The sequence below is a fragment of the Lactuca sativa genome, chromosome 1, assembly GCF_002870075.4.
Source record: "Lactuca sativa cultivar Salinas chromosome 1, Lsat_Salinas_v11, whole genome shotgun sequence".
Classification (NCBI taxonomy): domain Eukaryota; kingdom Viridiplantae; phylum Streptophyta; class Magnoliopsida; order Asterales; family Asteraceae; genus Lactuca; species Lactuca sativa.
Window position 1 is genome coordinate 25,995,670 of NC_056623.2, and position 66,152 is coordinate 26,061,821.

At 35.7% G+C, this 66,152-nt stretch overlaps 1 protein-coding gene and 1 long non-coding RNA gene across 4 annotated transcripts; both read left to right on the forward strand.

Moving 5' to 3' along the window:
• The first annotated feature begins 23,635 nt into the window (after positions 1-23,635).
• On the forward strand, positions 23,636-30,916 carry LOC111876196 (uncharacterized). 3 transcript variants are annotated; one of them, XM_023872731.3, is made up of 7 exons: positions 23,639-24,121; positions 24,541-24,598; positions 24,799-24,879; positions 26,382-26,417; positions 29,932-30,171; positions 30,236-30,373; positions 30,510-30,703. In XM_023872731.3, the coding sequence occupies exons 1-7, from the start codon at positions 23,937-23,939 to the stop codon at positions 30,549-30,551; spliced, it is 780 nt and encodes a 259-aa protein (XP_023728499.1). In that variant the 5' UTR covers positions 23,639-23,936; the 3' UTR covers positions 30,552-30,703. The 3 variants fall into 3 exon arrangements, with proteins under 3 accessions (XP_023728498.1, XP_023728499.1, XP_023728497.1); XM_023872729.3 differs by having other exon boundaries at positions 23,641-24,121; positions 30,236-30,377; positions 30,510-30,916; XM_023872730.3 differs by lacking the exon at positions 26,382-26,417 and having other exon boundaries at positions 23,636-24,121; positions 30,236-30,377; positions 30,510-30,916.
• A 2,857-nt stretch (positions 30,917-33,773) lies between these two features.
• Positions 33,774-39,964, forward strand: LOC128132582 (uncharacterized). The gene is made up of 2 exons (XR_008230669.1): positions 33,774-39,247; positions 39,319-39,964. It is a non-coding gene; the product is annotated as an uncharacterized LOC128132582 (long non-coding RNA).
• Positions 39,965-66,152: the final 26,188 nt, after the last annotated feature.

A 66,152-nucleotide genomic window follows, 5' to 3' on the forward strand; every position in this document is an offset into this window, starting at 1 on the left:
ATGTTGCGTCATCAAACCGAGCTCTTCCCTTTAGTACCAGAAGTAATGGAAACCACAATACAAACTGTAATCCAAAGCTTAGTGAGTTCCCCAAACATCACATAACATATAATCGCAAAATACCACATGACATACATATGATTGTCACGAGCTACCCATATGGTCTTTACCTTGGAATGTAATGGGCTACCCCCATGATCTAATATCCAAGTACCATGGGCTACCCCCATGGTCTTCCATACAAGTGCCACGGGTTACCACTAAGGTCTTTCAGACTAACAAACACATAGACAACTATTATTCCACATGTCAAGTAATAGGCCAACATTAGTGCCTTCAACCTATTGATATAGTAAGAAAACTCACCTCAGTCTGCTGATAAATACTAACTGCTCGACTACTGCTCCGACAATTTGACACTGAATATACACAAATTACCCTAATCAAAATTAGAGCATAAATCCTAATCATGGACCAAACCCCTAGGTCCAAACTCCGAACATAAGGGACCAAAAGCCTTTTTCTTTTAACGGGCCTAACTATTCTTGGTCCCAAAATCAATAATGGGCCTCAAGGCCCAACATGCCCAACAACGCCACTAAAGACCCATCAACAAGATCAAAAAGCTACACACTCTAAACAGATCAAGGCCCAAAACCAATCAGGGCCCAAATGACTCAAAAACCCAACACAAACCCAAAAGCTCACTAGGAGCGTATGCGGGGAGTAATCCTTGTACGCGCAACGTACTAGCCCACCATGCAGTACGCGCTGCGTACTCCTTGGTACACTCAACGTACTGCCCAATTCAACCCATACAACCGTTTGGCACTTAACTCATGTAGACATTATAATCCCAATACCCGATATTGTATAGAAAAAGGGTCTTTGGGCATAAAGTTGGCAACTTTACGCCTTGGCATGACTTATGGGAGTCCGACATCCATTTTAGTCCATCAAAGCTTACTTAAAGGTCCTAGACTCATGCATGGCTTCGTATCCATCAAAAAGATTATATTTTTATGCTTCTAAAATGCCAAATGGACTAAGATCTAGCATTTCCAACCTCTGAAGTTGCCCAAACTCACAAAGGAGATTCCATGGACCAAAAATTAGCTTATAGAAAACCCTAACTCTAATAATCAAAAGGATCAACAATGTATGAGCTTTTTACCTCCAAAAGCTTCCAAAAGGATCAAGAAGTTAGTGAGCAAGCCTTGAACGTGGTTGAGCCCTATCATCGACTTTTCTACCGCCTCGTCTACTTCTGCCTTCTCCTTGGTTGGCTACTTATTCAGATATCTTTACGGCTGCCTCTCTCCGATGAGACCTTCTCCACCGAGTAGTATTTGATCTACAGTCGTCTCTTTCTCTATGAACATTGCAGTCGCCAATCTCGTTGGAATTGGCTCCGTCCTCCATAGCTTAACCCCTCTTTCTTTCTCATTGCCTTTCTCCGATCTCCTCTTTTGTCGATCATATGATTGTCATCATTGTCGTCGCTCCTCTCTTTTTATATAAAGGAACCACTGCTAGTCGTCACTTTTTCTCTCTCCTGCTCTGATGAGTAGTTGTTGTCAGCTATCATCGTTAGAGCTTTGTCACCACTGATGCCTCTTTCTTCATTTATGTTATGTTATGTTTTTGTTTTTTTCAGTTTAATCGTTCTCTCCTGATCAAACTATGGGGGGGATGTTAGTGATTAGGGTTTATGATTAAGCCCTTTAAGATTTAGATTAGGTCTCTTATTTATCCCTATTTATATTAGATTTAACCTCACTATTTATCAATAAAAAACAATCTATTATCTTACAATATTAAATGATTATAATTTAGACAAAATGTAAAAACATAAAAATTTATCTATTAGCGTTAAGAAAAACATTTATATTTTGTTTATATGTAGGAAAAATCATTACATTTTCAGTTATCTTTCAGATTTACACAAATATTCGTTAATTTATTTACCGGTTGTTTTGTAACATGACATTTATTTTGTTCGTTTTTATTCAACATTTATTTTTGTTTCGATGTTAATAAAAAAATGAAAAAGATAAATGTTATGTCACAAAGCAATCGGTAATTTCTTTAACGGAAATCTACCAAAAATCCTTATGTTTAGACCTCAAAATCAATTTAATACTTATCTTTTTCTTTTAGTCCATTAAGTCCCAAAAACATAAATTATATTCTTTTTGATCATTTTACCGGTAAAATGTTGGTAAACTGGTCACCAACAGAATATAAGTAATATTGCTTATAAATTCAAAATATAAGGATTTATTTTTAAAAATATTATATTTTTAATTTTTTTAATATTTTCTTAGTATATTTTTTGTCTAATGGATTGTATTATCTTATATTAATATTATAATATTTTCTTTGTCTGATAGAAGATATATATATATATATATATATATATATATATATATATATATATATATATATATATATATATTATGAAAATATTTTTTTCCTCTAAAAATAACCGTTTTATAATAATTTTGTCAAACAGATTTTTTATTTTACGTTAATCTTTTGATATTTTCTTATTTTATCTTACATTAATATTATAATATTTTCTTCGTATGGGAAATAATATCTATTATGAAAAAAAAATCTTCTAAAAATAATCGTTTTTATTACATATATGTCTAACGAATTGAATTATCATACATTAATCTTATTATATATATATATATATATATATATATATATATATATATATATATATATATATATATATATATATATATATAAGGCTATGTTATTTTGTTTCTTACATTTGTTGTATGCTAGAATGCACCAATAGGAATTTAGTAATTTAAACAGTTATTTAATTAAATAAATATAGATATTAAATGATTTCCATAATTATATGTATATTAAATTATATCTATAACTATGATTCTCTTTTTATAGAAACTAATTAAATCCGTTATTAATGTCATTAATACTAACACTCTTTCAAAAAGAATTCACATCTAAGGTTTTATATATGAGTTTATATTGTGTTTCAGAGTTCACTCACTTAAAATACAATAAAGTTTCATAAAATATGAAGAACGAGAGTGTATTCTACTAAAATACACTCTCATTTTGTTGGAATACACTCTTATTCTTTTAGATATGAATTTATTCTGAAAGAATATTATTGTTGACATTAATGACGAATTTAATTCGTTTCCATAAAAATGAGTTATAAGTTTGGATAACATTTAATATACATATAATTAATACTGAATTCCTATCGGTGCATTCTAGCACACAATAGATATGAAAAACATTTGAACCTAACTCCCCCCCCCCCCCCTCTTTCTCTCTCTCTCTCTCTCTATATATATATATATATATATATATATATATATATATATATATATATATATATATATTGGTGCATTCTAGCACACAATAGATATGAAAAACATTTGATCCTACCTCCCTCTCTCTCTCTCTCTCCCTCTCTCTCTCTCTCTATATATATATATATATATATATATATATATATATATATATATATACTTAGGTTATTTTGTTTTTACTAACTATTGTGTGCCAGGATACACAAATCTGGACCACCGGATGTAATAGAATCAAAGATCATGATCTGAAGGTTTATGATATTACAATAGGGTTACATTTGTCACACCCCCGAACCAGATGCTTGAAACGTCCGAGGGTTTGTGTGACTTAAATTGAAATATCATCATAATGAATATACATGAAACATAACATAAACATCACCATGCATTAATACATTACAACTGACCTTGTTCACATCAAGTACATTGTTTACATGATATATTTCAAAACATAAATTGTCTAATGTTTAACATTACACAAAATAATATAAGTAATTTTGCTTTTAAATTCAAAATATAAGTAATTTTGCTTATAAATTCAAAATATAAGGATTTATTTTTAAAAATATATTATTATTATTTTTTTTAATATTATCTTAGTATATTTTTTTGTCTAACGGATTGTATTATCTTATATTAATCTTATAATATTTTCTTTATCTGATAGAAGATATATATTATGAAAATATATTTTTTTCCTCTAAAAATAACCGTTTTCTAATAATTTTGTCAAACAGATTTTTTTATTTTACGTTAATCTTTTGAAATTTTCTTGTATATCTTATATTAATATTATAATATTTTCTTTGTATGGGAAATAATAACTATTATGAAAAAATTTATTCTACAAATAATCGTTTTTATTACATATATGTATAACGAATTGATTTATCATACATTAATCTTATTATATATATATATATATATATATATATATATATATATATATATATATATATAGGCTTAGGTTATTTTGTTTTTACTAACTATTGTGTGCCAGAATGCACAAATCTGGACCACCGGATGTAATAGAATCAAAGATCATGATCTTTGATTCTATGATATTACAATATGGTTACATTTGTCACACCCCGAACCAGACGACGGAAACGTCCGAGGGTTTGTGTGACTTAAATTGAAATATCATCACAATGAATATACATGAAACATAACATAAACATCACCATGCATTAATACATTACAACTGACCTTGTTCACATCAAGTACATTGTTTACATGATATATTTCAAAACATAAATTGTCTAATGTTTAACATTACACAAAAGAATATAAGTAATTTTGCTTTTAAATTCAAAATATAAGTAATTTTGCTTATAAATTCAAAATATAAGGATTTATTTTTAAAAATATATTATTATTATTTTTTTTAATATTATCTTAGTATATTTTTTTGTCTAACGGATTGTATTATCTTATATTAATCTTATAATATTTTCTTTATCTGATAGAAGATATATATTATGAAAATATATTTTTTTCTTCTAAAAATAACCGTTTTCTAATAATTTTGTCAAACAGATTTTTTTATTTTACGTTAATCTTTTGATATTTTCTTGTATATCTTATATTAATATTATAATATTTTCTTTGTATGGGAAATAATAACTATTATGAAAAAATTTATTCTACAAATAATCGTTTTTATTACATATATGTATAACGAATTGATTTATCATACATTAGTCTTATTATATATATATATATATATATATATATATATATATATATATATATATATATATATATATATATATATAGACTTAGGTTATTTTGTTTTTACTAACTATTGTGTGCCAGAATGCACAAATCTGGACCACCGGATGTAATAGAATCAAAGATCATGATCTGAGGGTTTATGATATTACAATATGGTTACATTTGTCACACCCCGAACCAGACGACGGAAACGTCCGAGGGTTTGTGTGACTTAAATTGAAATATCATCACAATGAATATACATGAAACATAACATAAACATCACTATGCATTAATACATTACAATTGACCTTGTTCACATCAAGTACATTGTTTACATGATATATTTCAAAACATAAATTGTCTAATGTTTAACATTACACAAAAGAAATTTCCTGAAACACACTTGGAGGTTCTTCAGTCTAACGATTTCCTGAGAATACAAGTTATTTTGAAAACGTCAACATATATAATGTTGGTGAGTTCATAAGCATGTTTGATATAAAACTAGTTTGTATTGTTTGTAAAACCTAGAAAATCCGATATTTTCTGTACAAAAACTCTTTGTGAAAAAGATGTGATGATCTCATAAGTGCATATGTATGTGATTTCGTAACATGTAAAAGTGATTGTTGTTGAAAATTTATTCTTATATTATTGTTATTGTTTGTAGGAGTGAATAATGTTGTTCCCTCGGAAAACCCGATGTTTTCCGATATAAATAATATGATAGTTTTGTATTATTGTATCATCTCAACAAATGAATAAGATTTCCCATGATTACTTAGCTGGTAATGGATCTCTATGTGAGTCGTTATAACCATGCATAATAATGACTAATTCGCCTGTCTTGGCATTTTATCGGATGCCGGTTTTGATCAAGATTTTGTCACCCTAGACTGGCCGAGTCTAACTGTAGTGAACAGCTCAGGTGTGGGGGGAGTCACCCTCGTATACATCTATACACAAACTCTCGCTCTCCCTCCAGGAGACTCTGGTTATAACTACAGACTACGACCGACACTTATTGGTGTCACCCGTTATTTCTCACTAAATCCCACTGAATTTGAATAACCTTGTTTAACAACCTGATTTTTGTTTACCTGAATAAAAGGTAAGCCTAATAGATGAAGAGAAGAGGGCAACGAAGGCCCACTAACTTTGTATGTTATTACAGGCTGTCGAGTATGCTACAGGCACGTTATAGCCCATTAAGCATATTATGGATGTTTAGGGTCTTATTAGTAATGCGAATAGACCATTAAGGCCCAATAGCATGTTAAAACTGATAAATGCCCATTGGTTATGTAATTGGGTCACCGGAAGCCAAATAAACATGTGTGAACTTATTGGGCCCAATAATCATGATATTGGGCCACAAAGGCCCAATAACACGAATAGAAGATATTTGAGCCCAACCATTGAATCAATTATAAATTATTGATCTTAAGTTCGTAATGTAGGTACTTGTTGTCAGCTATATGTTTATTCGAAGTGTTAAAATGCTTTGTCGTTTGATTTAGAACGAAACTTTGGTTATATATATATATATATATATATATATATATATATATTAAAAAAAAACATACGTTATAACTTGATATTTTTGACCTAAAAACTTATATTTGTCTATTCGGCCCAAAAACATTTAGTTTGACCATTTCAGCCACTTTATCTATAAAAATGATACTTTTAGTCCCTTTTTATGAAAATTGACATTTTTGGTCCTTAAATCATTTTTCTTGACATTTTCGACCCAAACTTTATTTAAATAATAATTTCAGCCCAAAACTATTGTATTTATCATTTCCAGCCCTTGGTTGTAAAAAGTTGACACTTTTGGCTCAAATTCCGTAAATTTTACAATTTTGATCCCAAATTCAAAAACTTTGCATTTCTAGTCCAATTTTTGCATCAAAATCATTTTCAGCCCATAAAAATAATTTATTCACGTTTTAGACTCAAAGTTTGTTAAGTTTTTCATTTCAGTCCCTCAAAACTTCATTTTTTCACAACTTTGGGTCCAAAAACTCGTGAGGCCCATTTTAAAGCCCAATAAGCTAAAATTTATGTTTTTGACCCCTAGAAAAGTGTTCTTTTCATAAAAGTCAGATTTTTATGTGAATAATACCATTTTATCCTTATAGAACCGAAAATGTCATGTTTTACCCAAATCTTTGTTATTTTTGCAAAAATGACACTTATAAGGATTTTGACTTTGTTTTCACTTCTTGAGCCAAAAGACCCTTAGATCTTTGAAGTAAGTTGTTTATTAAGTTATTTGTTCGTGTATCATTCACACTTTAGCCATAGATTTCAAGATTTAGCAAATAATATCATGTTTTCACAACATAAACCAATGAAAATCACATATAACAAGCATACACACATTGATCAACACATAGTACTTGTATTCTCCTCCAAAAGTAAGCAAAAACCGAAAACAAGGGGTATGAACTCACATTGCTTAGTTACTCATGGTTTTTGAAGATGAAATGGAAGACGTTGATGTGATTTCGGCCCTAGTAAGCTTCTTGAGAGGACTTTGGTTTAGATGAATTCTAAGGAGTAGCTCACAAATTTTGCATGAGTTAGGAGGAGATTTTGATGCAATAAAGAAACTAAGCATGGATCTAAGTAAAAACTTACCAAGGATGATGATTTTTATGGAAAAACCTTCTTGAAATGCCCTAGATCTCGAAATTTTTGAGTGGAAATGAGGGGTTGTTGTGGTGAGTGTTTGAGAGAAAATTCAAGTGAGGTGTGTGTGTGTGTGTGTGTGTGATTCTTGGCCGAGACGAAGAAGAAGAAGAGGAGAGGAGAGAAGGAGTGAAATTACATGCATGGAAAACCACCATGTTATAAAAACACCATTGTATCACATAGTAAAATCACAACATCACATCCCAAGATAATAATATAAAAACTCCTCGTGTGTGTACTGATCAAGCCGGTGCCTTCCCGCGATCCTCACTGGTACCTGAAACACATAACACAACACTATAAGCATAAATGCTTAGTGAGTTCCCGAAAATACCATACACAACACATATTAGCCACTCGAGGCTATAACTTTGTTTGACCTTCTGGTCAATGTGTCTCAGTGGGACCCTCCAGTTCCATAACTCCGTGGGCCCTCTGGCCCTAACTCTGTGGACCTTCCGGTCCTAACTCTGTAACTCTTTAACATACATAGCATAAAGCACATAGAAATCACATCATGCAAAAACATACAAATACTCTGTCACATAACTCTAATTACCACTCTAGGTAAAGTATAGTGAGAAGACTCACCTCGGGTAACTCGGTAAAGCTTGAACTCTGTAAAATCGGGTCTAGCCTCTGTTTAATCATATGAAATAAACACTCTAAATTAATACATCTCTCAAGGCTAGACTATTCCTCCTATTAGTACTCTCAGAAGGGTAAAAGACCATTTTACCCCTCTCATGTCTCAAAGACCCTAAAGTTGACCAAACCCTAAAAGTCAACTCCCCGGGTTATGCTGCGCGTACCACACATGTACGTTGGGCATACCCGGTGCCTTCACAGAAACGGGGTGTGCGACCCCTTACAACGCGCGTACTGGTATTACGCCCAGCGTAAATCCCAGTTTCAGACTCTAAGCCTTTTGGGGTCTTAATCAGTTAAGACCCACGTCCAACTTCTAGATCTGACCATTTATAACCCTCTTAATCCATAAAGTCGGTGACTTTAAGCCTTTGCATGGCTGGACAAATCACTAACACCCATAATACTCCATTTCCTAACACTAGAAGGCTCAATACTCAAGCATGACCTCATATCCACGACCAAGATAGGAACTTTATGGATCTATAACACAAATACCATTGAAATGGGACAAATCTAGGTCCATGGAGCACATTACACTCATAAAGTCTCCACCTTTGGGACTTTTAACCCTAAAATGGTCCATGAAACAACAAACCAAAATGAAGAGGAAACTTTTGAACTTTATACCTCCAAATGCAGCTCCTTCCTCTGTAGATCTCAGATCCAAACTTGCACTTCAAGCTCTAGCCTCCACAAGCTCCTCTCCTTCTCCTTCACTAACACACCAAGGCACTTTTAGCTCCAAAACGCTCACTCTCAAGCTAAGGACGATGGGAGGCTCTCTTAGGGTTTTACTCACTGATATGGAGGCTGAGAAATGAGCCTTAGCATCCATTATATAGTGCATAAGTCAAATATTAGGGTTTACATCCGGACCCATTACGCCCAGCGTACCCAGGCAAGTCCGCGTCCAAATTAAGCGCATGAGTACGCGCATCGTACTCATTTGCTACAAGAACTCATTCAAGGGACCACTTTTGACAACTTGACTAAATGGAAGGGTATAATAGCTTTACCTGAATTTTGGGGTGTTACACTAACCCTCCTTAATTCTCCTAATTTCCCTTTAATTCTTTTATTCTTCCCATTTTTTTTACATGGGCCGAAATGGGCATAGTGGAAGAAGGTATGGATGAATTTTGGCCCACTTCTAGCCTTTGTTCGAAACTATGAGGTTCATGGAGAAGGTTTTTGGCCCATTGTGCTCCTTTAGATGGTTCACGACCCAACTAGCATAAGAGAATGGGTGTTATGGCCCATTAAAGCTAATTAGGTTAGTTTAATCCATTTTAGGCCCAATATGGCCCAAAATGTCAAATCTTATGAAGGTGGGTTGAATTAGAGCCCAATTAAGGGTTCTAAGCCCAAATTAGTCAAATTGGAGGCTTATTGGTCCATTAGGCCCAATAAAAAATCCTAGTCCATAATGGACTTAAACCAAGATGCTTAGGGTTTCCAATCCTTTGTTGACTATTTGAAATGTTTGTATAGAGTGTTTGATGGAATTTTGTTGTCATTGAATAAACATCATGCATGCTTTCAAGTTTTAGTTACAAATGTTATCCTTGTTAATGTTTACAAAAACATTAGAATTTCCTGGTTGTGACAACATGTACCATATAATCACAAAAATTCCAGCATAAGGGCATTTTAGTCAATTAACCTATTAAAAAAGGAAATTTTCGGATTTTTAGGGATAATTAATTCCTTTATTTTTTAAAATCTGAATATTTTAAATTAATTCAAATTTAAAAATCCGATTTTATAATGTCAAACATTAATTAGTAAAGATATTTTCGATTTTATTTTTGCGGAATATATTTCCAATGCATATATTTTTGATAATTAACCTGATTTAATAATTCAACATATATTCTTCATATACATTAGAATGTGAATACAAAATCATACATATTCTTACAAACTAATAGTCTTATACAATTTAATATAGTTATACATATTTTAACAGAATATCATCAAAATTGAATAAAAATATTAAGAAATAACATTCTTAAATATACAATTATTAAGCAAATACACATGATCTTCATCAATGGTCAAAATAGTGCAGTTGATTCAAACTATGATGAAAATGTGATATATTATCGTAAAAATGTAATTCTTCGCAAAATATACTTGTTGAACTCGATTCCAAATCTTTCTCTTGTATGATCAATATTGAATTTCTTCTTCAAGCCATTCTGAAAGAATAAGATGCATTATTCGTTAGTATTACCAGCGAAGCTAATGTACTTATTGTTAACAAACATTCTCAAATAAATTCTGACAAAATACAAGCATTACTTATTTAATAGAAACTATATAATAGAGAATGATAGCGTATTCTAACAGAATGTATTTCATTTTTCCTATCTTGCAATATTTTTTACTTTTCCTATCTTGACAAATAAGGAGATTGCAATCGAATTTTGTCAGAATAATAGACATTCTAAGAGTTTTGACAGAATACATACCACATGACCAGATCCTAACAGAATGTATTTCATTTTTCCTATCTTGCAATGTTTTTTACCTTTCCTATCTTGACAAATAAGGAGAGATTGAAATCGAATTCTGTCAGAATTATAGACATTCTAAGAGTTTTGACAGAATACATTCTCTTTTAGGCATTTCAACAAACACCTTTCGTGCAACATATATAGATAATAGAGAACGAAAGCTCAAAGTATAAAAAACAAACATCCAGCAAGTGAAGATTTCTATGTACTATGAGTGTGACTTGGCTTTCAATCACAAATAAGGAAAAAAACAAAATCTAAATTAAACAACACACCAATTGAAGAATTGTTTGACAATCCATCTAAAGTGACAACGAGTAACAGATAACAGTTGTGTGTAGGAAAAACGAAAGAGATAGACCTGAAGAGATTGAAGGGTAGAGAACTTGAAATCGAGTTTTTCGCCCGATTTAAAATCAACATACGATGCTGAAGAGGAATTGTGCTTGTGAAACCTATTCATCATCGTCTGCTTCATCATCTCCTTCATTCTGATTAGCAACCAATCTTCAGAATCGTTTGAACTTAGAATCTTCATAATTAGATGGTGATTTTAGGGTTTATTGTAGCTGTGGTGGTCGTGGTGTCCGATGACTTTTGTGATTTAGGGTTGGGTTGCGTAACGCCCGTAGATTAGGGCTAGTCAATTTAGAGACGATAAACGTCAAAAACGACTTTTTGATGGAAGATTATTTAGAATGAATAATCTTAACTAAGTTGTAGTATATATGTTACAAGGACTCCGTACATATAAAGAACGCCGAAATCCGAGTTATAACGAAGAAGTTATGACCTGTCAAAGTTTCGCGACAGAACCGACACGACACAACGCGACGTAAATAGTGAATTTATGATAGAGCGAGATTTGGCCTTAGCGATCTAAAGGAAAGTTGTAGAATACGTTAAACCGAGATCGTGCAAAAAAAGAACGTCCAAATCTGACTTCGTATGAGGAAGTTATGATTTTTCTAAGTTTCAGCTTAACAGTATGCAGCTCGAAACTCGAATTCGAGATCGGGTGATTGTTGGTTGAAACAATCTAAACGAGAATCGAAGATCTCGTTGATAGTATTGCAACGATAAAAAGACAGACGAAAACGGACGTCAGATGAAGAAGTTATGAATTTATAACAAAGTTTTCCTGTCCCGGCCTACTAAAAATAAATAATAAAAATAAAGTCAAAATTAACCGACGGAGTCTAAACGAAAGTTGTAGAGCGTAGTCTCACCTACGCGTGGATATAAAGAACGTCGAAAATGGAGTTCGTATGAGGAAGATATGAATTTTTGAAAATTATTAAATAATTAAAATATATATTTAATCTTTAATTCGGATGTATATCTGAATGAGTAAACCCTAAAGAAATAAAGGAGATATGGGGATGGGTATTTGGGTTGATTGTTTGATGATTGAATAATAAATGTATTATTGTGGGTTGAAAACCCTATATGCTCACCAGGCTCCCAAGCCTGACCCACTCAGTTTTCTTTGCATTACAGGTAATAGCACAAGAGTATAACTTGGTGGACTTGACGAGAGATTTTGGATTATTGATCAGTAGTTATAAATGACTGTTGTAAGGTCTATTTTATAATGTTTATGCTTTTGGTCTGTATTGGAACATGACATCCCGAGATTTTGTTATTTAATGAAAATACATTTCTCTTTGAGAAATGTTTTGATAAATGGTTATCATATTTTTGTTTTTGGGAACAAATTCCGTAACAATTTTCTTTAAACGATTACTCTGATTTTAGAAACAAAGTATAAACAAATCGGTCTTTTCTGGCCGTGAAATTGGGGATATCACAATTGGTATCAGAGCATTAGTTCAAGCGAACTAGGAAATGGTAGGAAATTTCTAGACTTAAACTTAGGATGCTAAGCGATGATTGTGAGTTGAGTGTGTCTTTTATATTTTAGGTAGTACACCTAAATTGACACGAGCACTAGTATGTTTTAGGAAAGATGCCTAAAATGTTTTTATGTGCTAAACGCTATATGTTTTCCATATATGATATTGTTTGTTCGGATCTATGGTCTGTTGTCGACCGGATCGGGAAACCTTATGTGTTTAGGATTCTATGCGTACGACTATGATATTAGAACTAGCATGTAAACGTTTCAGAGTGATAAGGATGATATATGTATCTATTGTGAATGAGGATATAAATTCACCTTATTTGGTGTATAGATCAAGAATGGAAAGAACTAGAAGCGGAGTTGGAAACGCAAATGAGAACAGGAATCAACCACCAGTGATTGAGAAAATACCTGTTGTAGCTGCAGCACCTGAGCCAATAACGATGGCTGGTGTACAAGCAATGATGCAGGCGATGTTGGATCGTCAAATGGAGGAGACCAGGAGGTTGCTTCGACAGAATCGTGAAGAACTGTCAATTCAAGTGGAAGAGCCCAAAGTGAATGGAGGGCATTCGGAAGGAGGGAACTAAAGTGGGACCGTTGGTCAAGCCAACCCACCAATATTTCTCCGAAACAACCAGGATGGAGGAAATGACGGACGTGGATGCAAGTACAAGGATTTCATGGCATCCAAACCACCGTGTCTTTTTGGGAGCCCGACACCGGTGCAAGTCATGGACTGGATCTCCGAGATGGAGACAATGTTTGAAAGTTGCGAGTGTAGCAACAGACAGAAGACCGCTCTTGCAATTCCTCTGTTAAAATATGGAGTACTGAGCTGGTGGAAGTTACTGGCCGGTTCGATGCCCAAAGGGGAAGCTAGCAAGATGTCTTGGGAAGAGTTCATGGTGCAACTGAAAATGCAATACTGCTCTGAGCAGGATCTTATGGAAATCAACAGTGAGTTCCAGAATATGAAGTAGGGAAAATTGAGCTTCACTGAACACGCTACAAGCTTTACGGAGAAGGCGAAGCTTATTCCATACCTAATTCCAAATGAACTTTCCAAGGTCAATAAGTTTGCCAATGGATTACCAGCGGACTTTGGTCTGATAGTCAAGCAAGCAACTACTCTGAAAGCCGCCATTTGGGTAGCCAAAAATGTTGAGACCCAAATAAAAGAAAAGGGTCTGGAGAGAGCTGAAGTTGGAGAGAAAAGGAAACATGAAGGATCTTCAATGATCAACAAAGAAACCAAATTCTCGAAATCTAGAGGAAGAGATGAAGCTAAGTGGTGTGAGAAGTGTAAAAAGAAACACATCGAGAAGTGTAGCGAGGAGACGACATGCTACAAATGTGGGAAGACAGGGCATTTCGCCAACAAATGTGCAACTAACAAGAAGGTGTGCTACGGATGTAACAAAGAAGGGCATATTTCTAGAGACTGCCCAAAGAAAAACGCACCGCCACAGCCAAGGGCTTTCCACATGCTCCTCGACGAAGCAGAAAACAATGGGAGGATTAAAAGATGAAGACTTCATATCAATATATAAAGTCTGTATCAGGAAGCATAGCCTGTTAGAGGCATAGTATAGGGTGAACTTGAACTTTTGTGTAATAGTTTCAAGAAATAATATAAACCCTGGTTTTGTTATCCGATGTGTTGAATGATTATATGATTTATGTATGGTGACTTGGTTGACTGCGAGACAATACTTGGGACGAGTATGAGTAGGTGTGAATAGTAGTCGAGAACTATACTACTGGAAGCACATGACTCACGCTTGGATCATGGAAAGTCACAAGGTTACCAAGAAGCCAGTGATTGGAGTCGTTTTTATTCTAGTATGTCATTACCATTGTTTCGGTAATGACTAAAGAGATTATTTGTTATTCCGACCCTAGTGGTCATGTCAAATTGAGTCCAACTATGATGAGTTTGTTACATGGTCCAGAGGACCAAGTTCGATGTAACATCCGACTTAAGTCAGAAGATTGGAACCATTTTACAAGCCCTATTGTCGTTGATGATTCCGGGACGTAATCATCCTAAGGGGGAGATAAGTGTAACACCCGTAGATTAGGGCTAGTCAATTTTGAGACGATAACCGTCAAAAATGACTTTTTGATAGAATATTATTTAGAATGAATAATCCTAACTAAGTTGTAGTGTATGTTACAAGGATTCCATACATATAAAGAACGCCGAAATCCGAGTTATAACGAAGAAGTTATGACTTGTCGAAGTTTCGCGACAGAACCGATACGACACAGCGCGACGTAAATAGTGAATTTAAGATAGAGCAAGATTTGGCCTTAGCAATCTAAATGAAAGTCGTAGAATACGTTAAACCGAGAGCGTGCATAAAAAGAACGTCCAAATCTGACTTCGTATGAGGAAGTTATGATTTTTCTAAGTTTCAGCTTAACAGTATGCAACCCGAAACTCGAATTCGAGATCGAGTGATTGTTGGTCGAAACAATCTAAACGAGAATCGAAGATCTCGCTGATAGTATTGCAACGATAAAAAGACAGACAAAAACGGACGTCAAATGAAGAAGTTATGAATTTATAACAGAGTTTTCATGTCCCGGCCTACTAAAAATAAATAATAAAAATAAATTCAAAATTAGCCGACGGAGTCTAAACAAAAGTTGTAGAACGTAGTCTCACCTACGTGTGGATATAAAGAACGTCGAAGACGGAGTTCTTATGAGGAAGATATGAATTTTTGAAGTTTATTAAATAATTCAAATATATTTTTAATCTTTAATTCGGATGTATATCCGAATGAGTCATTGATCTTATCCGAAGTACGCCCAGCGTACTGGCGTATGCCCAGCGTACCCCGGTGCATGAACCCCTCGGACTCGAGTGCCTCGCATACGTAAGCGATGTCGTTTTTGGTCGCTACGCCCCATGAGCATTACGCCCAGCGTAATGCGAGGGTTCCAGCCCTATAAAAGGCATGCGAGGGCAGCCGATTCCTTTGCTCATTTTCTCTTCTCTCTCTCTTTCCCGTTTTACCTCGTTTTTCGTGCAAGAAATATCCTGAAGCCCCGGTAGTAATCCCGAGTCCCGAAGCAAATCCCGAAGCCCCGAAGATCCCGAGAAGTGCAATTCCCGAGCCGAAGCTCTGCCCGCGAGAAGCCAATTTTTGTGAAGATCTTCGAGATCTACCGAAGAATACTACTTCTACAAGCCGTAGTGTTGTCCGATCATCTTCTGATCAAGTGAGTGTGTAGTCACTTTCTTCTAACACATAAATATAAAGTATTAGCTATGAAATACGTGCTATGTGTTATATATTATTTGTCTATTTGAGATGGGCTTGGAATTGATGTTTTTATACGGGTGTTAAATGATTTAAACTGTATATGTATTTTATATCTACAGATATGTTGGGTAGATGAAATAATGGCGACTATAAGACGTAGTGCCTATTGAGTAAGCCTTGGTGATAATGCGAATTCGTGCTTATTTGATAAACCTTGGTGACGATGCGACTTCATGCCTATTTGAGTAAGCCTTAGTGACGATGCGACTTCGTGCCTATTTGATAAACCTTGGTGACGATGTGATTTCGTGCATGTTGAGTAAACCTTGGTGACTATGGAGTTAGCACCTGATAGCTATGGATTTAGTACCTGATAGATAAACTTTGGCAGCAATGGACTTCGTGCCAATTCCTTAGGTAAATCCTTAGGAATGAATGAATGAAGGATAATTGGTTCTTAGGGTAAACCCTTAAGAAATAAAGGAGATATGGGGATGGGTATTTGGGTTGATTGTTTGATGATTGAATAATAAATGTATTATTGTGGGTTGAAAACCCTATATGCTCACTAGGCTCCCAAGCCTGACCCACTCAGTTTTCTTTGCATTATAGGTAATGACACAAGAGTATAAGTTGGTGGACTTGACGAGTGATTTTGGATTATAGATCAGTAGTTTTAAATGACTGTTGTAAGGTCTGTTTTATACTGTTTAAGCTTTTGGTCTGTATCGGAACATGACATCCCGAGATTTTGTTATTTAATGAAAATACATTTCTCTTTGAGAAATTTTTTGATAAATGGTTATCATATTTTTGTTTTTGGGAACAAATTCCGCAACAGTTTTCTTTAAACAATTACTCTGATTTTAGAAACAAAGTATAAACAAATCGGTCTTTTCTAGCCGTGAAATTGGGGATGTCACAGGTTGTGAAGAAGCGGAGCAGAAGATAAAGGTCTTATTAATTTATTTAATGATTAAATTATTCCTAAATTCCTATTGGTACATTCATGCACACAATAGTTGCTAGAAACATTTGAACCTAACTAACTAACTAACTATATATATATATATATATATATATATATATATATATATATATATATATATATATATATATATATATATATACTTTGTTGATAATTTATATTATGAAATAGTTTTTTTGCTTCAAAATATAATCTTTTTTATAATATTTCTATATAACAGATTGTTATCTTACATTAATCCAAAAAAAACAGTTTTTTTAGAAAAAAAAACTCTTTTCTTAATAGATATTTAATGTCAGACAAAAAGCATACCATAAAATTAAGGTTAGATAGCAATTTGATAGACTTTTATTATAAAAATTATTAATTTTTAGAAGAAAACTAAATATTTCATAATAGACATTATCTATCAGAGAAAAAAAAAACATCATAAGATTAGTTAGACATAAATATTATAAACAACTATTTTTAGAAGCAAAAAAATATTTTCATATTAGATAAAAAAAATACCAAAAAATATTTTCATAATAGATATTTTCTATTAGATAAAGAAAATACCACAAGACGAATGTTACATATCAATATGTTAGACACAGATATTATAAAACACAATTATTTTTAGAAGAAAAAAAAATTCATAATAGATATTATCAATCAGACAAAGAAAACGTTATAAGATTCATGTAAAATAATACAATCCGTTAAACAGAAACAATATAAAAACGATTATTTTTAGAAGAAAAAAATATATTTTCATAACATATAATATCTATTAAAGAAAAAAAATCATAAGATTAATGTATGGATACAATCAGTTAGACAAAAAAATGTTAAGATAATAAACTAATATTAAAAAAACTAAAATAATATATTAAAAAAAATCCTTATATTTTGGATATATTTATGAAAAAAGTCATTATATTATGTTGGTGACCAATTGTTTACCAGTAAAAAATGTCAAAATGAATATAATTGATGTTTTTGAGACTTAATTAAGTAAAAAAGATAAGAAATAAATCGTTTATGAGCTTTAAACATAAAGACTATTCGATAGATTTTTATAAAAAAAACCTAGATAGTTTGGGTTAATGTGAAAGGTAACTGAAAATATAAGAGTTTTTCTAGATACAAACAAAATATAAGAGTTTTTTCTGAATGCTGATAGATAATTTTTTTTATTCTGCGTTTTGCCCTTACAGTTTTAAATAGAAAAAAAATACTAGATTTATATTTTGTTTACGGACCCATGTGCTATGAAACTAGTTTTGAATGATGTATTTTTCGGTTTCATCATGAAAGAATTCGTTATATAAACCTGTTTATAGGTTTGACAATCGTGTTGTGTTCGGGTTGGTGGGTCAAAATATGTCAACCTAAACACGACCCATTTAAATATACAAGTCACGGGTTGGCGGGTTCGGAACATAAACCCATATACGACCCGTCAACCCATTTATTTATACGGGGTAACAGGTTGGCGGGTTCGTAGGTTAGATTCCATAAATAAAATTGACAATTAAACATAATAAATTCTTGATGGTTGATGCAAACATATCCGAATTTTAGACACTTAAGTCTTAAACATCCAAATGAAAATTAAAAACATTCATAGAAACATGTTCAAACTAAACATTAATACTAACATAGATAATTCAGATGCTAAAATAATAGCCACAATTCCCATTTTTTTCTCCCAAAAAACAAAGTCAATTCTCCAAGACGATTTCGAAAATAGAGTAACAGAGGGGAGAGTGAAATTGTGGGAGACCGGGAGACTAGAAGTCTGGAAGAGGGAGATACGCTCATACGCGAGTTGATTTTGAATTATTATTTAGGGCAAATGGGCAAATTGGTTACAAATTTAGCCGGTTACGACTTACGACCTTAGGCCATATACCACGAGTCAAAATGTCAAAACAATCAAATGGTCTATTAATCAATAGTATATATTAAATAATACTTATTCAATATTAATATTTGATACATAAATATATTTAAAAATAAAATAATTTTTTTTATTAAAATTATAAACAGATTGACGGGTCAACCTGTTTATTTTTTGAGAAACTCATATATGACCCGTTTAATAAACGGGTTGGCGGGTGGCAGGTTGAAAAATTCAACTCAAACCCATTTATTTCGTGTCATGTCGGGGTCGTGCCGTGAGTTGTATCGAGAATTGATAGCTCTGCCCGTTTATAGCCCCATTTAAGGTAATTTTGTATATTTATTGACTAATATAAACAAATATAAGTATAGAATTCAAAAAAATGTATTGTGATAGATATCAACAATATAATAACACAATTTACATTAAAACGTTGGGAGAGATAAAATAATGACAACGACACATGCATATAAATATGAAGCATTATATATATCAAAAGCTAAAAGAGAATTCAAATGAGTATATTAATAGGAAAATGACTTAAAAATGTAAGGAAGTTTCAAAAATATACAATAAAAAAACTAATGTCTTTTTAGTATATAAAATACCATTTTACCGGCTATTGTAGGTTATCCGGTTTTCAAATGTTCAAAAAATACCATTGATGTGTTTTTAGTATAAAAAATACCATTAATGTAATTTGTACACAGAATACCAACGAAATACACATGTGTTCAACTAAAACATTGTGGTAACCAGATATTTTAGGTAAACGAAAAAATCACTTAAAAGTGTAACGAAGTTTCCAAAATGTTTAAAAAACATCACACTTTTTGTTAACTGTGTTGTTGTCGGATTATGTAGAACACAATCACCGGAAATCATGAACCGTCATATTAGTTCACAACAATTGTGCAAATCTCTTTCATTCCTTCGCTCGATCGTTCTTGTGATAACAAGAGAAGTAAGTGAGTAATAACATTAGTTAAACATTCTTGTTTCCCGATCACATTATATGCCTCAAACCTAAAACATATATACGTTATATAGATGCACATATTATACATCAATGTTAGCCGTTCATTCGTGTTGCGACACAAGAGAGACACAAAAGAGAAACGAGTGTGACGTTATGTCATGAGAATTCCTAAATATGGATTTAGATACAAACTGATCGAGTGATGGAATGAAAGAGAGTATACAACTGGTGTTGAACTGATGCGATGGTGACTAATCTCCGATGACTGTGTTCTATATAATTCGGAAACAACGAAGTTAACAAAAGGTACTCTGAAAATACAACAATGTTTTTTTTTTTAACGTTTTGGAAATTTCAATGGTATTTTTTATACTAAAATATAATGGTATTTTTTAAACATTTTTGAAACTTTGTTACCTTTTTAAGACATTTTTCCGTTACCTGCAGTAACCGGTTACTCACAAGGTTTTATTTGAACACATGTGTACTTCGTTGATATTTTGTGTATACAAAATATACTTTAATGATATTTTGTGTACTAAAAAAACAATAGTTTTTTTTGTACATTTTTTAAACTTCATTACCTTTTTAAGTCATTTTCCCTATATTAATATAACAAAGGTTTAAATTAAACTTTTGATGAATGAAAGTAATAACCGAAAGTTATATATAATTCCAAGGAGTGTAGAATAATAGTTGCGTACTCCTATTGACACTGCAAATTCGTGTGATTGACTTGGTCTTTGTAAAGCATGAAGACTTTTTTTTTCTTTTTCCGTCCGCAATATTCATCGGTGGAGTCTTTGTTGCTGGTCTTTGGTCCATGTGTTGACCAATTTGCCCTTAGTGGATGCTTTGAATTAGTTTCATAGTTTCATTCTCAATCTCTATTTCTTGCATTATTCTGTTTTATATACTTTGTTTTGGTCCATTTTTCCGTTGATATTTTTTTAATATAATTTGTTTTGTTATAAAAAAATTAACAAAATAAAAGAATACTTAGCTTTTTAATCTAATTTATATTTCTTACTAGTTGTTGTGAAACTCATGTATTAGATGAGTTAATTAAAAAATGATTTATTATAATGAAAATGTTTTTAATCTTTTAAATTTAAACAAATAATTTAAATAAAAAAAAAAGAAACTAATGAGCTTTAATTTTGGAAATTTTGAAATTAAAAGATAAGTTTATTAGTGAAATTAATACTCCATCCGTCCCAAAATTATAGTCCATCTTTCCTTTTTGGTTTGTTCCAAAATAATAGTCAACTTCTAAAAATAAATAGTATTTTTACCAAAATACTTCCTCATTATAACTTAACCAACTAAGCATTTAATGGAACATTAAATGCAAAGCAAAGACAAAACTGTTATTTTATTAAATAAAGTTAATGGTAATTAATGTTTTTCTTAATTTGTGTGTTTTTTGTCTGTGACAATAATATTGGGACGGAGGGAGTATCTATTTATTACTATATTTATTGCAATTATTAAATTAAAATAAAATGACAATTAGAAAAAAAATGAATTTAAATAACCATAAAATGTAACAAGTGGCAAAAAAACATTTATTTATTAGATAAGATTTAACTATTTATCAATTTACTATTATTATTATTATTATTATTATTTTTATTATTATTATTATTATATAACTACTACATTTTACTTTTATTCCACATACATATAAATTTTATCTTAACTAAACAAATTTTAGATTGCAAAAAAAGTTGTGAACACAATGAAAATTTTCAATAATAAATTTAGTTTTTACTTTGTTTTTTAGGTTTATAAAAAAACAGTAAAATGGTTATCTTACTTTAAAAAGTATCACAATAGGACAAACAAATATTTCCATTTAAAAAAAAAAGTAAATTTGTTAAATAGATGTTGTTGATAAGGGTTAATCTCATAGAAAAAATATTCTCATATTTTTCTGTTAATGTTATTTTAGATACCGAATGTTCCACATCTATTAAATTCGTATCACAAATTGTTTTATGTTTGTTAATTTGAAGATTAAAAGTTCTGCATCTGATACAATTTCAGCCAAGTTACTATATACACGACATTCTGTATCTATATTAGCACACACGTAACCATCTGTATACATTTTCATCCAAGTTAGTAGACGTAAAACCTTTAGATAACGCTTGGTACATGAACAAAACCGGATAATACTAGACTTGGCTGATTATATGTATTAACAATCACATAACCGTTTGTTTTCAAATTAGCATTCACGAACACATCAAGGTTACTTTATCCTTGTTCTAAAAAATTAATTTACATATTTTATAGAAATGACTTATAAAAAATCTAATTTATTATGATAAAAATAAATACAGTTTATGAGATCAAAAAATTTAATACGTTGGAAGCGACGTCTAGGAATATCAAATTTCTAATTGTATAAATAAATCTAGGTTCTGAGGCCGGATATTTTAATCAATAAATATCAATCATTTTACATTAAAATTTAGAAATTATACTGAGTTATAAATAAAAATATATCAATGTTAATTATATATCAAAATTTGTATAAAATATTAAATATTAGAGATAATAATAAATTATAAAAACATATAAAGATAAGTAAACAACAAATTCAAATTCAATCAAAATCAAATAAAAATTCTACATTAATATCAACTAAGAAAAAGAAAAACGATAAAAAGAAAGAACAAAGTGACTCTAAACTTTTTACTCAATTATATTTTCTTTTATATAAAATTCAATTTTATTATATATTTTTTCTTATTAAAAAAGTACTTAATGTTTCGATAATTTGCACTCATCTATTTTTAAAATGATATTTTAAATATTCTACTTTTTAAAATGTCATTTTAACCATTTTGACTTTGAACTTGTAAAATATAACGTTGTTCCTTTTCATTTTTTAAACTTTCGTGTTTATCTTCCATAGTATATATAATATGATTTTTTTAAATAATTTTCGTTTGTTAACTTAAAAAATAATAATTTTAAATGCTTATTTTTATGTATGTATCAATATAAATTCGAGGTATTAAATATTTTGTGTAAATTTAAAGTTTTCGTTCATTAATTAAAAAAAAACTTATCTGTCAATATAAATTCGAGATTACATATTTTCATAGAAACAGAAACTATATTTTCGTTTATTTTCAACATATAACTACTTGCTTTCTACTACTTTTTAAATTCATAGCTGACGCCGCAATGCGCGGCGGGAAAACCCTAATTTCATATTATTTGATAATTTTGTTATTTACTGTCAAATACATTAAACACAACAATAAAAATAATTCAAATTGTTGAGAATTAGCATTGTCACGTTGTTTTGACAATGGAGTTAATTTGTACATAACAATTTTTATCCATTCATGATAATTTGTGTTTTTAAATATTGTATTGTACAATTTTATAAAACATAAATTGTTGTATATTGAGAAAAATTGTTGTTTACATAGTTGTTAAAACAAAAAGTAAATGTATATAGGTGTAAAATAAAAATAATTTAAATGTATATTTATATCTAATAATAACTAAATGGAGCATTGATTATGATGTACAAAGAGTCAATAATAACTTAGTGGAGCGTTGATTATGATGTACAAAGAGTCAAAAGATGTTGTGAACTTGTGATGAAGTGCCAAAGAAATTACCCTTTTTCTATATCTAGAACTCGTGACGTTATTTATATATCTTATATCTAGAACTCATCGTCATGAAACATCGTCATCCTATAGAAATCGTCGCATCAACCTCAACATTTTCCTTCTTTATATATGCAACTCATCATCATCGAATAGAAACCTACACTATCTCCGGGGTGGAGATATACAGGAGGAGTAACCTAAATATTAACAATCATCTCTCTCTCTCTCTCTCTCTCTCTCTCTCTCTCTCTCTCTGTTGGAGGAATGTGCTGCAATTGTTGCTTGTTAGTATGATTGTGCAATTTTATCTGTAAACTTATTTTCTGAGTTAAAAACAGCGAGAGAGAATGCGGGGATTTGGGGGAAGATTCTACTGGGGGAAGCGAAGAGGAGGAGAGGAAGAAAGAAGAAGAGGAATAGTGGTTGTATTCGCATGGATGTCAAGTGAAGAGAAGAATTTGAAGAAACATGTTCATCTTTACTCCTCTCTTGGTTGGGATTCCCTTGTATGCCATTCCCAATTTCTTAATATGTATGTCTTCTCCATTCTCCAACCCTCATTCACTAGTTTCTTTTATAAACTCTATTCTTCATATCATTTCATCTGGTGTTATTCCCGTTTTCGAGTTTTAGTTTTGTGGAAAGAATAATCTTCAGTCGTATCATAATTTTACCAAAAGAGATGCTCTTAATAACTACTCCAATTGTTACATAATTTACACTTTGACTTTTGACATCAACCGATTTGATTTCCATTTGTTGACGTGAATTGGAAGACTTTTCTGGAGAAAATATGATTAAAAATTGAAATCTATACAAATCTTACAAGTGGCAAATTTCTTATATTAAGTCATGGAGCTATTTTTTACTAAAAGGAATTGCTTTCATCTAAAGGTTTGACTTTTGGTTTTTGAGTGATTGTAAAAGATGTTGCAATTGATTGGATCACAGGTTCTTCCCTGATAAGGCTATTCCTTTGGCATTGGACCTTCTAAATGAGCTTATTAAGGTAAGTTTCATAACTTCTGACCACTTGTTGTGCCTATGTTCTATGGCCAATTATATCCTCCTTGAGTTTGTAGACAATATCACAATATTTGGAAATATTCACTGCTTGTATGTCCTTTTCTTGATTAGTTATGATTTCTTTTTGTATGATAAAATATATTTATAGGCTTTATACAAAATTTTGTTGTTTTGTATATGAAGGAGCTAAAAGAAAGGCCATGCCCGGTTGTCTTTGCGTCTTTCTCTGGTGGCCCCCTAACTTGTATGTACAAAGTTTTGCAGGTAAATATTCCGTGTATTTGTGTATATCATTTTTTTTATAAAGAATTAGTTACGATGATAAGGTGCATTTTTTTATTTAATGGATTTAATAGGGAAATGACTTAATCAGGTTTTTATTTTATAGAAAATGTCGTTGAATAAATGTGGTTTTCCGTTAAGTCCTAATGGTTTTTGTTTTTTTTTCTTCCATTTTACCAAGTGTATGAGGAACGATGGTGCCCTTTTTAGTGGGGTGTATGAACCACACTTGAAAGTGGGTCCCATCATATTTATTACTAAAAATCCCTTAAAAATATTTATATTTTTACTTCAAAAATCTCCTCTTTAACATCCACTTTTACATTAAATAGCTATTGCAGACATCTTTTTACTAATAATATCCAAAAATACTTATAAATTTTTATAATTTTATACTGTTATATATTTTTTATGAGTAATGGACTCCGATTAGATTTCATTATTGATCTGCCATTGGATGCATGGTTAACGAACTTGGGAATATTTTATTCAAAATTGTCCGGGCAAAATCTTTTTGTGTATTCCATGACGGGGAAATTACACATTAGCCCCACAAACTATTTCAAATTTGTTCATTGAGTCTCAATTTTTTTTGGTGGTTTATGGGGAAATAAAGTAGATGTCTACCTCTTTATTCGGTACCTGCTATGCATAGCATAGCAACCTACCTAATATAATAGATTTCAACCAAATAGTCAAACTTAAAAGTCAAAATTAAGATTTACCCATTGCAACTTCTTCTAATTCATCTCCTTCACCAACCCTAACGGTGATTTCTGGCCAGATAATTGAAACGAGTTCTAGCCGGAGAATTGAATCGAATTTTACAACTCCATCATCACGAAAATTGTGTCCGACTTGTTGACGTGAGAAGAACAGTAAGGTTGGATGTGAGACTAGAAACAAATCTAGGCTCCAAGTACTCACGATTATCTAATAAGATTAGATGAAACTGTTTCTCGAGACATTTCATTGTGATTTGCATTAGTCTTTGAGCAATGACAAGCATCTCTGATCTCGATCTCGGATCATTTGAAAAATGAGGAAACGCATAGTGCGGTGTAGTCCAGTGACACATGTTGACTTTTAAGTAATTGTTTCGAATAAAAAACATAAGACAAAACTGATGTGGCTTATAAAACCTGCTATATCAGGTAGCAGCAGAGACCAAAAAGCAGATGAACATCTACTTTATGCCCCTGAAAACACCAAAAAAAGTTTTGGGACTGAATGAGCAAATTCGAAATAGTTTGTGAGGTTAATGTGTCAGTATCCCTTCCATGATCGATGCACAATATTAATTTCTAGCCAAAGTTTTTACTAGTCAGTGATTCCGGAATAGAGGTCGATATATTTGGGATACGTTCATTAAAGTTATTATACAACATTTAATCGAGAGAGAATTGTATAACATTTGTCTTTATGGTATTTAACCGAAAGGAAGGCTTCTTGGTGATGATTTACTTGACATCTTCTTGGTACAGATAATCGACTCAAAGTGTGATACTCATGGAAATCTGGTATGGTCTTTATTCTTATTATTTCCTTTGTATCATGTTTTTAATATGATTGATCAAGTGATGAAGAACAGAAATTAGGGTTTGATGAAATAGGATCAAACAGAGAAAGATCAAAAAGAAGAAGAAGATGAAATTAACTAATTGATTACACGATTAACACAATCTAAAAGATTGCCCAGGGAATCTCCCTCTCTCTCAGCCGAAAGCTTAAGAGCCAATACAAACACTATCAAATTTCTTGACATCCCCATATGTGACATTTCTCCCTATTTATTATAATCCTAACCAACCTAGATGAATTTACTGTTTTACCCCTTATTGGGCCTTTTAGATATAACTCTTGCTTTAATAGTATTGGGCCTTCTAGATTCCTATCATTACTCCTGCCATCAAAAAAGTCTTGTCCTCAAGACTTGTGTTAAGAAATTGGCTCTCAATTGCCCATGCTTCCTCCACTGTGGCCTTCTCAGCTGTGTGCCCTATCCACAGGATTAACCACCATTCAATCTTTTTCCAGTAAGTAATGATTGAACATATAACAAGTATAGCAATGGGGATCCTCCAATCCGAAGCACTCAATTCCTGTTCTAATAGCAAAACTTGTTCAACGAGAGAACTCATTGCTTTCAGTACACAATGATTCTCCATTGGTGGTTTTCGACCATACATAGTCTCAGATGTAAGCTTCCCAGACCCCCTGAAGTTGGAAGCATACCAAAACTTAGCCCAAACAATTCCATTTGGCCACCAACGGAGCTGATCCCTAAGATGATGACTTACTGATCCCACTACTATCCAAACTTGCCCTTGAGGATGAGCCAACACTCTTTGACACCTCAAGCATATCGCTAACTTGTCCTTGATTTGATCAACCTCACACGGGGTTTTGAGCCAAACCCTTCCTAAGACCATGTCTAAACGTCCCTCATCACATATCCATGCATCCAAAATATATTCATAGTTAATTACCCAGGCTTTCAGGTACATCCATTGCTGATCAATAAAGACCTTATGGTCGTCTCCTGGCTTGATGTTAATTCCAACACAACTTGGCAGAGTGCGACTTGTACGAAATATGCTTTGTAGTAGTATAACCAATAAGCCTTCGGTGATAAGACGATCAAGAATTCTGGGCTTCTGGAACAACAGTCGAGCAGCCTCAGATGTTTTCTTCCTCATCATTTTTGCCATTAGAGACCAATTACAAGTTTCATTGAATTTTGAAAGTTGAATCTCCTGAGTTTCTTTATAGAATTTATCTGTAGAATTTAACCCATCTTTTAACATCCTTGTATAAACAACCCATAATTCACCTTCTGCCACAAAGCTTGAATCTAAAGAAACTACACTTATACCAAAATTATAAGTACCTTGATCACAATGTTTGGAATACGAGTCTAGTACTAGCGAAAGGGGTATAATTCCATCACCACATGAATGCATTGGGGTATGAGGATTATTTAGTTTGTTGGGTATCTTGTTTTGTGATTTGATTAACCCTGGTGAGGAAACTTTGGAAAAGAAGGGTATTTGAGGGTCATCAGATTGTCCCAGATTGAGTCTACGACCTTTTGGTTCTGACCCTTTCATTACTACCATGTTGCATTGTATTTCTTCCATATAGTGTTTAACTTGTTTCCATTTCTTATCCAATATGACCCCATTGACTAGATTGTACCTTTTTTTCCTTCGTTCTCCCCATTCTGTATGTGGAAGAGGTCGAACACCTAGATCGTTACACTTAAGGAACTGAACCGCTACTAGGAAATCACTTCCAGATGGTCGTGATGTAAGAGACACTTTAATGGGATTTCCTTGAAACGAAGGTTTATATAAATGTTGGATTTCAAAACCGTTACAACGTTGTAACACGTCAAATTGAAATCCATCCCTTGTGATTGATTCAGACATTTGGGTAATACGATGAAGAAAAGGATTACCGTGAATGTTGAAATACAATTTTGCCTTCTGCTGAGGGTTGAATCCATAGAACTCGAGTAGCTTGATGTTCTTATCCACATAGGGCAAATCCATCAGCTCAACTGGAATTGCATCGGAAGGAAGATAAGATTGAAAATCGCTAGCCATGTCAGACGTCTCTTCAACCGTTGTTAATGATAGAGGTGGTTGTAGAAACGGCGGTGGTGTTTTGGATTCCAATTCCGATACATAAACCACCGATAATATTTCATCTTCTGGCGATGTGTCGCTACATTCATGATCGACCTCATCCAAAACCATTGGAGCTGCCGACAACTTATCCTAGAAGCATCATCAACCACCGGTTCTAGTAACTTCACAATCGAATCTGGAAAATTGCTAACATCAGAGAAAAACTCAGGATCCTGTTGCTTCATCCAAGTCAGCATTGCTTTTTGGAATTCACGTTCTTCTTCTCGTTCACGATCCCGAATTGTGCGAATCTCATTCATAGTAGCTTTAATCTTCAAAATCTGTTCCGCATGATCATCTAAACGTAAATCCTTAGATCGAGTCTCAATTGTTGGCTGAACCATCCTCATATGGTAGAATGTAGCAGGTCAAGGGCAGGTCGGACCAATGATGAAGAACATAAATTAGGGTTTGATGAAATAGGATCAAACAGAGAAAATCGAAAAGAAGAAGAAGATGAAATTAACTAATTGATTACACGATTAACACAATCTAAAAGATTGCCCAGGGAATCTCCCTCTCTCTCAGCCGAAAGCTTAAGAGCCAATACAAACACTATCAAATTTCTCGACATCAGACATCCCCATACTGTGACATTTCTCCCTATTTATTATAATCCTAACCAACCTAGATGAATTTACTGTTTTACCCCTTATTGGGCCTTCTAGATATAACTCTTGCTTTAATAGTATTGGGCCTTCTAGATTCCTATCATCAAGCCACGAGTTTTTGAAAGGCAACATACAACAAACACAATTTTTTATTTTCACCATCTTCCTAAGTTACATAGTTTTGAAAAAGACCAAAAGATAGAAAAACACAATGTACTTTTATTATTTTTTGATTTAGTCACCAAAGCGTTATTCTTTTACTATTACTTTAATAATAGTTCATTCGTAATTCTATGTATTCATTTGTGGAGAAATGATAATTTTTACGCACAATCAATATGAATATGCTTTTTCTCTTCAATTGAAATTAAAGGCGTACAAATTTATCATTTCTCCACAAATGAATACATGGAGTCGCAAATGAATATACTTTGTTCTTGCGTTCTCAACCTTTTTGGTGTTCTCATTTGATCCTACTCATATATATATATATATATATATATATATATATATATATATATATATATATATATATATATATATATATATATATATATATATATATATATACACAATGCCCTTGTCGCGGTAAATCGGGGAAAATGTGTTTTTTTTTTTTTAACTTATAAAAAAGTATAATGAGCTAACTAATAAAATATGATAAAATGATGATAGTATAAGTGTTTTTTTAATTTGTCATCTGAAAAAATGTTTGATTTTTTATGGTGAAGGAGGATTATCAAGTCATTAGAAATTGTATTTCCGGACATATGTATGATTCATGTCCTATCGATTTCGTAAAAGATTTGGCCACCCGATTTGTTCTTCACCCAAGCGTTCTTAAAGTCTCACATCCTCCTATAATATTAACATGGATTGCAAATGGTATCTTATCTGGCCTAGATGCTTTGTGCCCTGAGAGATGGGAATCCCAACGTGCAGAATATTGGCACACTTTGTATTCAACTATAGTAAGTTCCTATTTCTTACCAATCAACCCCTTTTTCCATTTCTTATTTTCAAAATAAATTGTAGGGAATTGGAGCACCATATCTAATACTTTGCTCAGAAAACGACGATATTGCTCCTTACCAAACCATCTCCAACTTTGCTCAGCAATTACAAAGCCTTGGTGGCGATGTCAATTTTGTAAAATGGAGTAGCTCCGCTCATGTAGGTAATACTTGCAGTTTCCTCAACATAATTATTTGTTTGGATGTATTTGCATGGGATTTTACTTTTTACTAAGTTGTTAGGATCCACTGAGATTTAACCCTACGTCACTCAGAAATGTATCATGCTCTTGCAGGTCACTATCGATATCATTCGGAAGAGTACAAGGATGCTGTAACCGAGCTCCTAACAAAAGCTGTATCTATTTACTCACAAAAAACTGAACATGGTAATGGTAGTGGGCCCTCCAATGGTTCCACCTCCTCAGAAATGCTACACCATTTAGAGGAACCGGTATCTTTAGGCATGAGACATTCACACTCCAATCCTATACAATGCATCCAGAGATCGAGACTGTGATGGATTTCAAACCTGGGGTTTTAACCTGAAATCTACATATACATAAAAGCGTATGTTATAGAGTTTTGTATACTATTTACTTTGGTTCTTATGATTTTGACATTCTTGCCTTTTTTTGGCTGTGAGCAAGGTGTATTTGTCATCCAAACTATTTTTTCTAAATTAAAAAAAATGTTACATTTATTTTATTTATAATAAAAAACATAAATATTAATTAAAATAAAACTTAAGTCTTGATTAACCATAAGACTGAAAATTACATAAGTAAAAACTAAAAATAGAAAATAACGTGAAATTAAAATTACATAATAAAAATTAGAAAAAGTTATAAATTTGTAGATTAAAAACATACAAACTATATTTAGCCCTAATTGCCGCTTCGGCCACCAAAACCGCTTACTCACGTCTTGCATTAACAATGTTATTTCGGGAGGTTTCTATCACATGCTTGTCCAAAGTCTAACTTAATTGTGCCATTTGTGACACCATTCTATTGGATTGGTTTGACAACCAAGTACCCATAGACGAATCTGAAGATATCGTTTTTCGTATTATTTTTGCTTTGAGGCATTTATATTTCTTCAATGTCAACGTTAAGATCGATATCGACAACTTATGACATTTTTTGTGAGGTCGAATGCTAACAAGTTTTGCTTCTTTTTGAAGGTTTGGACATTTTGTCCATTTCTATAATGGACCTCCACTTAATACTTTTTTGACAACATCCCAAACATTTAAGAATCTAAAAGGCCTTAACATGTCATATTCGAATTCCAGGTGAGTTTTTTTCAACAAAGTGGATTCGCTTTCCCCACTAGCCTATTGGTTATGAAAGTTTGAGTAAATTTCGTTCCAAAGCGTAACACGTTTGTTCATGTTATCCCATTTTGTGTTACATTGATCTTGTGACCGGTAAGTGCCATTGCGTTTCTTACAACGACAAAATTGCTCAATTACACGAAACCAAAACCGATCCCATGATTGGTCGCTCCCTGTGGCCCTATCTTTAGATATGTCCACCCAAACCTTAGCTAATTCTTTTTCTTCTTCTTGAGTCTGTATTTTGCTTTCGACCCTACCTTTCCTTTTTAGTTGAGCTTTGGGTTCGGGTTTGGAATCAAATTGGGTTACATTTGGGGGTGTTAGAGATGGTGGTTGGAATTGGAACTGGAATTGGGTTTCGGTCGGGGGTGTTGGAGATGGTGGATTGGATTAGAATTGTTGTGGAAATGAGTTAAGGTTTGGTGGAAACTTGGAATTGTGAACAATAGGCAGGAACACCTATAAACATTACTTTAGGAGAGTAAATTAGTTGATCAAATTATGGGCGATAAGGTAATGACATATTGTAACCGAAATTTGGGTTGGAAAAGTTGGCAACGTTTGGGTTCTTTCTTGAGTTGTAGGAAGATATTTTGAACGAGAGAATTGTTTAGAAAAGAAGGTATGTAAAGATAGATATTTTGTAGTGGTAAAAATGATGAAAGGTTGGTATATATATAGTGGTAAATATAAATAAAAAAAAAACAATTAAATGTAAGTCTAACAGTCTCAAATTTGAATTGCAAAAAACATGTCGTAGGCACCTTACCGCCAACAACAAGAAAGGACACAAGACAATGTTAGCCACCAACAAAGCATGCCAAATCAGATGTCAACGACATCACACACCCCCACACCCACCGTAAAAATGTACATTTACAATAACGGATTAAAATTTTTATACAGGAAATGTACATATGCATAAAAATGTGTACCTTTTTCTTATTGCATAAATGGTATATACTATAGTTTTGATTTTCTTTTTCATAGATCAGATTTTAAGGTTTATAGTCTTGAGAGGTGCTCGAAGACTGGGCCCCAAAAGCCAGCCCGATCAACAAAGTTGGTCTAAAAAAGCCTAGTCCATAGATGTCTTATAACTAAAAGAGTAACTGCAAAAAATTGTCCTTGTCATTTGCAATTTTCAAAAAGTTTCCAACTTGTAAATGTGGACCTTTGGAGAATGTTTTGTTGTTGATCTCAAAAGTTAATATCCGTTTGTCTTAATTAGTCTGTGGAGTGTGCTATCATGACTATTTTGTATGTCATTAAAATTTTCAGTTAATTTTAGTATTTTACTATCATCATTATATAATTGTGTGGGTCAAGAATACAGATTCAAAATTAGTGACTCATAACTCATAATGCAAGTCAACCTAGAATCTTACATATGTATATTCTAGAAAGGTAAAATGGAAAATAGAGAAAGGGGCTAAGTTGTTTAAAAGAGAGAATAATAAAAAGGGGAGGAGGATTCCTTTTTTTGCTTTAAACAACGAACTGGAGAGGCATAATACCTATTTGTTTCGGGAACTTTCATACTCAATCATGAACAAACATGACAGTGTGGAATCAGAAAATGGTTCATGTACGATTCAATTGGTGTCTGCATCATGTTCCTACTTTTGCAGCATATATACAAGATTGAAGGAGTCCTTCATCCTCTTATTCTTGCTCATGGTGCCACATCACAAAGTGTAAAACTAAAAACAACTTCAATTGTCTTACACAGTTTAACACCAAATGCCCAAAGTGTTTCCAAGTTCTTGCAGAACATCAATTAGCCCAACCATATGAAGAAGGTACATTTTTAATTTCAACTTAAAGTCAATCCTCTACCTAATTGTCTGAAAAATGTTTTAATTCATTTCAATTACTAATCTTATGTTTCTGCTTAATTATGGAGACACATAATAAATTTTATGCCTTCCATCAAAAATAGTTAGGCGGTTTGACATATATTTAACAGGAAACATATTATACATATAGATCATGATTGTTCTCAACAAATTTTATAAATTTATAATTATATATATATATATATATATATATATATATATATATATATATATATATATATATATATATATATATATATATATATATATATATATATATATATATATATAACAATTGCCGCCAATTTTGAAATGGAAGGGTGCTAATATGCGTCATACTAAACGATTCACAAAAATGCCTTCCGATACTATCTTTCCTGTTCACAAACAACCCGCCTTTTATTTCTTTAAAATATTGTTGTTTAGAAAGTTAAAGGTTTAACCTCAAACTTTCATCATTCATATATACTATGTGTAACACCTATGTATTACATGGGTTAATTAAAAAAGTTAAAATTGATTTTTTTTTCTCTTTTAAATATAAATAAATAAACTAATGAGCTTTCATTTGGAAATTTTAAAATAAAAAGGTAAGTTTATTAATGAATTTGATATTCATTTATTATTATATTTATTATAATTATTATATTAAAGTATTATGTGAAATTTATTTCAATAGAAAAAAAAATCCATAAAATGACATGTGAAAAAAATTAAATCAAAATAACCACAAATTGACATTTGGCAAATTGAATGAGAGTGTGACATGTGACAAAAAAATCTTCATTTATTAGAGTAGATATTTTAATTTTATTTAAATTATGGTTTTCTTGTGGCTTTTTATTTTGTATATAAAATAGAGTAAAAAACTGCAGCAAGGTACGGATATTTATTACTAGGTTAAACTTTAATTAATCTATATGCCAAGATATAATTGTCAAACAACGTTTTCCAACGGTTTGTTTTGTTGTCGAACTACCATTAAGGTTAAATTTAGTGTTTGTTAAGATTTCACGCTTATTTAATATGTAAACACCCACAACTCATTATCATTGAGTAAACTCATATTTTGTGCTTGAGATCAACCAATAAATTATAAGGTTTCTGCAAAAAGATTATTCTTCCAGCAACCACTGAGTTGATTCATACCGTCCTACCACTGAGAACTGTGTCAATGTATAGGGGGTTGCATTTTGAGCAAAATTGTGGGAGGTAGGAATGTGTGATATGAAAGATGATGTAATGGTTAGGTTTGATATACATGAATTGAGTTAAGGTATGTTGTACCATTTTCATATAAGTACTACAATAATGGAAAAAGAATAGGTCATCTTGTGGGCATGATAGGGGACCATGAGTTGGTTACATTGGTACCTCAATCCATTCAATGGTACGCTACCTAAATGATTTGTTTGCAGCGGATGAATTTGAGATTCCATTCCATGAATGGAGGGAATTCAATTCCATGTGTTAGGAGTTAGGACAAACAAATGGAAAGACTAAGAGTTGTCATGAGTGTTGGTTAGGTCAGATTAAGACTAATCCTTCATCATTAATTGTGGCCGAATTTAGACATTGAATACTTATGTTAACTATCTACATGTGCACTTCCTGAAAAGGAGGAACACCAGCTAACGATTCATTATGCTCAAAATAATAATGTTGTACAAATTATCTAGAGGACAACTATGTTCCATTTATGAGTTATGACCTACCTTTTAGCTAGATAGTTGTATAATTTAAAACAACAAAAGTTTTTTTTTTTTAATAGAGGCGTTTGAAAAAGTAAAAAATATAAGTTGTAATGACATCATCAATACAGTAGTTTTGTTGATTTGAGAAATGGTATAGAGTGGGATTAGTGGGTGTATGAAAAAAAGACTTGGGTGGTGTTTATTTTATTTATTGTTTTTTTGGAAAGCAAACCATCTAATGAAGGTTTCAGGGCATGTTTTAGTGTATCGACTAATCATCCGCTGCAAACATGAGGTAATATTTCATGTATGGGAGTCACTGCAATTGAACCTCCATGACCACAAAGGCTGAGTGGTGTTACGATTTAAACATGAGTCAGTAGATTATTCAACATATTTTCCATATGTCTTACTAAGTCACCACAACACAAGTGGTTAATGTTTATTTTGAAAAAGATAAAATGTCTTTGGGTTTTTTTCATGTATTCATAAAAAATATTGTTTGTTTTTTAAAATCCCCAAAAAGATTAGAATTTGGTGGATTTGTGTTAGTCGTTAAAATAAAAGGTCAAACTCTTAAAACCTATTCAAAATAACTTTTGAAATACAAGTTTTTTTTTTATTTAAAAAAAAGTTTTAAACTCGTAATCATGAACAATTTTCTTTAATACATGTTAAAAAAGACTAAAAACTTATAAAATATTTCAAAATTTTGTTTTGAACATACCATTCTCTCTCTCTTCATATATTTTATCGGTTGGTTCTCAATTTCTTGCAATGTTATCCATTAATCGTTTTTGATAATTCAGAAAATGACACATATTTACCATTTTAAGTTGTACATATATATAAAAGTTCTAAAAGTCATCTAATTTATTAAGATTTTAAAATATGTTGTCGACTTTTTGTTCGTGTGAAGCCCATGTCAAACTGATTATTCTATTTTGGCTGGCTACTTATGAATCAAATATTGAATGTACACAGGAACAAATAGGTAATCATGATCATCTAATGGTTAGTGCTCTTTTGCATTTACTTTTTGATGGATGATAATTGTTGTTATTAATAGAGGGAGGACATTAAGTTCTAGTTGTAAATGATGGGTGATTAGTGATATTGTAGGATGTAGATATGCATTCATGGATAGTAGTTAGGTATTAATTCTTGCTTTTATTTCGTAATTGACATTTTAATTTAAAAATGAATTTTGACTTAAATGACCATTAAATTCGCGATTTTGACTCGATTCAGTCACTAAAGTTCTGATCACGCTGAATCAGACACTAAACTCTTGATTTTTGTTCGATTAACCCCTTACGGTGTGACATCTTTAATTTTATAGTCCGAAAAGACATTTTTTTTATACTTATTTAAAATATGGTATTCTTTTATTTATGCGGATTTTGTCCCATAATAGTTATAATGTGAGATAAAAGCATTTCCGAAAAACGTTTTTCATTAATAATTAAAACATTGGGATGTCATAACCGATACATAAACATAAACTAGTCATTACAGACCTTACAACATTTTATTTTACTAACGAACTTAAACTCCTTAAATCTCTCAACAGATTCAAAACATCACTATCTCTGAACCTTTGTACCACTATTTGTGATACAAAGAAACTGAGTGGCTCGGCCTGGAAAGTCTGATGAGTATATAGGGTTTTCAACACACAATAATTAAAATTTTTAATTATGTATTTCACATCAAACATTTACCCGATTACCCATTTCCATCATTTTCACTCTCTGATCCTAAAATGATGATCTCAAGGGACTTATCCTAAAGGATCACTATAAGCAACGGGTAGACAATACCACCTTGGGGACTCCTTAGCAGTATGTGTCGATAAGGCAATCATGAGGGAGGATAGAGTATCTGAACGAACGCACGGTTCATTAACACCTACAGGTTGTGAGTCTGTCAGTGTTCCACAAGACTGTCTAGAATAATCAGTGGTTGTCATCTATACTCTCGTAGATGGATGGTCGCAGTGGTACAATAGTGCAGTGGTCACAGTCTCACACAACCCTTCACTACCCGATATAATTGAAAGTATAATAAATATAAGGTTTAATCATATCATATTGCTTTATCTAACACATATACAAATAAAGAGCACATATAAGATTTAAGCATTTAAAATACTTGGATTTATGTGTAAGTTGAAAATAACTATGCACTCACCGGTTAGAAGTGGATTGACTTGTGATTAGATCAACGCTTCGCGTAACACCTTAGCTTTTTCTTTCAAAATACCTAGTTATAAATATCACCAAGTCTTGGTCTTTGTCACATATTTATCGTGACTATAATAACAATAGTCTTGTAACGCCTCAAATTTCAACCCAATTTTTTCGATTAAGACTTTAAGTATTTATTTAATTCACAACTGCAAGATCTTAAAACATTTATCAGAGTATCATTAAAAGTTATCAAGTACACAAGTCCCTTATTGATGCGATGAATCGAGCCGTATCCATCCTTTAATATAATAAAACTTGAAACATGTAAACCACAAATCGTAAGCACAAAGCTTAGTGAGTTCCCCAAAATATCACACACAACACATCACAAATAAACAGTTATGGGTTATCAACAACCCTGGGGACTATCGGCAGTCCTAGTGGGCTAACAGTACTCCCGGTGGGTTATCAGCAATCATGGGGACTATCAGCAGTCTCAGTCACACCTAAACAACATAACACAATAATAACAGCTAGACCTAGTTGGTTGCCACATATACAACTATTCTACCATGCAGGCTCATACAAACATGCAAGAGTCACAAAGACAACTAGCATCCTGCATACACAATTTAGTGACTCGACATTGGTGCCTTCGAATCACAAGCACTGGGAGAAGACTCACCTCGCACTGTCGAATCTCACAGAAAGAATCTCTGGCCATTGGCCCGCTAAAATCACCGCGCTATCAATCAAAAAATAATCATCCAATCAATAATCGGATCCCGATCCACACTAAGTGTCCAAACTAGGGTAAAAGACCTTTTTATCCTTTCCATAACTTGGCCCAAGGCCAAGGCCCAATCCAACAATCTAAAGGCCCAAATTCCAAATAAACACCTAAGGCCCAAATTTCCAAATTGATCCTAATCTCTTTCATGGGCCTTCTCCCAAGAAAGTCCAACAAAATCTCAATAGCCCAACCATGGAATTCTAATGGCCCAACATGGCCCCAAACAACCAAACGCACCCTAGCGCAAAACAACGAAACCCAACGTGCTGAGTACGCGGGGCGTACTCAGCTTGTACGCGCAGCGTACTGCTAGAAGGGCTTATACGCGCAACGTACTGGCTTGTATGCCTCGCATACTCACCAACTTTATCCAACTTTACAATTTAGTTCTTAATCGATTAAGACCACGACCCAAGCTCAGATTTGACTTCCTTAAAGGTGGTTAATCACATAAAGTTGCCAACTTTATGTGCATGCATGGCTTAATGGAGCTCTAGAGCTCAAAAGATCTTAATAACTGACTTAATACATCTTTGAGACTAAAACCACCATAACGTTTGCACCTTTATGCTTATAAAACCCTTAACATGACCAGATCTATAAGGATAAGCTCCAAAAACGACCTTAGCTCAAAACCACCAACCAAAGGGACTTAAAAGACCCAAAACAAGCCAAATAATACATCTAATAAATGAGATGACAAGCGTTGAACTTTATACCTCACAAGCCACGAAATGAAGGTGTTAAAGCTGGATCTCAAGGCCCTCCTCTAAAGAATGAGTCTTCAAGCTTCTTCTTCCCCTTCTAGATGCACAAAATCCCCCCACAAAAGCCTCACAAGAGCTCAAGAGCACCACATAATGGCTCCCATGAAGGCATATAATTACAGAATTGCTCCCATGAATAGCAGTGACATGTGGCCAGAGACAAACTATACTCCACAATTGCCTCCTATTAACAGAAGGATGTCTGGTAGGCCAGCTACTAAGAGGAAGAACTCCACTACAGAGAATATAGGAACACACATGGTTTCTAAGGCTAGAAAGAAAATCAGATGTAGTATTTGCAAGGAGATATGTCACAACAAGGCCACTTGTCCACAAAGAAGGCCCCAAAAGTTAAATGTGAAGAAATAGAAGAAACAAAAAGTTTGTGTGAAGAAAAATGCAGGACAGGTAAAACCATTTAAAATTTAAATTTATTTACATATGATTTGTTACTAACATAATTATATCATGTCGTATAGGGTAGTACAAGTGAACCACAACAACATGAAGAGGTTGAAATGACTCCTATTGAGATGGATACTACTCAAAATGATATGCAAGTTACTCCTACTAATGTTGAATCTAGTAGTGCAGGGGATTTTAGTCATTATATGCAATTTACTCCACCTAGAAGTTATGAAGGCGATGAGGGTGTTGTGGGTGAGGAAGCTGATGTGGTTGAGGAAGCTGTTGTGGTTGAGGAAGCTGTTCAAGATGAGGAGGTTGAGGAGGTTGATGTTGTTATCCAAGTTGATAATGTTAATGTTCAGGAGGTTGATGAGGTTAATCCTAATGCTTAAGTTGATAATGTTAATGTTCAGGAGGTTGCTCCTGTTATCCAAGTTCAGCAGGTAAGTGTTAGGCCAATTTCAGAGATTTTGAAAAGGATAAGGAGAAGAAAGTCAGAGAGAATATTGAAGCGGAAATTAGGCAAAACAATTGGTGGTGTTGATGATCCAGGAAATTCGAAGGGAAAATCTCTTGTAATTGATTAGTGTTTATTGTAATTTGGATTTAAAGTTTATGTAATAGGATGATGGTAATTTGGATTTAAAGTTTATGTAATAGGATGATGGTAATTTATATTTAAAGTTTATGAAATAGGATGAAAGTATTTTGAATGTTGGTCAATAATGGATATTTTGGTCATTTAAGTATGTATCAAAGAAAAGGGTATTTTGGTCATTTATGTAACACCCAAAGTTTTGAAGGCCAAGAAAGGAAAGAAAACCTTAATGTTAAGGGGCGACTCGGCGAGTCCAAGGAGGAACTCGGCGAGTCCGAGCGGGATCCGGGTCGAGGAGTAAGTGACCGACTCGGCGAGTCTGGTCTGTGCGTGGAAAACCCTAAATTCGGGACTTGGAGCCTATATAAACGTCTTAATCTTCTCCCTAGGGTTCCTTACTACCTCTTAAGCCCTGGATATCAAACCCTAGCCGCCATATCCTCTTTTTGAGCCATTTATTGCCTTCAAGAGTGCATTAAGCTTGGAGAAAGAAGAAGAATCTTGAGAGTGCAAGAAGGGGGCTGTAGATCCAGGATTGGGAAGACATTTTTGAGCTTTTGGAGGTATAAACTAGTTCCTGGACCCTTTTTGCATCTATATTTATGTGTGGTTGTTGGGGCTCTTTAGCCATAATGATATTATTTTGAGTTAGGAGCCGGATCTGGAGTTGCTACTTCAGATCCAAGTGTGTTATGGACTGGAGAAGCATAAAGTATCAGCCCTTGAGTCGATTTTGAAGCCCCTTGGCCTTAAACCCTAGTTTATGGTGGATTTTGCCTAGATCTCCTTCTCTACACGTAAAGTTTGCAACTTTACGTGGGGGCTAGGCTTGGGAAGGGTAGATCTACAGTTTGGAGTCCATGCATGACTCGAAAGTCCTCTGCATGTATGTAGATCTGAATGGACTCGGCGAGTCCTTCTAGTGGACTTGGCGAGTAGCTTGAAGATGAGGAGGAACTCGACGAGTGGGATGAACAACTCGTCGAGTCGGATGAAGATGGGCATGAACTCGACGAGTTGGATGAACAACTTAACGAGTTGGATGAAGATTGCCTTGTGCTCGGCGAGTCTGCTCTTGGACTCGACGAGTCAGGTCGCGTAGCCCCAAACCCCTCGAGTTAAGACTCGAGTCAGCGAGTCGAGCAAGGACTCAGTGAGTTGGTCAAGACAGGATTCGGGAATCAGTAGACTCGGCGAGTCAGGGGCTGACTCGGCGAGTCATGTCGCGAATGGAAGGACCCTGAGTATGTGAACTCGGCGAGCCAGTAAGTGGACTCGACGAGTAAGGTTGACCTGGAAGGGTTGACTTTGACCAGGACTTTGACTTGACCATAATTGACTTGGTTGTCTGTCAGGGGTCAGTTTGACTCAGTGTTGTATTGATATTGGTAGCTCGGGGAGCTGGTGGAGCAGCAGTTCGGAGTCAGTGGTCAGGTAGCGATCAAAGGGATTAGCAGCAGCAGTTCAACAATATCAGGTGAGTTTCCCTGTGTATGAATGGGTCTACGGCCACAATGTCGGCCCATGTAGTTATGAGTAGAAGACCCAGGGGTTAGCCCTAGGCCCAGTATGCTAGTATGATATTCGGGACGAGGTCCAATGATAGAGGGCGGGTGCCCAAGGAATGGTTTAAATGATAGTTTATACTTGTTGTCTATGTGATACTTGTATGTGCCTGGTAGGGAGGTGAGTGTGGGCGAGGTCTCGTATCTCACCAATACTAGAGTGTGGATGGTGTTCCACATCTCAGTAGCAGCAGAGCAGGGGCGAGGCCCAAGTCAGGAAAGGAGTGAGTGTGGGCTGGGCCCGTATCTCACTACCAGTAGGAGCATGGACGGGGTTCCGTGACTCATCAGTAGCAGGTCAGGGGCGGGGCCCAGAGATAGGCGAGGCCTTAGGACAAGATCCGTTAGTATGTGTTTAGCTTATGTGAGATGTTTATGTGCTATTATATGTTAGTGGGCGAGGCCCTGTGACAAGCGAGGCCTACGTGAAACAGATTTGTATCCGAGCGGGGCTCGAAGCCAGGCGGGGCCTGGAGCGGCGGGGCCGTTGTAGCGGGCGAGGCCCGAGGTAGGGGGCGCGGCCCAGTATGTGCAATATGTGGTTATGCATGGTATGTGGTAGGGTGGGGAACTCACTAAGCTTCGTGCTTACGGTTTTCAGTTTTGGTTTCAGGTACTTCCAGTAGCAGATGATGGAGCTCGGGATGATCACATGACACACACCATAGCTTAGACATCCTGGGAATGTTTACTCTGATAACGAATATGTATTTTGGAAACTAATACTTTGTTTATGTTTGAAAACGATGAATTTGCTTAACATAATGTTTTATTAAATGAAATTTTTAGTCTTGAATTTTGGGCGTTACAATTTAAGTATGTATGAAAGAAAAGGGTATTTTGGTCATTTAAGTATGTATGACAGAAAAGGGTATTTTGGTCATTTAAGTATGTATGACAGAAAAGGGTATTTTGGTCATTTAAGTATGCATGAAAGATAAGGGTATTTTGTCATTTAAATATGTATGAAAGAAAAGGGTATTTAAGTCATTTAAGTATATATGAAAGAAAAGGGTATTTTGGTCATTTAAGTATGTATGAAAGAAAAGGGTATTTTGGTCATTTAAATATGTATGACAGAAAAGGGTATTTTGGTCATTTATTTATGTATGACAGAACAGGGTATGTTGGTCATTTATTTATGTATGACATGAAGTATGAAAGTATGTTGCCTTTTTAAGTAAAATCATGACATTTGGCTTTGAATATTATGCATGGGAATGTTTTATATGGTCCCGGATATGGTCTATAATGGCTTCACAGGTCCCATTTTTTCATTATTAAAACACCCACTGACTACAAATAGTCCCCATACACATAGTGTACTTCCACATGGACCACTTCCTCATTTGTTCCCAAATTTAAAACATGCGTAACAACCAATCTAATTAAATATATTTGTTAGGAATACAGGCCATGCATATGTTTGACTAACATCAAGATCTGATTATACAAAATGCCCTACATTTGGGACTTTGAATATTTTTTTACATTACTTATCATATGCCCTTTCATTAGGGACTTACCACTTTACAACATCAACACATTAAGGTTGATAACCCCAACTTATAACTAAAAGCAGCTTCAATACATACAAAATGCCCATCATTACGGACTTTCTAGTCTACCTTTACAAAAAATACAAGGGATCCCAAAAAACAAAAGCTTACACTAACCAACCTAACTAATTACAATCACCCTAACTTCAAAACAAATAGGGACAAGCAAGCAAACAACATGGCAACTATCATCATGTACCTACCTATTGCCTTCCTTTCATCATGAACTTCTTTCTCACTCTTTGCCACCTTATACTTCTCCTGTGACAGCAGAAACTCCACTTCAGCAATCCTTCTCCTCAAATTGTTCATCTCAGACAATTCCTCTTTGGCATCCAGTTTCTGCTTCAGAGAATATAACAGGTTTTTGTAGTACCCGTCTGCATGTTCTTCATCTTTCCATTCAAAGAAGCTACATTTCCTCAACCTAGTCTATAAAAAGCCAATAAAATTAGGGTTTGATTGACAATCACAATAAAATTAGGGTTTGATTGACAATCAAAAAACTTTAAGGACCAAATTAGCCAATTGAAGAAAGTTCCATGTTCTACAGTGACATTATCCCTTGATAAAAATGGCCCCAACTTCCAATGAACTGAAGCTCCGTATGTTCAACGACGATCTTTCTCATCTTGGAATATCAAAGAAATTAAGTTGTAATTTTATTCTATCTTATACCAGCAGTAAACGTGTGATTTGATGACTTTCAAATTCATATCGGTTCATCTCAATCACAATTCATTTAACAATTTTATTTTTTGCAATAATCTTCTAAACATCTCAACAGAACCTATCATATAAATACAGTTAAACAAAAGTCATATTTTATCTAAACAAATTATATTAAAGGATTATTTATATGAAAATATATATCACAAAAGTTCTTTTGAGAAATCAAAGTTGTGTGAAACTTATTTAGTTATATGTACAACCTCCAACTCAAACTTTGCATTCAGCTAACACGATTCGTGTTCTTCTTACAAGCCAAATTCTCACACGCCCCACGTGCTGCTATGGATCCAAGTATCAACTAGATTTTTCCAATTTTTTTTGTTTCTCGTACGATTGATCCGAACTTTCACCTAGGCTTCCTTTCGCCTTTCAAAGCATGTTTTAACCTTCGGATCACCACATAAACGTGAAAATAAGGTTGTTCACCCGAATAACATGTATTTATCAAAATGCATATAAATTGAAATGAACAACACTAATTATGATGCAAATATGGGACAAAAGGTGTGCAAAAAGGTGCATTAAACGCACCTAACAACATGTTTAGTTTTGTCTATTATTATGCATATCTTTCTTGTTTTTGGCTGTTGCGATGCAAATTGTTTGGTATCACTGTTGAGATGCAGATTGTTTGTCGCCTCTTGTGATACATATTGTTTAATAGTGCTGTTGATATACAAATTGTTTGTTGGTGCTTGATGCGCCTTAGATTTTAGCTTTGATGATACTTAGTGTAATGAAGGTGCGAGACTATCGAACCTGAGTAGAAACACACATAAGGAAGTTTGTAAACGTAATTGAATAATGGTTTTGTGTTTGTGTACCTTTGTTGATCTGTCGGGGACAACTTTATATCAACCTTCCTTAGGAAATGGTGATTCGGTGTGTATAGCACAGACGATGGTCTAATAACCATTAATGCCCGTGTTACCGAAGGTACAAAAGCGGTACTAAGGAGAGGTCATTAATATTATCAATTAGTTATTTATGAGCTGGCATGAGGCTTAAGTAAAATACGACTTGTATAGTGATAGGACCGTTGCCTATGCTACCCTATGACATCCCCATTTTCACGACCAGAAAATACCAATTTTTTTATGCTTTATTTGAAACTCAAAGTATACTTTTAAAGAAATATGTTACGGAATTTGTTCCAAAAAATATGATAAATAATTTATCAAAGCATTTATGAAGAAATGTATTTTCATTATATTAAAAAACCTCGGGATGCCATTGTCAATACATATCAAAAGCATAAACAGAAACAAAATAGGCCTTACAACATCTATTTATTCTAGTGGCCTATAATCTATTGATTTCTCATCAGACCATCACTCATGTGCTCTCTTGCCACTACCTGTATACAAAAAACTGAGTGGGTCAGGCTTGGGAGCCTGGTGAGCACATATTGTTTTCAACACATAATAATTAAGTTCATTAATTTCGTCAAATCATTCAACCCGACTACCCATTACCGTTATCCTCACCTTACGTCCCTAAAGCATCTACTATAAGGTACCTAGCTAAGGACTTTCATCGGGGTGACAACATTGTTTAGAGGATTCCTCAGCAATACATGTCAAATAAGGCAACCATGAGGGGGATGGAGTACACCTGGTGAATATTAGGAGATGAGTTGTCAAGATCATTCCCGCCAAGTTTTATTATTCACATGTTTAATATGCAGTCAATATGTTGTTATTATCATTCCTTATTTTCCTCATTAGTTAGCCATACAATTGTATTATATATATACCGTGTATTTTCTTCATCAATCAATACAGAAAACATTTTCTAGATCCTCTTCTCTTTTCTTTATATGGTATCAGAGCCATGGCTCATATCATTGACACTTTAAAAATGTCAGGTGCAACACCCATTGCAGAATCAAGCACAACTACATCTCTGACTGTCAACACCACTTCCAAAGACAATTTGACCATCTTCAATTTTCCTTTTACCCTAAAACTTACATCCACAAATTATCTCAGACAGAACACACAAATTGAAGCCCTTCTCCATGGTCTTGATCTGTACAAATTTATCGATGGGACTCACCCTCCTCCATCACCACTTATCGCACCTGATGGTACAATCTCACCTCATGCTGATTACTCTAACTGGTTCCGGCAAGACAGGCTCTTGTTTGGCGCACTTGTTGGAAGTCTTTCCCCCCAATTGTTCCTCTAAAAACAAATGCATCATCTTCTCAAGATGCATGGAAAACCCTAGCTAACACTTATGCCTCACAGTCACGAGGACATATCAAGCAGCTTCAACACCGCCTGAAACACATCACAAAAACCTCAAATCAAACCATCACCGAATACATGTAAACATCAAGACCGTAGTTGATGAACTTGCAATTTTTGGTAAAAAGCTTTGAAGAGATTAAAAACCTTTAATTAATGAAGATCGATTAGATCTTGAACAAGTATATGAATATAAAACAGTAAGAACGCAATAATAAGAACAAGACAAGATTGAATCAAACGAGTCGAATGATTAAACAAAATCCTCAGAAGAGCTCGATTAAGAACATCAACTGTAGAGGATTGGTAGGTTACAAGAACGATTAAAGAAACCTGTTATGCTCTAGATAAATCGCTACTTCATTAATCTCTAAAATCGTTAACCTAATATACATGCAAGCATATACTTATATATAATACATAAAAGGCTCACGGTTGGACAGGCCCAAACCGGAGTGTACATAGCTAAACTATCGAGCTCAAAAGACGCAACATCAAAATAAACTTCAGCCCAACAATCTCCCCCTTTGCGTCAATTTGGAGCGAGACCTTCACTTGTTACTTGGGCTGGCAGCTGAAGCAGGTACCTTCTTCTTCACGGTGTTAAACAGACATTTGGTGATGGAGAGGATGGTCTGTCTAAACCGGATGTACCACTGGATCATATCATTGAAGTACTTGATGTCATCAGCCGAATTCTCTTTACACCGTTTGATGATCGATAAGACATGCTCCAAACAAGTTGTGGTGTAAAGGTGTTTATCAGCTAAAGCAAAGAGACATTTCTGTCCTTCTGCTCTAGTGAACATAACCGAGTTACGCCTCGGATCAATCTTGCCCATTTGCATTTGGTTTAGATCACTGGCCGATCCCACAGGTGCTATCTTCGGTTTCTTCTTGAAAACTGTGGCGACCTCCTGATCCATTAGGGCAACCTCCATGATGTAGCATGCTAACATCCTTTTGACATGGTCTATGATAGGACCATATTCGGCTTCATCAGTCAAAAGGATATTGTACAGGACAATCCAATCACGAGGATTTAGATTCGGTAGATCCGCCAGGGAGATAAGATGAGCAGTTCTTGCAGATCCTTGAATGAGCTTGAACTTAACGTTTGTGAACCTCCCTACGGCATAAGGCTTCAGCACCCGAACGTTTACAATCTTCTGGGCGCTCCAAGTAAGGTATTGAGGACGAGCAGCCTCCAGATAGAAGTCAATGAGCTCCCTGTCAAGCTCATCGTTCGGATGTGGGACTTCAAAAATGTTAGAGAAGGCGTGGAAGATGAACGCCTTTCGAGTCAGCGGCATATCAAACTGCGAGTCGACAGTATTGTTGCAGTCGAATGATATAACCGGCTCGAGCCATAGTATGCTGGGAGTTTCTATGGCCTCTTTAATCATATGTTCCCTGGTCCAGGCAGGGAAGAGAGTCTTTCGGCTCTCAAGGAGATCGTGGGCTTCCTTTTGCTTGCGTTCGGCTTCTTCAGCCTCTCGCGCCACACAACTGGCATCATCGTCAGCATTGCGACTGTTCTTTCGTTTTAACATGTCAGCAATGGTCTCCTTGTCTTCATCTTCATCTTTTTCCTCAGCTAAGTTTTTGCCTTTGTTCTTCACACTCGAACCCGAAGCATGACCAGTTGAAGGTGGTTCGGTTGTGTGAGTAGCTTTGGAGGAAGGAGGTGTTTCGATCCAGTCTTCTCATCTCCCCCTTGTTTCGGAATGGACACGAAACTCGGTAGGCCTTCGATTTTGCTAAGAAGGTCCATGGCTGGAGAGAGCTTTTCAGCGAGGGTACGCCTCACCGAATGGTTTAGGATGGGATCGTGTGCTTCGAGGATGTTGGATAATGTTGTGTGGACATCCGAAACACACGTTTTGATCACCTCCCGTTCGGATCGAAGAGCTTCCAGTTGTTCTTGTGAGTTGGATAGTTGCGTGCTCTTGACCTTTAGGGCGGTTGTTTTACTCGCCAGAACGTCCATCAAAGAATTCTCAGCTGCAAGATCCTCTTGTAGCTTAGCAAGGCGGGCATCGATGGAGGCACGAAGTGCCGAGTTGTCGTCGCTTATATTTTGGCGTAGAGTAGCGAACAAAGTCAACTCCGTTGAGACGAACTTGGCCAATTGCTGAACAATTGGTTCCAAAGTTATCTTGGTGGCGTCGGCGCTTTCCTGCAAGGACTTCAGCAGGACGGAAGCGTCGGAGAATAGTTTATCGACTTTTTCGGTCGCAGCCTCACAGGCTCTGGTGGAAGCATCAATCGTAGCAGTTGCTGAGGCCACCGAATCATGTTGAGCCCTGGAGAAGGCGTCAACAATTTTCTGAAGGGCAGCTTCAGAAAGAGAGGACTGCTTGTTGGAAGAGGAGGCGAGAAGTAAGTCAACCTTCTCATTGAGCTCTTTGAGATGCTCCTTTGTCACTGGAGCATCATCCTCCTCATCACTCTGAACTTGAAACGGACTATAGTAGACTGAATCGAAGTTCATGTGTTCACCACCAAGGAATGGGTTTTCGCCATCAGAGGCATCTTCTGGAGATGGAGGGGGTGGTGAAGCTGGGGGTGTTGTGGGTTTTGTAGGTTCAGGTTGAGTGGGTGTGGGATTAGTTTCGGGTGGTGGTTAAGTATGGGTAGGTTCGGTTGTATGGGTTTCATTTTGTGGTGGTTCGGTTACAGGAGGGGTTTCGGTAACTAGTGGTGTTTCGGTTGCGGTTGTGAAAATGGGTGGTGGTATAGGGAAAGATGTTGGTGGAACAGTGGTGGTGGGGATTATGGTCGGAATGGAAGTAGGAATGGTTGGAGGAGGGGAAGGAACTGGGGAATTATGAAGTTCCATGTCTGGGGTAGGGGACCAAGGTGGTGTGTTTCCTCGTTGAGGAGATTCGTCTCCTTGAGAACCTTCAGAATCTGAACTCCCTCCCTCAGAGTCGCTTGAAGAAGAGGGAATAACAAGCTTGCGCTTCGGTTGTGTCTTCCTCCTCTTCGGCTGTGGGGACTGTGCAGCCTTTGTTTGCTTCCTCTTTTTGGGGGAAGGACCCTTAGGAGCTTTGGCCGCTTGCTTCCCTTTTTCACCCTTTTTGCCCTTGTTCGTCGGTTTGTCAGCCTCATGGATAGACTTGAGCATATCCGGTGTCAGTTCCCTAGGACCAGTTGGCCTAAACTCCTTGATCGTCCGAATCAATCTGCTGTCAGAGGGCACGTCTGCATACATTGTCTCCGGGATGGAGCCAATGAAAGAAAATTTCGATGCATCTGAGACGATGATCTTCTTGGTATGAAACGTACCAACAGAAGACATCGATGCACTGGCAGCAGTTGGGATTTCAAACTTGTCCATCGCCCATTTTGTAATTAAGATCCAGAACCGGGCCAACGACACCTCAGAGTGTCGGGATGATGAAGAGAGGCTCTGGATTAGCTGTTGCCATAGGACCAACCCATAGTCCAGGTTAATCCCGTTGTAGACCGCGTACATTATCGATAGGAAGAGACGACTAGCACCGTCGGATCCTGAGCTCCGTTCCGACAGGCCCTTGAAAAGGACTGTAAATAAGTCGTTCCACTGTGGCGGCAGGCAGGACTTTTTGAATTTCGCGACGGAGGTGAGAACTTCCGTGTACCCCATGTTGTAAAACATGTTAAACAAAAACCCAACCGGAATTGTCTCCGGGTTTATTCTCGATTGGTCAACAGCAAACCCAAGCATGGTGCAGAAACGTGTGCGAGAAACGGAAGTCTTGTGTTCTGCAATTTCGAAGAACACCCGGTCGACTGCCTTGTCGTAATAAGCAGTCGCATAAACCTGCGATAGAGCCACCATTGGAACAGATTCGATCCTTGAGAGAGCCGGAGCAAGTTGGGAGTACTTCAAACATTCTATGACCGGCGACATGTAGGAGTCGTACGCCAGTGGGTTAAGGTCAATCACCAGACATTGCTGTGGACGGATGGGGAGGATTTGTGAAGTAGCATGGACAGAAGAAGATTCAGCCATTGTTGAAGGTTTGGAGAAGATGATGAACAGGAGAGCTGTTTGGGAGTACTTGTTCTTTGGAAATTTCGGAGGCAGTAAAGAGGTAAAAGGTATGGTAGACGGCCTTTTATAGTGGGTGATAGGAGAGAGGAAAATCGTTTCAAATCTTCTATGGAAATACGAAAAGGTTTCCTCTGTGACAGATGGATGACAGTTGAGGCGTGCGATGATCACATAGGAGAGAGAGTGTCAAATTCCTAGGATCACGCCGCCCAACAAGCGCCGTTTCAGAGAGAAAACCGTTCCAATTCCTCACGCGCCTTTAATGCCAGAATGATGACGCTTGGATGTCGCACACGCGTCCACAATGTCAGTAAAAGCAAGGCCGTTTCAAATTCACACGCGCCCCTTTTTACCGTCGTTTGAATTTTAATCCCTTTAACTCCCGCCGAGTCAGCAACCTTTCGTCTTATCCTTTTAAACGGCATCTTTTTGAATTAAATGCCCACGTGGATTGTTTTTTACCACAACTCCATAATGAACCTCCAAGTAATAATACAGCCTGTAAATAATTAGTAACGGAATTTTGGAAAATCAAGGATTTTCGTGCAAAGAGTGTAAAAGAAAAAGAAATAAAGCAACTCTTTTAGGGATTTTCTGTGATGTCAATAATGACACGAAACTGATGATCCCGGGCACGAATCTCTTCCTTCAAGGTCAAGAGAGACCTTAAAGTGTTAATGTGGATTCCCGTTGAATTACGATCAAACTCTTATTAGTAAATGTTGAAAGGCTTCTTTTAATTAGGCTAAATAAGGATGGCTTGCGCTTTGATTCAGCTATTCTAATCTTGAAATAAGAAAGAAAGTGAACAAAGTACTTGTGAGACCAGTGTAGTCTGTTGAACAAGTAGGTAGGAATTTGTATTTTAAAGTGGCTTGGATAAATATAAAATCTCAAAAAAAATAAAAAAAATTGGATCGCAAGGGAAGAAAAGTTATGGGGTTTAACAATTTCATAGGAATCACGCAAAAGAGAATTGAGATTTCATGAGGGTACATTCGTTAATTCTTTGGTGAAAGCTTGAGCAAATTAATTGTTCACCGTCAATTCTTTGGTGTTGAATTTTGGGTTTCACTCAGCTCGTAGTGACACGAAACTAAGATCATAAACACAGATGTTTTGTAACCATAAACCTCAGTGGTAACTTCTGAGAGTCTCAAGGGTTACGATGATGAACCGAATGTAATGGAGAAGTGTAATGGGGATGGTGTAAGAAAACATAGTACCTCTGCTGCGAAAATAAGGACCAAGCAGGAAACTCTTAACTCATGTGAGAAGAGAGTGAGGTAGCTCACGATTAGAATAAATGTGTTAGCCTTATTGGGAAGACAAGGTTTGTGTATACCAGGTCATGAAGGCTATTATTCAAAATCTTATGAGGCTTGGGACGCATACAGCAGCATGCTTCTAGGGACACTTAAGTAATTCATCAATTATATCCCCATAAACAAACAAACACACAAGAAAAAGTAAAAGAGAAAAATATTTTTGGAGTTTTTGAGATTTTAAAAAAAATAAAAGAAGTTAAAAAAAATTAAGTAGAAAAAGATAAGACTTAAAAAAAACTTTGGGAAAAAAATGAAAAACCGAACCCGAACGTTCGGTTGGTTTCGGTTGGGAAAAAGATGAAAAACCGAACCCGAGCGTTCGGTTGGTCTCGGTTCCAGAAAATTTTGAAAAACCGAACCCGAGCGTTCAGTTGGTCTCGGTTCAGGAAAATTTTGAAAAACCGAACCCGAACCTTCGGTTGGTTTCGGTTCAACAAAATTTTGGAAAACCGAACCCGAACCTTCGGTAGGTTTCGGTTTTGGAAAATTTTAAGAAACCAAGGAGTTTAGACATCCAATTTGGAAAAACTTTTTACACAAAGAAAAAATAATTTAGTACAAGAAATATACAACAGAGAAAAACTACCTTTGAAGTGATGAGCGAGTCAGATGGTTTAACCGAACCCGAACGTTTGGTTGGTTTCGCTTCTTATGTTTGAGGTGGAGAGGTAGTGTGAGGTACTGACTCTGATTCCATCATACCTAGCCCTTGCAATATTTTGTTGAAAGATGCTTCAGGAAGAGCTTTGGTAAAGACGTCAGCCAGTTGATCAGTGGTTCTTACGAAGTGAACTTCGACATTTCCATCTTCCACATGATCTTTGATGAAGTGATACCTCAGTGCTATGTGTTTGGTTTTAGAGTGTTGCACTGGGTTATGACAGATCCTAATTGCACTTTCAGAGTCACAATATAGTGGGATCTTCTTCATATTGAGTCCATAGTCTCGAAGTTGACTTTGGATCCAAATCACTTGTGATGTGCAGGATGCAGCGGCAATGTATTCCGCTTCGGCAGTAGACAACGACACACACGTTTGTTTCTTGGATTGCCAGCTGGCCAACTTCCCGTCAAGGAATTGACAGCCACCAGTTGTGCTTTTTCTGTCGAGTCCACATCCTCCAAGGTCAACATCAGAATAGGCTTGAACGAAGAAGCCTGAGTTGGATGGATACCATAGACCTAAGGAGGTGGTTCGCTTGAGATAGCGTAAGATGTTCTTTACTGCCAGCATGTGAGGTTCGCGAGGGTTTGCCTGAAATTGAGCACAATAACACACAGAAAACATGATATCAGGCCTGCTAGCAGTAAGATACATTAGTGAGCCTATCATTTGACGATAGAGCGTGATATCGACAACCGGTTTGTCTAGAGATGGGGTGAGCTTGGTGCCGAATGCCATTGGGACTTTGACTTTTGAGTCTCCCATCATGCCAAACTTTGCTAGGAGAGTCTTCGTGTAAGCTTCCTGATTGATAAAGATGCCTTCGGGTCCCTGTCTTATATTTAAACCAAGGAAAAAGTTAATAGGACCCATTGAGCTCATTTCAAACTTAGTCTCCATCAACTTTCTGAATTCAGCTGTTAAGCTAGGATTCGTGGAGCCAAAGATGATATCATCGACATAAATTTGAACTATCATAAGGTGGTTACCTTCCTTTTTGCGAAAGAAGGTTGGGTCAACCGAACCTTGTTTGAATTTAGACATCTTTAAAAATTTAGTTAGCGTTTCATACCAGGCTCTCGGAGCTTGTTTGAGTCCGTACACAGCTTTATCCAGAATATAGCAATGGTTTGGATACTTTTCGTTCACGAACCCAGGAGGTTGCTCCACATACACAGTTTCTTCAAGTTCTCCATTGAGAAATGCACACTTGACGTCCATTTGGAAAACTTCAAAGTTTTTGTGAGCAACATAAGCCAGAAATATTCTAACAGATTCTAGCCTAGCTACTGGAGCGAACGTCTCTTCATAATCTATCCCTTCCTCCTGACAGTATCCCTTTACAACCAGACGAGCCTTGTTCCTTATTACATTACCTTCCTTGTCCATTTTGTTCCTGAAGACCCACTTGAGACCAACAACCGAAGCATCTGGTGGAGTTGGAATGAGGCGCCAGACTTTATTCCTTTCAAATTCGTTCAGTTCGTCTTGCATTGCTTGAACCCAATCAGAGTGATCGAGGGCAGTGTTAACTGTCTTCGGTTCAACTTTTGATACAAATGAGTTAAACATACAAAACTCAACCTTTGAAAATAAGGATGTCTGTTTTGCCTTCAGTTGTGATCGGGTCAGAACCTTTTCAGATACATCACCAACTACTTGAGAGATAGGATGATCTCTGGTCCATTTGGTAAGAGGAGGGAAATTCGGATCCAAGGTTGGATCTAGTTCAGCATTGATCATTTCTTCTGGTTCAGATTGGCTATCGTAAGCAAGCGTCATATCATCATGATCCCCCTCAATTGATGAGCTTTGAGTAACTTGAGGTTCAGGGGTTTCTTGTGGTGCTGGACTTTCAGGCGTTGAAGCACCTTCGGTTGGAGAGACACCTTCGGTTGGTGAAAGGCCTTCGGTTGAAGTTGTAGAGCTTGGCTCCCCCTTGACTTGTGAGCTTGATTCCCCCTCGTCATGAGAACTTGGCTCCCCCTCGACAGAAGCATTGTTGGATGGAGAGTCATCAGTGGGCGATTCTCCTTCATGCATTCTTCTTCCAGCCTCTTCGACAATTCGCTTCATATGATCAACTTTGTTGTCAGCTGCACCTGCTTCTGAGAGAGAAGCTTTTTCCGGTTCGTCAAAGAGTTCCAGAAATTTCTCGTATAAATTGGCGATAGAGACTGTGACTTGGCCAGTTTGAGGAAAGATTTCCCCAGCGGTATCTTCTTTGGCCTGTAGCTTTTTGACATAGCTATCGTCAAAGGTCACGTAGTATGTCTCTTCAATCCTTCTCGAACGCTTGTTTAGGACCCTGTACGCCTTGGATGTGAGCGAGTAACCCAGAAAAATTCCCTCGTCGGCTTTGACATCAAACTTGTTGCGGTGTTCTTTAGAGTTAAAGATGAAACACCTTGAGCCGAACACATGGAAAAATTTCACATTGGGCTTTCTGTTGTTTAGTATCTCATATGGTGTGAGCGTGAATCGCTTGTTGAGATAGGACCTGTTCTGTGTAAAACAAGCAGCAGAAATAGCGTCAGCCCAAAAATAAAGAGGTAAGGAAGCGAAACTTAGCATAGTTCGGGCAGCTTCACGCAAAGATCGGTTTCGTCTTTCGATTATTCCATTCTGTTGTGGTGTGTGGGAGCTGAGAAATTGTGACTGATTCCCTTTTCTTCAAGAAACTCTTCAAACTCCCTATTCTTGAATTCAAGACCATTGTCGCTCCTGATGTTGCGAACAACCTTCTTGAGCTGTACTTCAATTTGCTTGATAAACACTTTCAGCTTTTGAGTCGCTTCAGATTTGAGCTTTAGAAAGAACACCCATGTAAATCATGAAAAGTCATCAACAATAACAAGAATATACTTGCTACCACCGATGCTTTCGATAGATGAAGGACCACACAAATCGATATGAAGTAATTCGAGTGGTTCAACAACTTTTGTGTTGATTACAGATGGGTGACTTTGACGACTCTGCTTCCCCATTTCGCATGCAACACACAAATGCTCTCTGTCGAACTTGAGCAATGGAAGACCCCTAACATGACCTTCAGTGACAAGTCGGTTAATATCTTTAAAGTTAAGATGAGAGAGTCTTCGGTGCCACAACCAGCTTTCGTCGGATTGAGCTTTTGATAACAGACATATGGTTGGGTTTCCTTTGATAGGTTTCATGTTTAGAGGAAACATTTCACCCTTTCGCTCTGACTTGAGAATCACTTTCTTTGTCTTTTTCTCAATAATTTCAGAACCTTCACCATCGAATGAGACTTTTAGACCTGTACCTCCAACAAGCTGAGATACACTGATGAGGTTGTGTTGTAGTCCTTCCATATAGGCAACCTTCCTTATAGTAAAGTCACCATTTGTTATCATCCCGTATCCCTTTATGGTGCCGAAAGAATTATTTCCAAACTTGACGTTGCCACCATTTGCAAGAGATCTGTATTCCCTGAGCTCCTCTTTCCTCCCTGTCATGTGACGTGAGCAGCCACTATCGATGTACCATTCTTCGTCGAACTGCTCGTCACTTATAACCTGCAAAAATTAAGCAGATTTAGGAACCCAAAGTTTCTTGGGTCCACGTGAGCTTTTCATGGGAACAGGAACAGTAAGAGAGATGTCAACTAGATATGTTCGTTTTATGAGAGTTGTTTCATCTTTTTTTTAATGGTAAACACTTTTATCTTATTAGGATTGGATGTGTTCGGTTTGGACTCTGGTTTAGATTCATTGACCTTCTGTTTGCCCTTTTGTTCAGCGGATGGATGAGATTTTTGAGAACGAACAGAATTAGCTTTAGAGCAAGATGGAGATGAATTAGTGGAAGTAGAAGAATTAGAAGAAGTAGAAGAAGTTGGTTCAGTAGAAGAATTGGAAGTAGTGGAAGAAGTGGGTTTAGATGGAGAAAAGTTCTTGGCTACAGACTCTAGGTGATCCTATTGCTTTTGATCATTTGAAGGACAGACCTTAGAGTTTTGATCTCTTTTAACTTCTGAACCGAACCTTTGCTTTCGGTTGAAATCATCTTGTGAACCGAACCTTGGCTTTCGGTTGATGTCTTTCTCAGAACTGAACGTTTGCTTTCGGTTGGTGTTTTCTTGTGAACCGAACCTTGGCTTTCGGTTATTGTGACTCTCAGGCTTTCCAACAGGATTGTTTTCATACTTCAGATTCTTATCTTGGTGTGAGAAGTATGCATTCTGGGATTGCCAGAATTGTCTCCTTTCAGAGAGATTCTTCCTATATCTTTGGTTCCTTTCTCTCTTCTTATTCCTCATCTGCTTTGGTTGATGATGAACGTTAGCTTTCGTTTTCGGTTTCTCCTTGGCTGGTTCCTTTTGAACTGAAGGAATTTTACTTTGTGCCGAGGGAGCAGAGGGAGTGTCTGAAGGAGTTTCATTTTGAGATAAGGGAGTAGAGGGAGCGTCTTCTTTTGTCGAACTTTCATCCTCCTGAGGAATGTCTTTCGTACCACTGGTGCTAGGCCCATTGAAATTATCCGGCTTATTCAAGGGTTCAGGTATGTATCTTCCTTTTCTCATCCAGGAGGTTCTTTCAGATAAGCCAACAGTTTCGTTTGCATTATCTATTGGAGCTTCCCAGAAGTACTCATCACAGCCATCAGCATTGTCTTCGTTTACAATAGCTGTGAGTTCAGCTGTTTGATGTTCGGTTACTCCAGTCACCTTGTATACTTGATTCGGAGTGGTCCTGACCTTTTGATACACAACGACTTTCTCTGCTAATTTCGGGGACTTTTGTTGGGACAATCGAGCGAACTCCACAGAATTTTCAGAAATAAGATTTTTGTGGTTTTCAGGTTCGCTTTTAACAAATTCTGAGCAGTCAACCGTGTCCTCTACAGAAATTTCACTCATGTTGTCGTCCTCGTTAAGCTCAGATGCATTTTCAACATCAATTTTGTTTTCTGAGCTTACATTGGCGTTTAAGGAGTCAAATTTTTGTATGGTTTCGGTTCTCAGTTTAAGTCTATCATTTTCATCCAAAAGATTTTTGAGCATGTCCTTGTGGTCCTTGGATTTAATGAAGGACTCAATTTTGTCCAGTCCATACATGTAGGTCGGATTGATATCATCAGACGATATCACACTCTCACAATTATAGGCTTCGGCATCGATTTCATCCTCCTTAAACTCAAGGAAGGGCAAAATCATGCGATGGATCTTTTGGCCTATTTCACAGTCTAGGTGAAGCTGAGTAATATTAGAATACATACGTTTTGCAATTAAACAAAAAACATTCCGCTGTTTTAACAATTTTAAATTATCTCTTTGCAAGTAAATGTTTTCGTCTTTAACTTTAACTAATTCAGACTCCTTCAACTCGATCCACATTCTCCGCTCCTCACTCTTTGACGCCACCCTGCTTAATTGATCAGTTAGGTTAGAATTGGTGACTCGAGTTTGAGTTAAGCTACTATCTAGATGAGAAATTCTTGTATTAACGTTTTTTAGTTCTTTCTCATATGAGGATGGTGGTACTTTAGATGAAATAAAAACCGATTGTACCTTCTTTATCAGTTCGTCGAGCTCATTGAACTGCTGGCTGAGGGGTTTGGCTGTAAAGCACATGTCCTCCTGCACCTTCGGTCCATCGCTTCCACCATCGGTGTTGTATCCCCTCATTTGAGATACGTCAGACACCATGAAGCATTTTCCTCCACTACTTTCCTCCTTTGCCACATAAGCCTTTCCATGGGTAGGCTTCCTTACTTCATCGTCTTCTGAATCGATAGACCAAACTTCAGTGCTACCAAACTCGTCATTAGCAACCGAACCCTGCACAATAAGAGCATTAATAGAAGGGTTAGCGGTAGACTTCTTCTTTCTCAACTCATCCAGCCTCTTCTGCAACACAGCTTCCTCATCCTTTCCATCATCCTTTTCAGCCATCTTCTTAAGCACACAGTCTTTAGCATAGTGGTTTTTCCCACCACAGTAGTAACAGCTTACTCCGGAATCACCATCCACCATCGGTTCCTTCTTGAGCTCCTCAACCTTCGGTTCATTGTTCACCTTTTCTGAGCTGTAGCTCCCCTGCTAGTTTCGGTTTTTATTGCTGGGGAATCTCTTCTTTATGAACCTCTTGGGACTGGACACCATCATGGCGTAATCCTCAGTCGTGAGGTCATACTCCTCCAAGTTGAGGTCTTCATCCTCCATCACAGCTTTACTTTTTGATAGGAGGGCCAACGAACCAAGGCTAGAAACGACATTCTTCTCTTGCACCACAATCTTCTCTTGGGACTTTAGAATACCCACCAGTTTCGCCAAGGAGTATGATTTAAATTGCTCATGGGCTTTGACTGTAGAAACCACTGCTCTCCATTCAGACCTCAGTCCATTTAAGAAAGTAACTTTTTGCTCGATAAGCTTCCTTTCAATATCGTGTTTGATCATCTTGCTGAGAAGATGATTGAAGCGATCGAACGTCTGGGTCACTGATTCTTCGGCTCCTTGCCTGAATTCTCCAAACTCAGATAAGAGCAAGGTTTGGATAGAATGTTCAAGATCTTCGTCTGTAGAATACAGTTCGCGAAGTCTATCCCAAACTTCCTTCGCCGTCGTGCATGAGCTGACCAACCTAAAGGTGTCGGATTGAAGAGCGAATCTGATTAACCGCAACGCCTTGATATTGCACTGGAATTTGTCCTTCTCGTCTTGTGCAATATCCTTAACATCCTTCAGCAGATCATTGTACTCCTTTTGTGTCTTAATAATTCTGGACGTTGTAGAATGAGAAAACGGTCCATTAATGATGGCTTCCTATATGAGGTATCCATTATCCTCAGATCTGATCACGTAGTCTTCGAAGTGATGCGCCCATACTTCATAGTCATGGGTGTATAAGATTGGAATCTTTGTCGTCGAACCAATGCTGTTGGAAATATTAATTGGATTTGATTGCGTCTCGTCCATTATGATCGAAAAAACCTGTTCAAAGATCAGACTTGTAATAAAGCAGATTAGGGCAAAACAATAAATATCAAGATACGTCAATAATGAGATGACGGCTCAATAAATATCGATAGTTGCGGAAAAACCCTAATGGAAATCTTTTTCACAGAAAAGATGTGTATTGATTACACAGCCTCCTGCTCTGATACCAATTGAAGAGATTAAAAACCTTTAATTAATGAAGATCGATTAGATCTTGAACAAGTATATGAATATAAAACAGTAAGAACGCAATAATAAGAACAAGACAAGATTGAATCAAACGAGTCGAATGATTAAACAAAATCCTCAGAAGAGCTCGATTAAGAACATCAACTGTAGAGGATTGGTAGGTTACAAGAACGATTAAAGAAACCTGTTATGCTCTAGATAAATCGCTACTTCGTTAATCTCTAAAATCGTTAACCTAATATGCATGCAAGCATATACTTATATATAATACATAAAAGGCTCACGGTTGGACAGACCCAAACCGGAGTGTACATAGCTAAACTATCGAGCTCAAAAGACGCAACATCAAAATAAACTTCAGCCCAACAAGCTTGATCAGGAAGACATCACTGATGTTGTCATCAACGGACTAGATACTTCTGTATACAAGCCATTCATGCTAGAGACTCACCAATCAAATTCAATGAACTCCATGAAAATTTGATCCATCATTAACTAGTCCTTGCCCAACAAACCTCTTCCGCAGCTATCCATCAACCAGTCACCGCCTTCTATGCAAATCATCAACAACTCACAAACCATGGACACCACGACGCAACAACACAACTATTGGGCTATTGCCCACACCCAAACAAACCTCTCCACCTTCAGCACAGAGACCATTCTTGGGAAAATGTCAATGATGTCATCAAAAAGGACATGCCCTTAGCAACTGCAATACCTTTAATACCTTCTTTCCCACAGTATCTGTACCTCCTTACAATCGTAATTTGTAGGTTACTAATGCACAGGTTCACACGATGTCTCCACAACAAATGAACTCTCCCAGCACTGTAAATTGGCTCTTCGACAGTGGTGCTAGCTTCCATGCCACAAATGATCTCATCAACTTATCCATCCATGTGTCATACGATGGGACAGAGGAACTCGTTATTGGGGATGGTTTGTGTTTACAAATCTCTCACATTGGCTCATTAATTATTCAAACACCTCACACACAACTCATTCTCAAACACGTTCTCTATGTTCCATCTCTCTCTCTCTCTCTCTCTCTCTCTCTCTTTATATTATCTCTATCTCTCGTTTATGTGTTGATAACCACTTTCTAATAGAATTTTATTCCTTTGTCTTTGTCATTAAGGATCTGACATCAAAAATTCCCCTGTTCAAGGGCATAACAACCAAAGGCATATATGAGCTCCGTTCATCACTATCGCCCCAAATCTTCACCATCCGCTATACCAATCCATCCACCTGGCACCACAGATTGGGACATCCTCAACACAAAGTTTTCAAACAATTATCTTATGTTCTTTCTTTTCTAGTTTAACTGACAATTGTAATTCTTGTCAAATTAATATAAGTCATCGCCTACCATTTCATGAATCATCACTCACTTCAAATGCTCCTTTAGATCTCTTGTTTTCTGATGTATGGTGCTCTCTAGTTGAATCCATTAATCACTATAAATACTATATTATCTTTGTTGATCACTTCACAAAATACACATGGTTATATCCCATGAAAAAGAAGTCTGATTCCTTTGATATCTTCACTCGTTTTCAATCTCTAGCTGAAAAATACTTCAACACTAAAATCAAGCAATTCTTTTCAGATAATGGCGGTGAATACTTAAAGCTAAGATCTCACTTCTCATCTTCTCGCGTCACTCATCTCACCTCTCCACCCCACACACCAGAACATAATGGTTATGCCGAAAGACGACACCGACATATCGTTGAAACTGGTCTTGCTTTGTTATCACACGCAAATATTCCCACTACTTCTTGGCCCTATGCCTTTACCACAGCCGCTTACTTGATAAATCACCTTCCAACCTCAATCCTTCACAATCTATCTCTTTTTCGGTGCCTCTTTAACAAAGAACCCAATTACAACAAATTAAAAAGTCTTGGTTGCCTTTGCTACCCTTGGCTTCGCCCTTACTCCCCACATAAACTTTATCCTCGTTCAACACCTTGTGTCTTCGTAGGTTACTCACCAACACAAAGTGCTTACTATACCTTTGATCCCGCCTCTCACAAAACCTACATGTCTCGACGTGTTATTTTTGTTGAAATAGATTTTCCTTTTTCAACGACTTACCAACAACCCCACATCACCTTCTATAATAAATCTTGATCATTGGCTTACTCTAAGCATACCAGTTATTGACTCCACACCACCCCAACCCCATCTCGAACCCTCAACACCACCCAACACACCCATTATCTCACATATCAACTCACCACCACCTTTTCCAATATCTCCAATAGAAAATCCTTCACCTCCTCCTTTCCCTAAAGACCCTACTCCTCCTACAAAAATAACCACTCGTCCAAATCCCAAACCAAACCAAAAATACTACAACTCTAATTTCCATTTATACACTATCTCTACTACATACCCCTCTAAACCCACCACCATTACTCAAGCACTCAAAAACCCCTTATGGCGACAAGCCATGCAAGAAGAGTTTGATGCCTTAGAACAAAATAAAACCTAGTATCTTGTTCCTTCTTCTACTGCTCAAAACCTTGTCGGCTGCAAATGGGTCTATCGTACAAAATATAACCCTAATGGTTCCATTGACAGACTCAAAGCCCGCCTTGTAGCCAAAGGATTCCACCAACGCTCCGACATTGACTACCGTGAAACCTTTAGCCCCATTCTTAAGCCCGCCACACTTAGAATTGTTCTCTATCTTGCCATCTCTAACAGTTGGTCACTTCGCCAATTAGATATAAACAATGCCTTTCTTCAAGGCCATCTCCATGAAGATGTATATATGGCCCAACCTCCAGGATTTGTTAACTCATCCTTTTCTCATCACGTTTGCAAACTCAATAAATCCATTTATGGACTACGCCAGGCCTCTCGTGCCTGGTATGATGAACTTAAAAACTATCTCTTATCTCTTTATTTTAAACCCATCATATCAGATTCCTCCCTTTTCATTCTCAAACATTCTTCCTCTTACATTTTAGTCCTTGTCTATGTTGATGACATCATTGTCATGGGTCCATCTTCCTCTCAAATCTCTAACTTCATCTCAACTCTAGCAACAAAATTCTCTCTTAAAGATTTGGGATCTCTTTCCTATTTCCTTGGTATTGAAGTACTCCCTCATACCACTGGTATTCTTTTATCTCAGCGAAAATATATTCTTGATATAATCACTAGAGCAAATATGTGAGAGTGTAAACCAATATCAGCCCCAATAACCAAATCAGCACCATTAACCTTAATCGGAGGTACACCCCACCCCTCACCTACTGAATATCAAGTTCTCGTTGGTGCTCTTCAATACCTATCCCTCACCCGACCTGATATCTCCTTCACAGTAAATCGTCCATCCCAATTCATACATGCTCTAGCCTCCTTTCGCTGGATAGCTCTCAAAACATTACTCAGGTATCTTTATGGCACTTTATATCATGGTCTCCTCATAAGAAGACATTCTCCTCTCACATTACATGCATTTACTGATGCGGATTAGGCTGGATACAAAGATAACTACCGCAACACAACTGGTTACATCATTTATCTAGGTTCCAATCCCATTTCATGGAGCTCCAAAAGACAAAGCACTCTAGCAAGAAGCTCTACCGAAGTTGAATTTAGAGCAGTTGCTTCCAGAACTACTGAAGTACAATGGATCACCTCATTGCTTAGTGAACTTGGCTTTTCATCATGCACCACTCCCACCATATATTGTGATAACCTCAGCGCTACATCTTACTCTACCAATCTAGTTTTCCACTCAAGTATGAAACACCTTGCCCTGGATTTTCACTTTGTTAGAGAAAAGGTACAACAAGGAACACTTTGTGTTCAACACATTGCAGGTGACGATTAGTTAGCTGATGCTCTTACTAAACCGCTACACCGACCTCGTTTTCGTTATCTTATCTCCAAGATTGATCTTCTCTCTGGATCGTCCATCTCGTGGGGGCATAGTTGGAGATGAGTTGTCAAGATCATTCCCGCCAAGTTTTACTATTCACATGTTTAATATGCAGTCAATATGTTGTTATTATCATTCCTTATTTTCCTCATTAGTTAGTTGTACAATTGTATTATATATACCGTGTATTTTCTTCATCAATCAATACACAAAACATTTTCCAGATCCTCTTCTCTTTTCTTTATATATAGTTCAAATAAACACCTACAGACTGCGAGCATGCTAGCGTTCCACTGGACTGTCTAGGATAGTCTGTGATCATTATCTATACTCCGCTAGATGACTAGATCGTTGTAAACATTGAGGCCTCTCATCATTTTATCACACATCAACTATTTCATTTACCCATGTTTTACCCAACATTTTCGTAGATATAAAATACTTATACAATTTAAATCATTTAAAACATGTATAAATCGTCCACCCAACATAGATATCAAGAACAAAGATAATATGCACACATTATACGTAATTTATATTAAATACTTTATATCTATGTGTAAGATGAAAGTAACTGTACACTCACTTGTTAAAGTGGTGATTCCAACTTGGACAGCGCTTCGCTTCTTGACAATATAATTTCCTTCGACGAAACCTAGTATTATTACCGCTAGATTTAGTATAATATTTATCGTGACTAATTACGAGCATTATTATTTTATAAGTGTTAGACAATATTTTTCAACCACTATGTACAGAAAGGGCCAGACATGAAACACCGGAGGGCATGACCATTTTGGCATTATAACACTTTTGAAATCCAACAACCCTATGCGGCCCTTCAATCCAGATTCCCCGTACCGCGAGTAGTTAAAAAATATTATAATAACACTTTATATATTATACTTTATAATATATATATTATTTATAAGTTCATAATAGCAATACTAAATTTAAATATAAGTTATACTTAAAGTAGGGTAAAAATAACTCACTTACCGAGATGTTTGGCTAGAAATCGGGCTCTGCGAGGGCAGAACTTCGTCGCTGAATCTTTCTAAAAAAGATTCTTGCAGCACTTCAACTTTCACCTTACCATACTAAAACTACAGAAAGAGAAGTCGAATCACGATGGACCAAAATGTTCAGGGGATAAGAAGAGAAAGACTTTTGAATCAAGAGAATGATGCAAGAAATATGAGAGCCTAGATGCTCTTATTGATAGTAATTGAATTTTCAAAAACTACCATCTATAGTTACTTAATAACCTTATAATTATTTAAACGTCTAAACACCCTTTTATAATACTATTTTAAATAGAGTTAACGATATTTGTACTAAACTAATGTCGGAAGTACTCAAAACTAGTCTTATAATGACCGCATCGTCGATACATTCCTAATGAGATATATATATAATTTATACTTTATTTTAATACGTAAATATGTTATTATAAATTATAACTCGTTCATACGAACTCAATTTTTGACATTCTTTATATTCACATGTAGGTATTGACAAGATCTACAAGACTACAACTCTCATTTTGACTCCATCGAGTAATTCTCGACCGATTTTCAATTTAACAGTATGAGAATATTACACTGTTTAACGACCATGTAAAATTCATAACTTCTACATACGGACTCCGTTTTCGACTGTCTTTTTTTATCATTGAACTCCTATTAATGAGATATTCAATTCTCATTTAGGTTGTGATGACTAACAATCGATTGATCTAAAATATTTCGGGTTGTGCACTGCTATGCTACATCTTATAAAAATCATAATTTCTCGGTTTAACGTATACTACGACTTTTGTTTAGATCGCTAAGGCTAAAAAGTAATTTATCAAAAAGATCATTTTTTTATGTTACGCGATGTCGTGCCGGTTTAGCCGTAAAACTTCGACATGTCATAAATCCTTCATTATAACTCGGATTTCGGCGTTCTTTATATCTTCAGAATCCTTGTCACGACCACTACAACTTTCTTCATAGATATTGGGTTTATCTATAATTTTATTTTTGACACTTATTTTCATTCTTAATTTTTTATATTTTATATATAAGTATAATGCACATAAAATCACATAATTCGCATAATATTCAAGTAATTCATTTTTATTACTTCAGAATATGTTACAATTGCTGACCCTATCTATTACATCATCACACTAATGCTTAGCCTAGACACACGGACGTTACATACCCACTGCTTGAGCTTAACGTTCACACCGACTTTGTTTGTTTAGGTGGAACTCCGTTCCTCGGCATGGCGAGCCAAAGGTCGGTTCTACTTTTTTGGTTCGGAGGGTGATACCTCGGTAATCAGTAATAATCAGGTATATACCTCATTACTTGCAACCTTTGGCCGGAGCGCCAAACCCTTGTCGTCTGTAGCTGCAAACGTATCGTTGGTAATGTTGGATTGTTGGATGCTTGTGGATATAGGTGTTTATTAAGGCACACTAGCCTTCTCATTTTCATTTATTGTAAGACACCTCCCAATGTTTTTTTTCTACCGTATTGTTAGTTTAAGAGGAGATGTTAGTATAATAATAGGTTTCTAGCCTAGCTATATCAGTGGTGTCCTCCCTCTTTGAGACCGAAGGTTCAAGTCTCGTCGTAGACATATGTGAAGTTAGGTGTTAGTTTATGAATATATAAGATTTGTCTGTTTAAAAAAAAATTATTGGATATTTCGTTTAACCCTTTAGCTAGGTTAGACCTGCATACCTTTCCTATTTATAGTCTTATTTATTTTTATTTGTAATTATATTTTTCTTTTCAATAATAAAACTCTAACCATTTTTTTAGATTGCTATTAGTTTATAGAAGCTAAATTAAATTAATCACTTAAAAAATATGATTATTCTTGCAAATGTGTATCTGGGAATCTACATGATAAAAAAAACCTAGTTGTTATATCCTGAATTCGTGATAGAATATGAAAAAATATAATGGTTTAAAATTTTAAAATGGTTTATTGTTATTTTGTTGGGTTATTGTTACTCTAGCCCGATCATGTTTAATATATTGGTTTAAAAGGTCCCTCTTAATTTTTTTTTTGTCTTTTAGGGGTATGTACTTATATTTTACCTGC

Excerpts from the sequence above, each read along its gene's own strand:
- LOC111876196 (XM_023872729.3), top strand. The coding sequence starts at position 23,937 with ATGCGGGGATTTGGGGGAAGATTCTACTGGGGGAAGCGAAGAGGAGGA. Across the intron at positions 24,599-24,798 it reads TTCTAAATGAGCTTATTAAG|GAGCTAAAAGAAAGGCCATG; the intron begins GTAAGTTTCATA and ends TTGTATATGAAG. Across the intron at positions 30,172-30,235 it reads ACACTTTGTATTCAACTATA|GGAATTGGAGCACCATATCT; the intron begins GTAAGTTCCTAT and ends AATAAATTGTAG.